The sequence below is a fragment of the Lithobates pipiens genome, unplaced genomic scaffold (genome assembly GCF_037356315.1).
Source record: "Lithobates pipiens isolate NorthernLeopardFrog02 unplaced genomic scaffold, aLitPip1_a1.2 Scaffold_1, whole genome shotgun sequence".
NCBI classification, from domain to species: Eukaryota; Metazoa; Chordata; class Amphibia; order Anura; family Ranidae; genus Lithobates; species Lithobates pipiens.
In genome coordinates this window covers 225847987-225920075 of record NW_027507685.1, presented here as the reverse complement: position 1 = coordinate 225920075, position 72089 = coordinate 225847987, and the positions used below count along the sequence as shown (strand labels likewise).

The 72089-nt window shown below is 44.1% G+C and overlaps 2 protein-coding genes across 2 annotated transcripts; both read left to right on the top strand.

Annotated features, from left to right (window-relative positions):
* The first annotated feature begins 13655 nt into the window (after positions 1-13655).
* On the top strand, positions 13656-49155 carry LOC143983802 (uncharacterized). Its single transcript, XM_077483902.1, has 3 exons — positions 13656-13767; positions 45809-46063; positions 48352-49155. Exons 1-3 carry the CDS (start codon positions 13704-13706, stop codon positions 48567-48569), a joined length of 537 nt encoding a protein of 178 aa, XP_077340028.1. The 5' UTR covers positions 13656-13703; the 3' UTR covers positions 48570-49155.
* Positions 49156-49165: 10 nt separating this feature from the next.
* LOC143983813 (T-cell surface glycoprotein CD1b3-like) lies at positions 49166-69443 on the top strand. The gene is made up of 3 exons (XM_077483913.1): positions 49166-49927; positions 52269-52365; positions 64852-69443. The coding sequence occupies exons 1-3, from the start codon at positions 49594-49596 to the stop codon at positions 64928-64930; spliced, it is 510 nt and encodes a 169-aa protein (XP_077340039.1). The 5' UTR covers positions 49166-49593; the 3' UTR covers positions 64931-69443.
* Positions 69444-72089: the final 2646 nt, after the last annotated feature.

Genomic DNA, 72089 nt, shown 5'->3' with positions numbered 1-72089 from the left:
GGCCTCTCTATGTGGCCAGGCTGTGAAAAAGTCCCACACATGTGGTATTGTAATACTCAGGAGGAGTAGCAGAATTTTTTGGGGGGTGTCATTTGTGGTATACACATGCCATGTGAGAGAAATAACCTATTACAATGACAATTTTGTGGAGAAAAAAAAAATGAAAAATCTTAATTTTGCAAAGAATTGTGGGAAAAAAATGACAACATCAAAAAGCTCACCATGCCTCTTACTAAATACCTTGGAATGTCTACTTTCCAAAAAGGGGTAATTTGGGGGGTATTTGTACTTTTCTGACTTGTTCGGGTCACAAGAAGCGAGATATGCCACCAGTACATCAGATGTGATCAATTTTGTGCGATTTGCACCACAGCTTGTAGACTCTCTAACTTTCACAAAGACCAAATAATATCCACTAATTTGGGTTATTTTTACCAAAGATATGTAGCAGTATAAATTGTGGCCAAAATTTATGAAGAAAAATTAATAATTTGCATAATTCTGTCACAGAAACAAAGAAATATGCGTTTTTGTTTCAAATTTTTCGGTCTTTTTTCATTTATAGCGCAAAAAATAAAAACCCCAGAGGTGATCAAATACCACCAAAAGAAAGCTCTATTTGTGGGAAAAAAAGGACAAAAAAATTAATTTGGGTACAGTGTCGCATGACTGAGTAATTGTCATTCAAAGTGTGAGAGCACTGAAAGCTGAAAATTGGTCTGGGCAGAAGGGTGTTTAAGTGCCCAGTAGGCAAGTGGTTAATTAACTCCATATTCTCCCCTAATTATTATTTTCCTGCAGATTTTTTTTTCACTTCTATTTTTATAAACTATTAATAATTTAAACTTTTATTATGTTTACTTTGTTTGTTAATATGTTTACACCTTTAACATATATTTACACGTTTCACATTGGAAAAAGCATAACATTTAAAAAAAAATGTATTCCATTTGTAAATAACTTTTGAATTCTTTGTACCATTGCTCACAGCTGAAGTAAAAACAAAACAGTTAGTGCCCGTTCACACTACCGCGACTTGTCAGGCGACTTAGCCGCCTGACAAGTCGCGCTCCGTTCTGTACTATGGAACCGTTCTAATAGGAGCGACTCAAGTCGCTCCGACTTAGAAAAAGGTTCCTGTAGTATTTTCAGGGCGACTTCAGGCGACTTGCATTGACTTCTATACAGAAGTCATTTTGCAAGTCGCCGCTGAAGTCGTGTGCAGGTCGCGTCTGTGAGTCGCGCTGCAAGTCGCGTCGCCCCTGTGTGAACGGGCACTTACGGTAGGTATCTGCAATTGGTATCGGTGCATCCCTAACAACAAAATTTCCCTATAATTTTCTGCTTGTTCCAACTTTAATGGGGAAAACAATCTCTTAATGGGGAGGCAATGTCAACATTTGACGAAGGGGAAAGCGTACCAGCCCAAATTTTTCTGCTGAGTGGGTGGCTTGTTTCTGGTGAGCTTGGCAAGCATTAACAAGATTCAGTAACTATTTTCTTTAGGATGAATTCTGGATTACATCTGTAGCACACCCTACATAGGAGATGCAAACGAAAGGGATCCCCCACTCCTGCACAGCCAGGCACACCGATTCTTCACAAGCTCCAGAAATAGACAACAGTCTGTGACTTTTTATGTTTTATTAGGGGGTTTCAACTTGGATAGGGATGGGAGATTATGGGATGCCCACTTGACTTCAACAACTTCAGAGACAACTTCCTATATACAGTCTCTACTGTATATATAGTCTCCACTTCTTCAGCCACCTGCACACACGTGGTTCATCCTCCTCTATTCAGTTTCTGCTGGCTCACTCCTTGAGGGGAGCTGACAAGGCCTGATGTCAGCTCAGCCACAGCCCATTACAGGCAGGAACTTGCAGTCCCTCAACAGTAGCACATTGTAGTGACACAGCTTACACTTTCTCCTTCCCTTCCTTTGTGGTCACTGAGCCCAGCACCACTTCTTCAGGCAGTGCCAACCCACCTGGCTGCATCTGCTCCATTACACCAGTCCACTCGAATGACTCTTCAACAGCCCACCTGGCTGACTCTCAGGAGATCTCTAGCGAAAGGTCCGAAGCACACCTCTGTCCTCAAAGGGAACTGGTTACATGTGGTAGTCTTCCCAATTTGTCCCCACTGTGCTACTCACTCTGTCCTCTCTTGCTCCCATGCCTCCAGGAAAGACTTCCTCCCTTGTTTTATAGCAGGATCCTTCCAGCACCCGAGCCTCAGCCCAAGGTAACCCCCCCGGACTAGGGGGTACCCCTGACAGCCACCGACAGCCTCCTCAGCACTACATCTCTGTCTGACTTATATCTATTTATGAGGGCGACTCAGTCCCCTGCCAGCCCACTATTTGGGATTGGCTGAGGCCTCATAAATATTAATTACAGCCCCTCCTAACTCCCACCCTCTAGCCCTAGAACAGTGATGGCGAACCTTGGCACCCCAGATGTTTTAGAACTACATTTACCATGATGCTCATGCACGCTGCAGTGTAGCTGAGCATCATGGGAAATGTAGTTCCAAAACATCTGGGGTGCCAAGGTTCGCCATCACTGCCCTAGAACATTCGTCAATCTTCCAGACCAGAGGGAAGTGCCAGAGAGAGCTGCCAGATGAGTCATCTAGCCCTGACTCACTGAACCCTGACCCAGCTTCCATAGCTCAGGCTTAGAATTTACCTACTCTAAACTCTAACATATCCTACACTACTTCTAGCACACACTAGAGGGTGCTACACTTCTCTGGAGTTACTGATAGCCACAGCGAAAGATTCATCCATCTGGACTTTCTATCATGGATGGAAGAATCAACCAGATTTTTTTTCCATTGACCTCAGAGGCTAAAAAATAAATAAAAAAATGTCTGTACCTGGTGAAAATGTTCTTAGTCTGAAAAATTAAAATAAATGCAGCCATCACATCTAAGGACTGATAAACTGCAAAATATTAATTAAGAATTTTCTGGGTTTAGAAAAACCTTAGGTCAGGTGAGGTCATATACGGTATCATGACACTGGCGTATGTATATAGAAATGGACATTTACCCAGCAGCTGATTGGTTGCTCACAGTTTAACACTTTCACTGCCAGGTCCATGTGCTGTACAGACCTAAAAAGTGCCCGCAGGTGGCCAAGTCTGTATGCCTTACAAACCTCATTTCTCCCTCTCCTATAAGCTTATGGTCACTTCAATGACCATAAGCTATTATCAGAATTATTCAGCAGACTCTTTACGGAGACGCACAGGTGTTCCATGCATCTCTGTGCAGGCTGTCCCATTGATGTCATTTGGGATGTAGCACCTGCAAAAACAGAGTTGGTGCTCCCAATTTTACATCCATGTAGGTCCGCATGTATGTCCCTGAGCTCACTTTGTCTGCGTTTGGGGTTATGTACCCACACAGATGTCAGATTGAGAACAGCAGCTATGCCTGTGCAGCTATTGCATCCCAATTGGCATAAATGGGTCTGTGCATCCCTGCGCAGGTAAACATGGCCCTCCATGGGCGTACACTTTAGTATGCCACATGTGAATGAGGCTTTAGTAGTAACTTAGTAGGAATTTTGTAAGTTATGTTGTGTTTATGTGCACAAATAATGATTTTAGTGTATTGTTAGTGAAAATTGCGATATGCTGAACATTTGCGCAATTATTGCGAGGCCAAAAAAATCATTAGCACTTTTTTTTATTCTACAGGTCATGTTCTTTCAGAAAATGTCTAGGTTGAGGGGTCTTTTCAAATTCTGAAAGCTGTAAGTGAAAAATGGTAAATTGTTTTTATTTACAGTTTTGTGTACCTTCAGTTTTCACCATTTCACAAAAAGGGGCAATTTAAAATGTACAAATATTTGTTATTTATTAACTCAATACAGTTTTAACTTTTATATTTGCTAGGAATTTAGCAGGAATTTTGTAAATTTTGCCACGTATGAAAACACTATTAATGATTTTTGCATATTTTTAGCAAAAATATAGTTTTGATAAACATTTACGCGGGGCCTAAAAAATCAGTAACACCTTCTTTTTATTCCAGAGGTCATTTGATTGCAGAAAATATATGGTTTTGGGGGTCTTTTACAAACTCTGAGCCCGGGTTCACACATGTGCGTTGCGAATTGAAGCTCCGGTTTCACTGTGAAGATAAAAATCAGTTGTTCAGAGGTTCCTCTGCGTTTTAGTTGCGGATCAGTGAGCAGGGATAGGGGGGAAGGTGTAGTGAGGAGAAGGAGAGAATTCGTGTTCAGAACGGAATGCATCTGCGAATCAGATGTGTTCCCATACAAGATAATGGGTTGTAATTTGAACCGCAATGCCCAGAAAACGCACACGTTTTTTGTGCAATGTGCAGTGCAAATGCAACGCACATATGTGAACCAGATGTATTCAAATGAATGTATTTTAAAATGTCCTGCGAATTGAATGCGGTGTAAACCACATCTAATTCGCATAGGTGTGAACGGGGGCTAAAAGTAAGTGAAAAATAAAAACCTCCAGATTTCTAGAGAAATTCTTGGGTATGTTTGATTTTCACCATTTTGAAAAAAGGCGCAATTTTAAATTTACAATGATTTGTTATTTATTAACTCTACACAGGATAAGCTTTTATATTTAGCAAGAATTTAGCAGGAAAATGTTATGTTTTTATCTGCTAATAATGGTTTTAGTGTATTTTTAGCAACAATATTGATTTGATAAACATTTACGTAAATACCGCAGGGCCTAAAGCCTCGTACACATGTTTGGATTTTTCAACTGGAAATGTGTGATGACAAGCTGACCGTTTGTTTGCTCCATCAGACAACTGTTGGCCAACTTTCCGTGGACAAATGTTGGATAGCAGGTTTATCAATTTTCCATGGACAAATGTCTGTTGTCAGATTTTCCAAGCGTGTGTACACAAGTCTTTTGAAAAAAAAAAAAGTACAAACACATATGCTCAGAAGCAAGGACGAGCCAGAAGCAATCGGTTTTGTAATCTAGCGTTCGTAATGGAGAATTAACATTCGTGACGTGGCAAATTCTGAAATCTCGAAATGCAGAGCACATTCTCTTTTCTTTAATGGGATAATAATGAAGCTGCTTTGTTGGTTATATTGATGGTGTTATTGCAAACGAATTTTCAAATGCTTTTTTTTTCTAGTGATATCAAGAATAATATTATTATGCTTTTTTTATTTTTTATTTGGGCAGGTTACCACAACAACATTATCCCATAGTTTTTAAGATCAAAGATGCAACTATGTTGGTGTCCCTTGTTAATTTTAGATTGTATTTATTAACCACTTCAGGACCGCCGTATTGCCAATGTACGTCAACACAATGGCACAGGCAGGCATAATCACGTAAATGTACGTGAATGCCTTCTAGCGGGTGGGGGGTCCGATCGGACCCCCTCCCGCTAGATACGGCGGTCCCTTTCGGTGCCGGAGCGATCGGCGATGAGGGGATGGCCGTTGGTTTCCGCCCATCCCCTCTCGATCGCTCCTGGCCAGTGACGAACTTCCTCCCCTGTGAAAATGTAAACACAGGAGGAGGAAGTGATGTCACACTCCTCGTGGCGGTCTTTTTGAACCGGACAGCGAGGAGTGAAGACGCAAGTAAGTGCACCAACAGTCCACTGACACATAGGTACACACAGGCACACATTTCACCCCAGTCACCCCCCGATCACCCCCCCGATCGGCCCCCCGCCCCCCCCAGTCACAGTGTCACTAATGCAGTGTTCATTTATTTATTGATCACTACATTTAGTGTCAGTTGTGACTGTAAAAAGTGTCAGGGCAGCTAGTGTTAGGCCCCTTTAGGTCCAGGGTAGCCCCCTACCCCCCCCTAATAAAGGTTTAACCCCTTGATTGCCCTCCCAGTTAACCCTTTCACCCTCTTTTACCAGTGTCACTAAGCGATCGTTTTTCTGATCGCTGCAATAGTGTCACTGGTCCCGCTAGGAAGCTAGTTTTTTTTTTAGGTTCAACGCCAGGTTTTTATACCGTTAGGTACCCCGATATATAACCTAATAAAGGTTTTAACCCTTTGATTGCCCCTAGAGTTAACCCTTTCACCAGCGATCGCTGCATAAGTGTCACTGGTGACGCTGGTTAGCCAGTTAGTTATTTAGTTATTTAGGTTCCCCGTCAGCTTTTTATAAAGCTTCAGGTACCCCCATATAAATACCCAATAAAGGTTTTAACCCCTGATTGCCCTTAGTTAACCCTTTCACCAGTGATCACCGTATAAGTGTTACGGGTGACGCTGGTTTGGTAGTTCGCTTTTTATAGCATCAGGGCACCCGCCATTTATTACCTAATAAAGGTTTAACCCCCTGATCACCCGGCGGGTGATATAAATTTGGTTTTAGGGTCAGAAAGGGTCTGCGTCGCCCCAGGCAGTGCTAGGTTAGTGCCAGCACCGCTAACACCCACGCGCAAAGCATACACCTCCCTTAGTGGTATAGTATCCGAACAGATCAATATCTGATCTGATCAGATCTATACTAGCGTGCCCAGCAATTTAGGGTTCTAAAAAAACGCATTGTTAGCAGGATCAGCCCAGATACCTGCTAGCACCTGCGTTTCGCCCCTCTGCCCAGCCCAGCCCAGCCCAGCCCACCCAAGTGCAGTATCGATCGATCACTGTCACTTACAAAACACAACACACATAACTGCAGCGTTCGCAGAGTCAGGCCTGATCCCTGCGATCGCTAACAGTTTTTTTTGGTAGCGTTTTATACAGTCGCTGACAGGCTAGGTGCTTTTTTACCTGTGAGTCTCACTACTGTACCCCTAAATTTAGAGCCCAAAATGGCAAAGCGAAGGTACACTAGTGAAGAGGCCTACACGTTTCTGAGCATGACAGATAGTGAAGAGGAAGACACTGATCTGTCAGAATCAGGCTCAGAATACGAACCTGTAGAGGACAGCGCCTCCATGTCAGATAGCTCTGACGACGAAGAAGAGGTCCCTGCTATTGTCAGGCGTACCCGACCCCGATTTTCTGATGTTGTTGAGGTGCAGGAACCGCAAGTCCCTCGTATGGAGTATAGAGCCAGTACTAGCGCCGCTCATCCTTTTGGTGAACTGGCAAGCACCAGCGGCCTAGTACACCCTGGACGTACATCCAGCACTGCAGTATCACGTGGTGACGTGGCGAGTCCCATAAGTGCAGTTCAAGCTGGCGAGGTGGCAAGCACAAGTAGTGTCCCGCTGCCACCAAGAAGAAGAAGACAAAGACAGGCCCGTCGTACCCATAGTGCCCTTCCTGCAGAATTCGCCTATCCCAATTGGGTGCCCACCACTTCTGCAGAACCCGTACTTCCCCCATTCACTGCCCAACCCGGTATTCAGGTGGATACAGATGATTTTACGCCACTCGATTTTTATTCTCTGTATCTCACGAAAGATCTCTATAGATCTATTGTGGACCAAACCAATTTATATGCTGGTCAACGCATCGCCGCTAATCCCCAGTTGCCGTCTCTTGCCAGAGATTGGAAACCAGTTACGGTTTCCGAATTTAAGTCGTTTCTGGGCCTTTCCCTCAACATGGGCACACATAAATTTATGCGGATGCGGGCTTATTGGTCCACGCATCCGGCTGACCACATGCCCGTGTTCTCTAACTCCATGCCCAGGGCACGATACGAGCAGATCTTGCGGTTCTTGCACTTCAGTGACAATGAACTTTGTCGTCCACGTGGAGACCCTGAATACGATCGGCTCTACAAAATTCGGCCCCTCATAAACCACTTCAACCAACGTTTTGCAGACTTCTTTACTCCCCAAAAAGTTGTCTGCGTTGATGAGTCCCTGGTTAAGTTTACTGGTCGCTTGTCATTCAAACAGTACATTCCCAACAAGCGTACCAGATACGGGGTCAAGCTCTATAAGTGCTGTGACAGGGCCACAGGCTATGCATGGAGCTTTATGGTTTATGAGGGTAAAGATAGTTACGTAGAGCCGGAGAACTGCCCTGATTACATAGGAAGCGCTGGCAAGATAGTGTGGAAATTGGTGTCACCCTTATTCGGAAAGGGGTACCACTTGTACGTGGACAACTATTACACCAGCGTGCCACTGTTTAGTCATTTATTTGATAATCAGATTGGAGCATGTGGCACCGTGCGACCTAATCGCCGGGGCTTTCCCCAGCGGCTTGTAGATTCCCGTCTTAGGCTGGGGGAGAGAGCCTGCTATCGGTGTAATAATTTGCTCGCTATGAAGTGGAGGCATAATAAGAATGTTTTCGTTCTTACCTCCCTTCATGCAGACACGACGGTCCAAATTTCTACGGCGACTGGTATTGTGGAGAAACCCCTCTGTGTCCACGAATATAACAAAAATATGGGAGGGGTGGACCTCAATGACCAGATGTTAGCGCCGTATCTAACTTCCCGTAAGACCAGACGCTGGTACAAAAAAGTGTCTGCTTACTTATTTCAATTGGCTTTGCTGAATGCTTTTGTGCTATACAAAGCTTCAGGCGGAACATTAACCTTTCTTTTCTTCCAAAGAGAGGTTGTCACAGAGCTTCTGTTTCCAGACGGTTCTGTACCTCACCATTCCCAACCAAATGCAGTAAGCCGGCTGTATGAGAGGCATTATTCTTATGTCCTCCCGAGTACCCCTACCCAACGAGCCCCCCAAAAAAGATGTCGTGTCTGTAGCAAGCGCGGATATAGGCGTGACACCCGTTCTTATTGTCCACGCTGTCCTGGCAATCCTGGTCTTTGTCAGGGTGAGTGTTTTGAACGCTACCATTCACTAGTGAAGTATTAGCGTAGGGTACAGCATTTCACAGGCTAGGCACACTTACACAGGGTCTCCCAAGATGCCATCGCATTTTGAGAGACCCGAACCGTTACAGTTACAGTTTACAGTTCAAAAAAAAGTGTATAAAAAAAAAAAAAAAAAAAAGTAAAATAAAAAAACCAAAAAAAATATAAAATATAAAAACCAAAAATAGTTGTCGTTTTATTGTTCTCTCTCTCTCTCTCTCTCTCTCTCTCTCTCTTCTCTCAAATTTTTTATACTTTACTGTTTACTGTGTTATTGTTAACCATTTTTCATGTTTTCAGGTACGCCATTCAGCTGCAGCGTGGATTTATTTATCTTGACAGCAACAGCGTTTGCTCCCACGATACATAAAGCCGCGACTCCAGTGCTGTAGGAGGTGATTTCACCACCACAGTTAAAAAAGAGCATATATGCCGAAGCATGGGGGCATAAGGGGTGGAGGAGCGATTTTGCTCCTAATGCCGCGTACATACGGTCAAAATTCCGACAGGGGGCTTGCCCATGGAAAAGTTTGAACGTATGTACCCGGCATAACTTTTTTGCGGGAGGATGCCCCCATGCTTCGGCATATATATATTTTAGGCACAGGTTGTGTTAAAAAATGTTTTATTTTTTACTGTTTTTTTTGGCAATTGCTTTGCAGTTATGGTATGGTAAGGTTTTACTGGGATGTTACTTTGTTTTAACGTTAACCATAATTTGCTTAGCAGGTACGCCATTCAGCTGCAGCGCGGATTTATTTATCTTGACAGCAACAGCGTTTGCTCCCACGATACATAAAGCCGTGACTCCAGTGCTGTAGGCGGTGATTTCACCACCACAGTTAAAAAAGAGCATATATGCCGAAGCATGGGGGCATAAGGGGTGGAGGAGTGATTTTGCTCCTAATGCCGCGTACATACGGTCAAAATTCCGACAGGGGGCTTGCCCATGGAAAAGTTTGAACGTATGTACGCGGCATAACTTTTTTGCGGGAGGATGCCCCCATGCTTCGGCATATATAAATGGTGCATGTATGTCCATCATTAGAAGTGGGTGGATGAAGGGAGGTATCTAATGGTGGGCATACCCACCGATCAATCTCTTTTTTTTCGTTCAGACAACATGACTCTCAGTAAATAGCTTGGGGTGTCTACTTTCCAAAATGGGGTAATTTGGGGGGGTTTTGTGCTATTTTGGCATTTTATGGCCTTTGCACCCTTAGAAATCCTGAAGGTGGTGATTGGTTTTCGGGATGCCGTGCGCGACTATACTCCCAAAAAGTCCCACACATGTGGTATCCCCGTACTCGGGAGAAGTAGCGGAATATATTTTGGGGTGCAATTCCACATATAACCATGGCATGTGTGAGCAATATATCATTTAGTGACAACTTTTTGTACATTTTTTATTTTTTATTTTTTTTAGTCATTATTCAATCCCTTAGGATAAAATAAATAAATATTCAATGGGCTCAACATACCCATCAGCAGTTTCCTTGGGGTGTCTACTTTCCAAAATGGGGTCATTTGGGGGGGTTTTGTGCCATCTTGGCATTTTATGGCCGTCAAAACTGTGATAGGTAGTGATAGGTAGTGAGGAGTAAAATAAAAAAATTATGCCCTTAGAAATCCTGAAGGCGGTGCTTGGATTTCGGGGTCCCGTACGCGGCTAGGCTCCCAAAAAGTCCCACACATGTGGTATCCCTGTACTCAGGAGAAGCAGCAGAATGTATTTTGGGGTGTCATTTCACATATGCCCATAGCATGTGTGAGCAATATATCATTTAGTGACAACTTTGTGCAAAAAAAAAAAAGTTTGTAATATTCCCGCAACTTGTGGCAAAATATAAAATATTCCATGGACTCAACATGCCTCTCAGTAAATAGCTTGGGGTGTCTACTTTCCAAAATGGGGTCATTTTGGGGGGTTTTGTGCTATTTTGGCTTTTTATGGCCTTCGAAACTGTGATAGGTAGTGAGGGGTGAAATCAAAAATTTGCACCCTTAGAAATCCTGAAGGTGGTGATTGGTTTTCGGGATGCCGTGCGCGACTAGACTCACAAAAAGTCCCACACATGTGGTATCCCCGTACTCGGGAGAAGTAGCGGAATATATTTTGGGGTGCAATTCCACATATAACCATGGCATGTGTGAGCAATATATCATTTAGTGACAACTTTTTGTACATTTTTTATTTTTTTTAGTCATTATTCAATCCCTTAGGACAAAAAAAATAAATATTCAATGGGCTCAACATACCCATCAGCAGTTTCCTTGGGGTGTCTACTTTCCAAAATGGGGTCATTTGGGGGGGTTTTGTGCCATCTTGGCATTTTATGGCTGTCAAAACTGTGATAGGTAGTGATAGGTAGTGAGGAGTAAAATAAAAAAATTATGCCCTTAGAAATCCTGAAGGCGGTGCTTGGATTTCGGGGTCCCGTACGCGGCTAGGCTCCCAAAAAGTCCCACACATGTGGTATCCCTGTACTCAGGAGAAGCAGCAGAATGTATTTTGGGGTGTCATTTCACATATGCCCATAGCATGTGTGAGCAATATATCATTTAGTGACAACTTTGTGCAAAAAAAAAAAAGTTTGTAATATTCCCGCAACTTGTGGCAAAATATAAAATATTCCATGGACTCAACATGCCTCTCAGTAAATAGCTTGGGGTGTCTACTTTCCAAAATGGGGTCATTTTGGGGGGTTTTGTGCTATTTTGGCTTTTTATGGCCTTCGAAACTGTGATAGGTAGTGAGGGGTGAAATCAAAAATTTGCACCCTTAGAAATCCTGAAGGTGGTGATTGGTTTTTGGGATGCCGTGCGCGACTAGACTCCCAAAAAGTCCCACACATGTGGTATCCCCGTACTCGGGAGAAGTAGCGGAATATATTTTGGGGTGCAATTCCACATATAACCATGGCATGTGTGAGCAATATATCATTTAGTGACAACTTTTTGTACTTTTTTTTTTTTTTTTTTGTCATTATTCAATCCCTTAGGACAAAAAAAATAAATATTCAATGGGCTCAACATACCCATCAGTAGTTTCCTTGGGGTGTCTACTTTCCAAAATGGGGTCATTTGGGGGGGGTTTGTACTGCCCTGCCATTTTAGCACCTCAAGAAATGAGATAGGCAGTCATAAATTAAAAGCTGTGTAAATTCCAGAAAATGTACTCTAGTTTGTAGACGCTATAACTTTTGCGCAAACCAAAAAATATACGCTTATTGACATTTTTTTTACTAAAGACATGTGGCTGAATAAATTTTGCCCTCAATGTATGACTAAAATTTAGTTTATTCGATTTTTCTTATAACAAAAAGAAGAAAATATCATTTTTTTTCAAAATTTTCGCTCTTTTTCCATTTATATCGCAAAAAATAAAAATCGCAGAGGCAATCAAATACCATCAAAAGAAAGCTCTATTTGTGAGAAGAAAAGGACGCAAATTTCGTTTGGGTGCAATATTGCATGACCGCGCAATTACCAGTTAAAGCAGCGCAGTGCAAAATTGGAAAAAGACCTCTGGTCCTTAAGGTATTTATTGGTCCGAGGCTGAAGTGGTTAAAATGCAACTGCCTACTCCCAAACTGTCATTTGAAGTAAAACACATAGCCAAGTATTATTCTACACAATTTTTTTTATTGTGCATTAAAAAAAAGAAAACAAATACAATTAGACATGCTATCTGCCAATAGAACTTAACCAAAAATGCATTCTGTGCATCCAAAAATCTAGAAAATATAACAAATCAAATCATTATTCAACCAAAAAAATTATGTCAAAGCAATAACTCCAAGACCAATAATAAATAACACGCTGTCTCCTCCGATTCTGCAACATGTCTGGTTGATATATATAGTGTATGTTTTGCGTATATATAGGTTTGATAAACGTTTGCGCAAATACCGCAGGTTCTGAAAAATTCTGAAAAAGCTGTAAGAGAAAAATGAAAACCTTCAGATTTTTGGAGAAGTTTGCATATTTATATTTTTGCGTATGTTCAATTTTCACCATGTTGCAAAAAAGGCGCAATGAATTTTTTTTTTTTGTTATTTATTAACTCAATACAGGTTAAGCTTTTATATTTTGTAGGGATTTAGCAAGAATTTTGTAAAATTAGCTGTGTCTTTATCTGCTAATAATGGTTTTAGTGTATTTTTTGTGAATATATAGGTTTAATAAACATTTGCTAAAATACCATGGGGTCTAAGAAATCAGTAGCACCTTCTTTTTATTTTAGAGGTCATATTCTTTTAGAAAATATATGGTTTTGAGGTCTTTCACAAATTCTGATAGCTATAAGGGAAAATTAAAACCTTCAGATTTTTTGAGAAATTTGGAAATTGCCACTTTTGTCTGTTCAATCTTCACCTTTTTTGCAAAAAGGCACAATTTAAAAGTTAAAAATATTTGTTATTTATTTAACTCAATACAGGTTAAGTTTTTATATGTAGTAGGAATTTTGTAAAATTTGCTGTGTATTTATCCACTAAAATCATGATAGTAGATTTTTAGCAAAAATATAGATTTAAAAAATATTTGTGCAAATATCGTGAGCCCTTAAAAATCAGTAGCACCTTCTTTTAATTCTTAATAACTTTCAGAAAAGATATGGTTTGGGGGGGGGGGGGGGGGGGGTCTTTTACAAACTCTGAAAGATAAAAGTGAAAAATAAAAAAGCAAAGGAAAAATTGCAAAAATGGTCTGGCCACCTGAGTGTAAAAATGCAGCACAAGGCCTGGCAGCGAAAGGGTTAATCACCAAAGCAGCTCGCTTTCAAATCTGTACTTCTTCCTGCGAAGAAGAGTCGTAAGAATAATTCCCTTTCTGCATGAACACACAAGTTTGTTTCCTGGTACTCTAATATATTCATTGCTTTCTTTGTTTCCTTACAGCAGTTTTGTAGAAGAAAGATGAGGGTTCTTATACCATCCTTTATTGTATTCCTTCTCTTACTACAGATCATTACAGCTGAAGGTAAGAAAATTACATGGATCTTTTTTATATTAATGCAAAGTATCTTTATGAGACATTGCAACTGATATTATCAAACTACATCAATCTATTAAAGTTACCACTGTGTAATGAGTATGAGACTTCAAAGCTTTAAAACATGAATGTCGCATCTTACTGCTATAAACAATTTTGAAACCTCTTAGCATTACCCACCCTACTGTTATAAAAATCATTTATTGCCACACTGATTTACTGCTGCTGTGTGAGAGATAACTTCACAATTAGGGAGGTGTTTCTGCTTCTGCCCATCAACTGTGAACTGTCTTACTATCAAAATAAGGGTGAAAAGCAAACACCAGAGGGCCTTACTTATATACAGTATAACAATGAGCTGTAATCTGAACAAAAAAAAAAAAATTACTTTTATATTTCAGTTATTAAGAATGAAAAAATGAGAAAATACTTTAGATAAGAGGAAATCCAATTTAATGATTAAAGGCTTAGTTATGCTTTTTATTTTTGAACTGTTTAAACCAGCTCAGTCTTCATACTGCACTAAACTAAAGGTGTATTGAAGGAATAATTTTTTTATATACTTATTTTTATTATTTGTAAAATTTAAAAACAACTTTTGATAAATTAAACAAATTTAAGCTTGGATTCTACTTTACATGGTTGTAAAAAATGTTTTAATACATTGTAGGGAAACTCAAACAATTTATTTCTTTATTTTTATTTATTATATAAAAATCTATTTGCTCTATTTTTGCTCCGTTAAATTCTACTGTTATTGAAAAAGACAACCATAGAAAATAAAATAAAGTTTCAGTTCCCCCTTTAGTTCCAGTTTGCGGTAGAGACTGTGGTTCCAAAATAATACTGTACAAGTGAACATGATGGAAGAGGGCAGAGTGGGGTACTTAATTTCAAAAGTTAAAGAGGCCTTGCCACTTGACCTGGAAGTGTAGAATTCTTCCATGGCTGAGCATCGGAGGACTTTCTGCTTTTCAGTATGCCGGCCGCTGGAAAGATTAGCATATAAACTCTTCTTTTGTAGATGACAAAAGGCCCTGTGTCGACACATTTACTTTAAGAAAATTATATTAAAGAGGAGGTCCAGCCCCCCCATGAAAAAATTGAAAGTCAGTAGCTACAAATACTATAGATGCTGACTTTTAATATTAGGACACTTACCTGTCCTAAAATCCAGCGATGTTGGCACCCCAGCCGATGTTTTCATCAGCTCACGGGTGCTGCCACCACCATTGCCCGTAAGGCTTCACTGCCGGTTCCCTACTGCGCATGCGCAACTTTCAGCATAACCTTGCTATCGGATGAGATGAGCGCGATCATACGGTAGTTTGAACATTCTTTTGCACTGCTCTTCTTTGGTATGTAAACAGACCTCTTCCAGTCCTGCGGCCATTGTTGAGGTGTCCACATTTGTTGTCATATTGAGTGTAGCATTTTAAAAGCACCATCTTTTAGGATTTTAAATATCTTAGCTGGGATACCATCACTTCCTCTAGCTTTGGTATTAGCAATGCTTTCTAAGGTCCACTTGACTTCACTCTCCAGTAGGGTTGCACAGATACCACTTTTTTAAAAGCAAGAACAAGTACCAATACTTTTTTTCAAGTATTCGCCGATACCGATTACCAATAATTTTTATTGAAAATGTTATGATCATAACAAGAATAGGAAGCAATGTTATGCAAGTGAACAATACATTCCAAATCCTGCGTTTACACTTGTGTATATCTTTCTCTAATCGCATATGCTAACATAGCATTCTAACGCATTGTTCTTAGAAACTCAACCAATGTCATAACTTTTTTGCCATACAGTATAGCTTTAAGTATTACAATAACTGATCAAGCATTGCCACTCTCATCCCCCTGGATGCCCCAAAGGGATCACACTGCATCCCAGGGGATGAGGTCACAAGGCTCTTGAACATATCTTTCAGAATGGTACAACATTACATTACTTTTGTAGGGTAAGTCATACAATTCAGGATTCTCTTCTTATGATTGTTCACATTAAAGTATAACTATCGGAGGAAGAGTAAACTTAAAATAAAACAAAAAAATGTATGTGATGTTAAAATTGGAGAGAGTTATAGAGTAGGATGTATGTGTAAGTGTCATGCAATTCAGTTAAATGTGGACTTGAAATGGGGATTGTTATTTAGGTTTGTTAATTTCATCTCAGTCTATGCAAGGTTTCCAGGAAGGGTATTTTGAGTGGTAAGGTAAGTGCCTTGAGAGGCAGCAAACATTACTTCAAAGGTGATATGTATATTAGTGGTTCTAATTACTTCTATAAGAGTTGGAATTCCAATGTTTTTCCAACGTCTTACTAGTTCCAGTCGTGCACTTATGAGAATGTCAGAGACGATGCTTCTCAGAGGAGGAGGGACTGTATCTATTTCCAAGGAAAGGGTGGCCATATCTGGGTTTTTAGGGGGTTGGGAGACAGTTATTTGTTTTATGAGGTTGAAAATAGCAGACCAATAGGTTTGTACAAGTGGGCAAGCCCAAAATATATGAATCATCGAGCCCTTATGGCCACATTGCCTCCAACATAATGGAGATGATTGGGGATTAAAACCAGCTAATCTTGTAGGAATTAGGTACCATCATAGACATATTTTTTTGGAGAGTTCCCACAAGTTGACACTCTTTGTGGCTTTATATATAGACGTGATTGATAATTTCCATTGTTCAGGTGTATAAGATGCCATTAAGTCTATTTCCCATGTTTTCATGGAGGGGGTTTTGGTAAATATCGATTTTTGGGGTAGAAATTGTAGAATAAGGATATGCCTTTCATTGAGGTATTATGGTTTGTAAAATATAAAAACATTCTACAAGGAATTGTAATGGAAGAACTGGTGATGGATTACATTAGATGTGAGATTTGAATATATGTGTACTGATCTTTGAGTTCTAGTCCATATTCCATCTGAACTGTTCTAAAGCTTTTAAGTGAAGGGCCTATTTGAAGGAGAGGTGGGTTATAAATTATAATCAGAGCTTCAAGCATTTCGGGCGGAAAAGAGGTAGAGGCTGCGACAGAGTGGAAAATTTGGTTTAGATGTGGGGATAACAAAGTCTTAAATTCCTTGTAGTATTCCCCATGGAAGTGATCAGGACCTAGTGATTTGTTTAGAGGGATAAACTCTATACATTTACATATCACTCACTCGTTGAATGGCAGATTTAGGGATTGGAGCTGGGTTGGTGACAATTTCGGTATGGATAACATTGCTAAAAATTGGTTAATAGCTTCTGCAGTAGGTTGGATTGTTGAAGGGTCATCTTTTAAGTTATACAATGTTCCGTAGTAATAGCTAAAAGCGTCTGCTATTTTTTGGGGATGGTATTTTTTTCGTTTAGTTCCAGGATGAAGTATATAGGTGTAGCGGCGGGCTCCTGAAGAGCACGTGCTATGCTTTTTTCAAAGTTAAACTCTACCTAAACTGCAGTTAGGTTTGGGTTTACTTGTCTAAATTTGACTTTGGCATCATTCTGACTGGATTGTGAGATGTTCAGCCTAGCCACAGGGGGTACTGTCTCTGGTGGCAGGCGTGGAGCTATGGCCTGGTCAGGTGCTTAAATTACTCTCTCTCCGCGCCAGGTCCGTGGGAGTGGCCCTCTCGCTGTGCCCTCTTGGAGAGGGTATTTAAGATGCAGACGTCATGTGGTTCGGGGTTCCGGTCCAGTATGATGTGCTGATTACATAGTCCTGGTCCTCCTGACCAGCCCCCAGGAAGGCTATGGTCTGGGGTGCGGATCCACCCGACTTTAATGCCTCGGGGCTGGCTAGCCCAAGGCAAGGAAACTAAAGGAGGATTCTGAGGTGGTTGGGAGCTGTCTCCGGTTCAGGAGAGACCCATTGTACTTCAAGCATTCCGGGGGAGGACTCTTTAGAAGAACACCACGTACGGGTTGGTTTTCTTAACAAGAGCCTGGAAGGACTGAAGTAACCGAGAGAATCCGGTCTTGTGGATATCGCCAAGCAGGCTGAAAGATCCAGGTATCCTACAAGTGTTCTAAAGCTGAGTTCTGCAACAAAGTCTGTGACAAAGGCTTTGTTCCTGAGTAAGCACCTTGTTGGCTGCTAGGCCTTATGAGAGAGGGACTGTCCAACCTGAGTGCTTATCCAGCTGCGATTGCTATTCTCTGGATGCAGCCAAAGTAAGCAAGTTCTTTAACGTTTTTGGACTTTGATATTGAGAGTACCTGAACTTCCTTTCCAACCCTCTGATCTCAAGTTGAAAGACTGTTCAATGGTTTGAGTTTTGCAAATAAAATCCCTTCAAGTGGATCTATTGTCAGTCTCAAGTTACTGGGTCACCTACCATGGGACATCCCCTAGACATGCAACAAGGAGAAGCGGAAGGTAACGGTAAGCCCAAAAATAACCAGCAGCTCCTTTGGGGATTAGTGCTACATAGGGTATCTTGGTTTTGTATCTATGGCCTCTAAGGTTCTGCACTAAAAGTTTGCCTGCCCTATTCCCATTGACATAGTATGTCATCTGTAGTCTCTTGGCTGTTTTTTCAAAATTTTCTAATAGAAGGAGTCTAAGGTTAGATCTAAGTTGCGTTAATTTTAGGGAGAGGGCCAGGGAAGGTTTAAGTTTATTCGAGTAGGGATGAGCTTCGAGTTTGAGTCGAACTCATGTTCGACTCGAACATTGCCTGTTCGCCTGTTCAGCGAACAGTGAACAATTTGGGCTGTTCGCAGCAAATTCGAAAAGCCGGAACACCCTATACAAGTCTATGGGAGAAATCTAAAGTGCTCATTTTAAAGGGTAATATGCAAGTTACTGTCCTAAAAAGTGTTTGGGGACCCAGGTCCTGCCCCAGGGAACATGGATCAATGCAAAAAAAAGTTTTAAAAACGGCAGTTTTTTCAGGAGCAGTGATTTTAATAATGATTAAAGTGAAACAATAAAAGTGTAATATTCCTTTAAATTTCGTAGCTGGGGTGTATCTATAGTATGCCTGTGAAGGGGCGCATGTTTCTGGTGCTTAAAACTGTCCCTGCACAAAGTGTCATTTGTGCAGGAAAAAAAGTCTTTTAAAATCACTTGCGGCTATATTGTCGGTCCCGTAATACAGAGAACACTCAATGAGTGTTCTCTGTATTAGCCGACAATTCATTCATTCATTGATTAAAAAAAAAAAAAAGCGTGCGGGTTCCCCTAAATTCAATCACCAGGCCCTTCAGGTCTGACATGGATATTAAGGGGAACCCCGTGTCAAATTTAAAAAAAAAATTGACATGGGGGTCCCCCCAAATATCCATACCAGACCCTTCAGGTCTGATATGGATATTAAGGGGAACCCCGCATCAAACTAAAAAAAAAATTGACGTGGGGTCCCCCTAAAAATCCATATCAGACCCTTTATCCGAGCACGTAACCTGGCAGGCCGCAGGAAAAGAGGGGGGGACGAGAGAGCGCCCCCCCTCCCTCCTGAACCGTACCAGGCCACATACCCTCAACCTTGGGAGGATGCTTTGGGGGTCTGTTTATTTTTTTATTTTTAATAAAGGAATTTTTCAAAAGTGTGTTTGTCTTATTTAACCATTTTTACACTTTCTTTGTGAAATGGTAGGGGTACTTTTATACCCCTTACCATTTCAAACAGGGGGGGGCGGGATCTGTGGGTCCCCTTGTTAAAGGGGGCTTCCAGATTCTGATAAGCCCCCCGCCCGCAGACCCTCACAACCACCGGTCAGGGTTGTGAGGATGAGGCCCTTGTCCTCATCAACATGGGGACAAGGTGCTTTGAGGGGTCACAGACCCCCAAAGCATCCTCCCAATGTTGAGGGTATGTGGCCTGGTACGGTTCAGGAGGGAGGGGGGCCGCTCTCTCGCCCCCCCCTCTTTTCCTGCGGCCTGCCAGGTTGCGTGCTCGGATAAAGGGTCTGATATGGATTTTTAGGGGGACCCCCACGTCAATTTTTTTTTAAATTTGACACGGGGTTCCCCTTAATATCCATGTCAGACCTGAAGGGCCTGGTAATTGAATTTAGGGGAACCCCTACGCTTTTTTTTTTTTTTTTTATCAATGAATGAATGAATTGTCGGCTAATACAGAGAACACTCATTGAGTGTTCTCTGTATTACGGGACCCGACAATATAGCCGCAAGTGATTTTAAAAGACTTTTTTCCTGCACAATTTACACTTTGTGCAGGGACAGTTCTAAGCACCAGAAACATGCGCCCCTTCACAGGCATATTATAGATACCCCCCAGCTACGAAATTTAAAGGAATATTACACTTTTATTGTTTCACTTTAATCATTATTAAAATCACTGCTCCTGAAAAAATGGCCGTTTTTAAAACTTTATTTTGCATTGATCCATGTTCCCTGGAGCAGGACCCAGGTCCCCAAACACTTTGTAGGACAGTAACTTGCATATTACCCTTTAAAATGAGCACTTTAGATTGTGAACGTTCGAGTCCCATAGACTTTAATAGGGTTTCCAAAGTTCACACGAAGTTTAGGTCTGTTCGCAGGTTCTGGTGCGAACCGAACAGGGGGGTGTTCGGCTCATCCCTAATTCTGAGCATCTATATTAGACATTTATTTTGTTAGTTCGGTAAATCGCTTCTGCCTCTGCCTCTTAGCTCTTGCTACAAACTGAATAAAGATGCCCCTTATAAATGCTTTATTGGGGTTCCACAATAAAAATGGGTTTTGTACTGAACCTACATTATCATTTAAAAAATGTTTCAAATGAGTATGGATCTTTTCCATTGTCTCCTTTTGTTGTAGTAGAAATGTGTTGACTCTCCACACTTGACTCAGATTGGAGGAAACCAAGTCTGCTATAAATGGAAGCGAAGTCAGACCACGTTATCGAATTTATAACAACCGATTTGGTTTGAAGCAGAACTTGCTGGTCAACTAAGAAAAGGTCTATTCTAGTGTAAACCAGCTTAGGTGGAGAAAAAAAAGTTAAATCTTTTTCACCATCGGGTAGGCATCGCCAGGTATCATGTACATTTTGTTTGTGGAAAGATGGTAGGACCATTGGACTATGAGGTTAAGTCTTGGATATAGAGTCTATTGTAGGATCCGGGGTGGCGTTGAAGTCTCCACAAACTACAAGTAGACCCTTTTGATATGATCTGATCTTTTTCATAAATTTGTTGAAGAAATGAACTTGGTGATTGTTGGGAGAGTAAACATTTACTATCGTATAAGTAGTAGAGTAAAAGTCACATAACAGTATCAGGAATCTGCTGTGAGGATCACGTATTTCTTTGTGCAATGTAAATGCCACAGGATCTCTGATAGGTATAAGAACGCCTCTGGTTTTGGAGTCTGCATTAGCAGTAAACACATAAGGAAAATTTTTATCTGAGCACCTTGGTGGGGCTTGTTTGCAGAAGTGAATCTCCTGAGCACATATTATGTCGCTATGGTTCAAAAGTGCTTCTTTCCATGAAATTTGACGTTTCACAGTGTGGTTAAGCCTTTTGGTGTTGATGGACAATATGGTAATTGTCATGACTTATAAGTAGGATCTATGCTTGTGAAAGGTAAGAGTTCCCCCTTATGCCCCTTGAGCTCTTTTTAGCAGTTGCAATTGAGGCCCTGATCAGTGATAGAGTTCCCCATTTAAGAAATTTGGTACAGTACTCACAGTGCATGGTATAGTTCCTAATTGGTCTTTGTAGAATCATCCAAGAGAAAAACACATTGTAGGTATTCGTGTTGCAGTCCATTAGCGGCTGAGCAACCCCTCTGTGTTCTTGGTGCTGTCTCCATCCAAAAAAAAAAAAAAGTGAGAGAATAAAACATAGAGATAAAAAAAGAAAAGAACATTGTAACATATAAAACAGCAAAAGGCACCTACTTGGTGCAAAGAGCATAGTGGGTGAGGATCACCCAAGGACAACATGCTGCTGCTAGGTACAACTGGAGGATAAGTTAAATTGTTTAGAATCTGTCACATTTTACTTAGGGACTAAGGGTTGATATAGACTATCCGGCCTCCTTTATGCGTGACATTTAGCATTTTTTGCCGTTACTTTTTCTACTCCTGTTCATGTTGACATGGAGTGCTGGTGGAGGTACTATCATTGTTTGGATCAGGAAGGATATCCCATTCTTTCAGGAGAGCAATCCCCTTTTTCAGGGATGTCACTGCGTAGGTATGATTATTTTTGGTGATGGAAATTTTGGTTGGGTAGCCCCATCTGTATGCAATTTTGTGATTGTGCAAAACAGTGTATAAGCTTTTCTTCTTTTGTAATTTATATTGCTACAGATCAGCAAAAAAATTGCAAGCTTTGGTATTGTGATGGAATTTGTTCCTGTTTCCTCATAGGTGACATAAGATGCTCTTTAACATGAAAGAAATGTAAATGAAGAAGTACATCTCTGGGTATTTGGTCTGACAGATGAGACGGCTTAGACAGGTAGTGAATCCTGTCGATAGCGACGTCTAAGTCTGTGAGACTTGGTAGGAGACATTTAAACATAGTAGCTGCATGGAGGCTCAGGTCAGATTGTTGCACTGATTCAGGGATCCCCCTTATTTTCAGATTATTCCTTCTGGACCTGTCCTCCATATCTGCTAGATTTGCTTTATTCCATTCATTTTCACCTTCCCTCTCATCATGGGCATCGACCAGATCATTCATTGTGGAAGCATATTCGTCCATTTTTGCCTTACTATGATCCACTCTGTTTCCCACTGCTTGTAGGTCTTTATTAAATCAGTGCATACACACAGCCATATCGGATTGAATTTTGCTCCGAAAGGACAAAAGCATGTCTTTTAGAACCATGTCCAGCACAGGTTGATTTTGTGTGGGGAAAAATTCTATTGACTCTGGCAGTTCCCTTGTGTCTTCCCCTGAATCTAAGGCTGGGCTCACTGCTGAGCTCAAACCAGTGCCATCCAGCCTAAGTTTTGTCTTGGTCGGGCTGCAGGATGATGGGGTAGGGGGATAAGAGTGCTGGCCAGTAGGGAATCTATTATTTTGGGAGTGATTGCCTTTTTTAGAGGCCTTTTTCTTTGAGGGGGCTGCCAGGCATAAATAGGCCTCTGTGCCATCCTGCCTACCTCCACAGCCATTAAATGAGAAGAAGTCTGTCAGGCACTGGGGCTTCTGATCAATTCGCCATTTTGCGGACATGATCTTGGGTCTCGCTGGGGGGGGGGGGGGGGGTGTTCAAACCATGGGGAGTGTTCAGATCAACCTTATTTGTGAAGTTCCTTTTGTCTTTTCTTGCTATCCTCTGAAAGTCTGAATTCAGTTGGGCATATTTTCCCCTTTCTCCGTTGCCTTTTGCCTTCCTTCTTTGTTCAGCTATTTGTAAGGCCTAATCAGACAGGCACTTTGCTTTCTTGCATTTCTTCTTTGGTATGGTTTTCATTTCTGCGTCTTGTACGATGTTACACACTCAATTCCATAGTTTCTCAGGCACTCTGTCTATCAGATCGAATCCCTTAAATCTGTTGGTCACCTCCACTGAGTATTCACAAGGGATTTGATTGAGATCATATCTGAAATGCCTAGTGGTGTTTCCTACTTTCTTCAATTTAAGCCTGAATTTTGCCATAAGAAGATCATGGTCTGAGCCACAGTCAGCTCCAGGTCTTGTTTTGACTGACTGTATAGAGCTTCTCCATCTTTGGCTGCAGAGAATATAATCAATCTGATTTCTGAATTGACCATACAGTGATGTCCATTCAGCATCAGAAGTTGGTGCATAAACTTGGATTATTGTGATGTTGAGTGGTTTGCCTTGGATACAGACTGAGATCATCCTGTAATTTTTGGGATTGCACCCCAGTTCTGCTTTGCTCACTCTTTTGTTGACTATGGGGGCTACACCATTTCTTCTAAGAGATTCTTGTTCACAGTAGTAGATATATTAGTGAATGAGTTTAATTCACTAATTTCAGTCCATTTTAGTTCACTACATCCAATTTACCCTGATTTATTGAACTAACATTCCGGGTTCCTATGCAGTATTCTTTACATCATCAGACTTTCCTTTTACTCATACCACCCACAGCTAAGAGTCCTTGAGGCTTTGGCCCAGCCATTTCATTCGTTTTAGATCTACTTGAAATTGCCCTCCTCTCTTCCCCAGTAGCACATTGGATACCTTCCAGTCTGGGGGACTCATCATCTTCCGGTGTCATATATATTAGCCTTTTGTTTCTGTTCATGAGATTTTCTTGGCAAGCATACTGAGTGGGTTTCAGTTTTCTTCTCCAGTGGATCACGTTTTGTCAGAATTCTCCACTGTGACCCTTCCGTCTTGGCTGGGCCTACATGGCATAGCTTGTAGCTTCACTGAATTACGCAAGCCCCTTTGACATATGATCCCTAATACTAATACTGATAATACTGTACACTGTATTAATGACGGTGATCAGGAGGGCAATCTGAAGGCAAAACTTTTCTTTTAGTTTTGGATAGAGTGCCGATGGATTAGAACACCTGTCATATTTTCAATAAAACAAGAAATCATCTGAATCATCGTATTATAAAAACATAAAAATTTTCTATTTTAAGTATCACAATAATACATAAACAGGTCATTACCATTTAGTCTTTTAGATAGTAGTCCTATACTATATATGTATACATTTAAAAGTGTTTTAATATTTCAAAGTTAGTGGGCTCCATTCACAAAACAGTGTTTCCCATTAAAAAATGCAGTAAAATAGTACTCAGTGTTTTTCAAAAGGTTTTTTGGCATCCACAAAAAATGCTACTAAAATACCGCTGGAGTTGTTTTATGATTTTGGTGTAGAGCCATTGTCAATCATGACACCCACCACCATCGCCACCCTGAAAAATGAAGAAAAAAAATGTCCACTCGTGCCAAAGTCTCCCGCTGTCTGACAGCTCCACTGTCTGGCAGATCTTAAATAACTAAGGGGTGGGGCCACCCAATGATGCCACTGGGTGACCCCTGCCCCCTTGTGATGTCACCAGCCAGGGGCATGTGCCCCTTAATGATTTAAGAACTGTCAGAAGGCAGGACCCTTCAGCGGGACCCTTTTTTTTTTTTTTCTGGATGGCGGTGACCGTAGACGTCATGATTCAAAATGGATCTACACTGGGGGGACACCTTTTTTATTTTTTAAATAAAGGGCTTGTAAAAAACTGTTTAATTGTCTTTTTTTACACTACACATTTTTTTGGGATGAATGAGTAGAAATACTATGTTCCCCATACTCATTCACAGGGGGAGGCAGGAACTGGGGGCCCCCTTGTAAAAAGGGGGCTTCCAGATTCCAATAAGCCCCCTGCCCATAGATCTCCACAACTGCTTCCCAGGGTTTTGGGGAAGACCCCCCCTTCCCTAAAACACTCCCCCCAAGTTGAGAGAATGTGGCCTGGTACAGTTCAGGAGGGGGATGCTCGCTCATCCCCTCCCAGTCATGGTTATTCAATAAGAGTTTGTCTGTCAGCTACCTGTCTCCATTTGTTCATCTCTAGAGACCAGCCAACTCTCACCTGACTGCTTTTATAATCCCTCCTCTAGCATGGCTCCACCCTAGCTCCTATCAGAGAACTCTATATTAACCTTTGCACTGCAGGCCAACCCTGCTGATCAACCTTTGTGTGTTTGGCTCCCTGTTTCCTGCCTACCGTGTGCTCTACAATTGTTTCTGTTACCGACCTTGGCGTGTTCTCTACTATTCTTGTCTGCTCGTGAACCTGACATTTTGGCTTGTCCCCGACTATCCCTGTTTGCCTGTGACTCTGAAACTTTGGCGTGAACTCTGTTGTCCTTGTCTGCTTGTGGCCCCGACCTTGGCTTATTCCCTTACTAACCCTATCCTGTTGCCTACTGTGGGCGAGAGCTGGGGGACCCTGGGGTTCGCGACCTGGCGCCAGTTGCAGCCCAGTCCATTCTCACCACTAGAGGCTCTGGTGAACACCTGCTGGCTCTTAGACTCTGCGCCCCAGGGAATCTTACGCTCTAACCCCCAGTGGGATCCATCTTGGTGTTCCAGTGTCCCTGCCTTCCTTACCACCTTGACTTCCATTTGCAGCAGTCAGCCGTAGGGTCAACTACCCTGCGGTGCACTCCTGATCTCAACGGTGTGTATCTGTCACCTAGCCTCAAGGTGACCTGACAGTTTGATCAGCCATAGACCCGGCTGATAGGGAAATCCCAGAACTTAGGGGATTCCAATAACATGTTGACTGCTGAACCACATTCAAAAAGATGTATTAAATATTTAAGCCTATAGTTTTAGCCATAGACAGGGGAGCAAGCGTATACAGTACACATGGTGAAGTAATTGCTCTCTGAGGCTTGGAGCCTAAAAACATTTATACAATTCTAAAAGGGGATGGGGGTCCCTTGTGAGGCTCTTTGTAGGCCTAATCAATTTGTTGGTTATTTACATTCAAAACAGATTGTCACTTCACACCTAGACGTCACTTCCAGGTTCTCTGGGAAAATGCCTTTTCATAGCTGGAGGTGTGAATGGCATTTGACCACAAACACAAGAACAGCTTACATCCTATAACTAAACATTTGTAAACAGTATCTCTGCTTAAACAGAATACATGTTTTGATAATCATAACTAAATGTTTGATAAATAAATGTCGAATCCATTTACCCGATCAATCCCATCTTTTGGTCAAATAAAAAATTGACCACATAACTAACAAAACATAAGATAACAGCACTATAACAAACAATTCATACACTGGTTGTGGACAGTTGGGTTCTTGACTATTCAGTGTAGAGATTCTTTTGGTGACAGTTAAAGCTGTGTAGGGCCTAACTAAATGTGAATATTAATTGTCAAGATAATGGGGAAGATGGAAAAAACGAAGTCTCATAACACATACAAAACCTAGCACAAATGGCATTTTAAAGAAAAGCAGATACAATTACAAATTCCTATCAATCGCTCCAGCATCTCTCTAACTGCCTAATCTTAGTTGAAATATCTATTTTTCTAGTTTATATTCCTCCTAATTTATGTACGCAATTTACTTCTGCAGAAAAACCTCATTTTGCTTTTTCAAGGCTAAACAAAAATATAAAAAATACAAAAAATATCTAAAATAAATTACACGTTGATCTAACAATGAACGCCAAGTCTTTAGTTGATTCCTCCGCTGTAACTTTGACAGCTAGTCTATAAGACTCCACTGCAACACCTTGAGAAAGCATACCATGTTCATACATAATCTTCTTTTCTTCAGGACTATCACAGTCCACATGACAAGAAACTTCCGGTAGGTGTGCCAATCTTTTTGAGTTTTGATTTTCTTTTTAGACAGCTGACATGATAAGTATCAAAGTTCTTCAGACATTTACAAAGCTTTTGAAAGCACTCTTTTCCATCAATGCTGTTTGTGGCTGATGTCATAAAGCCACGAAATCAGGGAGGAAATTTTTGAAGATGACGTCACTCAGATTGTTAGTCCAACATTTGATCATTAACAAAAATGCCCATAAAGCCATTGAGTTTTTACTGCTGAATAGTGATGGACGAACTTCCGACGGGACGTTTCGCGAACGCGAAACGCGAACGGACACAAACGTTCGCGAAAACGACCGTTCGCCGCGGGCTCCATTGACTTCAATGGGAGGCGAATTTCGCAAACCTTTAGGTCGAATTTGCGGCCACGGGGTAATTATTAGGGGGTAGCACGTAGTCCCACCACCTGGACAATAGCATAATACATGTATGAGGTGAATTTGGGATCGATAACTACAAGCATTTTTTTTTTATTTGGGAAATTGTTCTGACAATTCAGGACTATGGAGCTAATGAAGGCAATGGAGGAGAGGGAAGGTCAGGGACCAGGGTAGGCAAACAAGAGGGTGCAGGAGATACAGAGCACTGACAGCAGCACCGTAATACAGAGCACTGACATCAGCACCGTGACATACAGCGCTGACAGCAGCTCCGTGACATACAGCGCTGACAGCAGCTCCGTGACATACAGCGCTGACAGCAGCTCCGTGACATACAGCGCTGACAGCAGCTCCGTGACATACAGCGCTGACAGCAGCTCCGTGACATACAGCGCTGACAGCAGCACCGTGACATACAGCGCTGACAGCAGCTCCGTGACATACAGCGCTGACAGCAGCTCCGTGACATACAGCGCTGACAGCAGCTCCGTGACATACAGCACTGACAGCAGCTCCGTGACATACAGCGCTGACAGCAGCTCCGTGACATACAGCGCTGACAGCAGCACCGTGACATACAGCGCTGACAGCAGCTCCGTGACATACAGCGCTGACAGCAGCTCCGTGACATACAGCGCTGACAGCAGCTCCGTGACATACAGCGCTGACAGCAGCTCCGTGACATACAGCGCTGACAGCAGCTCCGTGACATACAGCGCTGACAGCAGCACCGTGACATACAGCGCTGACAGCAGCTCCGTGACATACAGCGCTGACAGCAGCTCCGTGACATACAGCGCTGACAGCAGCTCCGTGACATACAGCACTGACAGCAGCTCCGTGACATACAGCGCTGACAGCAGCTCCGTGACATACAGCGCTGACAGCAGCACCGTGACATACAGCGCTGACAGCAGCTCCGTGACATACAGCGCTGACAGCAGCTCCGTGACATACAGCGCTGACAGCAGCTCCGTGACATACAGCGCTGACAGCAGCTCCGTGACATACAGCGCTGACAGCAGCTCCGTGACATACAGCGCTGACAGCAGCTCCGTGACATACAGCGCTGACAGCAGCTCCGTGACATACAGCGCTGACAGCAGCACCGTGACATACAGCGCTGACAGCAGCTCCGTGACATACAGCGCTGACAGCAGCTCCGTGACATACAGCGCTGACAGCAGCTCCGTGACATACAGCGCTGACAGCAGCTCCGTGACATACAGCGCTGACAGCAGCTCCGTGACATACAGCGCTGACAGCAGCTCCGTGACATACAGCGCTGACAGCAGCTCCGTGACATACAGCGCTGACAGCAGCTCCGTGACATACAGCGCTGACAGCAGCTCCGTGACATACAGCGCTGACAGCAGCTCCGTGACATACAGCGCTGACAGCAGCTCCGTGACATACAGCGCTGACAGCAGCTCCGTGACATACAGCGCTGACAGCAGCTCCGTGACATACAGCGCTGACAGCAGCTCCGTGACATACAGCGCTGACAGCAGCACCGTGACATACAGCGCTGACAGCAGCTCCGTGACATACAGCGCTGACAGCAGCTCCGTGACATACAGCGCTGACAGCAGCTCCGTGACATACAGCGCTGACAGCAGCTCCGTGACATACAGCGCTGACAGCAGCTCCGTGACATACAGCGCTGACAGCAGCTCCGTGACATACAGCGCTGACAGCAGCTCCGTGACATACAGCGCTGACAGCAGCTCCGTGACATACAGCGCTGACAGCAGCTCCGTGACATACAGCGCTGACAGCAGCTCCGTGACATACAGCGCTGACAGCAGCTCCGTGACATACAGCGCTGACAGCAGCTCCGTGACATACAGCGCTGACAGCAGCTCCGTGACATACAGCGCTGACAGCAGCTCCGTGACATACAGCGCTGACAGCAGCACCGTAAGCAGCCCCAGGAGGAAGTCAGCACAGCACAGGGATGGTGTGATCCCCTCATAATAAGAACCCCCAGGAGGAAGTCAGCACAGCACAGGGATGGTGGGAGCCCCTCATAATAAGAACACCCAGGAGGAAGTCAGCACAGCACAGGGATGGTGGGAACCCCTCATAATAAGCAGCCCCAGTAGAAATATGACACCGCTCAACCTCTTCAAAGAGGAGGGTAGGGGCATATAGTACGGTGTGCTTTTTTGGGTCAGGGAAGTGAGCCAAATGAATTAAGAAGGTCTGTGTGCTTGATTCCAAAAATTGTTTATAGACATATACATGGTCTACTGATCACATGTGTTGAATTCCTCCGAGATCCATGCCTCATTCATTTTTAGAAATGTGAGGTAGTTAACACTGTGGTGAGCTAGGCGAGTACGCTTATCGGTCACAATCCCCCCTGCTGCGCTGAACGTCCTTTCGGACAGGACACTGGATGAGGGGCAAGCCAACAGTTCGATTGCAAATTGGGCAAGCTCTGGCCAGAGGTCAAGCCTGCCCACCCAGTAGTCTAGGGGTTCATCACTCCTCAGAGCGTCCACATCGGCCGTTAACCCAATGTAGTCGGACACCTGACGGTCTAGGCGTTCCCTGATGCTGGATCCGGATGACACCTGTCGATGGGTCGGCTGAAAGAATGACCTCATATCCGAAGTCACCAACACATCTTCAAACCGGCCTCTTCTTGCAGGCGCTGTTGGATTGGTACCCGCAAATCCTTCTCTGGGAGTGGGAATTGCTCCTCTGCCAGCGCACGCAAAAGCAGAATGCAGCATTTCTCGAAGCAAGGCCTGGAAGTGCTGCATTCTGACAGCCCTCTGCGACGGCGGTAACATTTCCGCCATTTTGTGTTTGTACCGGGGGTCTAAGTACGTTGCCACCCAGTACTGGTCCTTGACCCTCATGCTTTTTATACGGGGGTCCCTATTAAAACACTGGAGCATGAAGGCCCCCATTTGCACTAAAGTGGAAGCGGTGTGGTGGCCTGGCTCCTGCTCATCATCCAGGATAATGTCGTCCTCTTCATTCTCCTCTCCCCATCCTCGCACAACAGGGATCCCAGAAAGGTTTAAAGCATGCTCTTCTTGCTCCTGCTCATCCGCCCCGGCACCATCCTCCTCTGACTCCTCATCAGACTCCTGTTGTTGACTTGTCTCAGATAGAGTAGCCCCCCCTGGGAATTCATCCAGCATTGCGACTTCCTCATCTTCCCGCTCCTGCTCCTCCACAGCCTGATCAATGACACGACGCAATGCACGCTCCAGAAAGAAGGCATAAGGTACCATGTCACTGATGGCGCCATGGCTGCGACTGACCAGTTTGGTGATCTCCTCAAATGGCCGCAGAAGTCTGCATGTGTCGCGCATGAGCAGCCACTGGCGCGGTGAAAAAAAACCCAGCTCCCCAGAACCGTTTCTTTCGCAGAGTTCATACAGGTAGACGTTAACTGCACGTTTCTGCTGGAGCAGCCTATCAAGCATATAGAAGGTTGAGTTCCATCGCGTCGGGCAATCGCAAATAAGACGTCTGACCGGCAGATGGTGTCGCCGCTGAATGTCAGCAAGGCGAGCCATGGCCGTGTAAGATCTTCTGAAATGGGCCGAGATTTTCCTTGCCTGCCGCAAGATGTCCTGGACCCCAGGGTATTTGACAAGGAATCGCTGCACGACCAAGTTTAAGACGTGTGCCATGCACGGCACGTGCGTGATTTTGCCCTGTTTCAATGCGCTAAGCAGATTGGCACCGTTGTCACACACCACTTTACCAACTGTCAAATTGAGCGGTGTTAGCCACTCATCTGCCTGTGAACGCAAAGCTGAAAGGAGTGCCGGGCCAGTGTGGCTCTTTGCTTCCAGGCACAACAGACGCAGCACGGCATGGCAACGTCTCACCTGGCATGTGGAATAGGTTCTGGGGAGCTTGGGCGGTGCAGTGGAAGAGACGCTAGCAGCGGAAAAGGAGGAGGCAGCTGAGGAGGAGAGGGAGGAGGATGGAGTAGGAGGAGGAGAAGAAGAGTCAGGCCTGCATGCAATCCGTGGCGGTAAAACCAAATCTACACGGGTGCCACGGGTTACATGCTTGACGGCCGTCAGAAGGTTCACCCAGTGGGCAGTAAAACTGATATACCTTCCCTGCCCGTGTTTGCTAGACCACGTGTCTGTGGTCAGATGTATCTTGGCACCGACACTGTGTGCCAGAGATACATTCACTTGCCGCTGAACATGGCCATATAGCTCTGGGATGCCCTTCTCTGAGAAATACTTCCTTCCTGGGACCTTCCATTGTGGTGTTCCAATGGCCACAAATTTGCGAAAGGCCTCCGAGTCCACCAGTTTATATGGCAGTAGTTGGCGGGCTATGAGTTCTGACAAGCCAGCCGCCAACCGTTGGGCAAGAGGGTTATCCGGCGTCATCATTTTTTTACGCTCAAACATTAGGCCCACGGAAGCCTGCCTTTTTGCAGAAAAATGTGAGCTTGGCGTGATGGAAGGTGGAGTGGAGGACAATTGTGAGGAGAGAGGAGAAGGAGAAGTAGAAGACGAGGCTGGACGGTGAGAGCCTGCAGTGTGGCTTTGTGTGTTCCGTTGCTCCCACTGGGCTCGGTGATGGCTGCTCATGTGCCTTCTTAAGGCGGTCGTCCCTAGGTGAGTATTGGGCTTACCGCGACTAACGCGTTGACTGCAAAGATTGCAGATGGCAACGCTATTGTCAGCAGCGGACACGTTAAAAAAAGCCCACACTGCGGAGCCATGTGCCGGTGTCCTGGGAGCGCCAGATGTGACCGTACATGGTCGATGACTCGCTCCTGATACATTTGCAGTCTGCTTTGTCCCTGCTGTGCAATGTAAGTCATTGCTGCTTCTCCTCCCTATCTGCTGGTCCATATCTCCCTCTGAACTCCCCTCCTCTTCCTCTCTTGTGGGCACCCACGTGACATCACTAGACACGTCATCATCAACGTCACCTTCCCCACCGCTATAAGTAGAGTAGGCAGCAACACCGGGGACCAACCTCCTCCTTGGGCTGATCTGGGTACTGGCGTCAGACTGCTGAGTAGCGCTTGTTGCTACCTCCTCTTCCTGATCCAATACCAAGAGTGGCTGCGCATCAGAAATGTCCTCTTGATATGGATCGGAAAATAATTCCAGTGACTCAAGCGGAAGGTATGTGGTGGTGGTGGTGGTGGTCGTGTTGTTGGTGGTAGTGTCTTTGGGGGTGCACATAGCAGAGAGTGAAGAAGAGGGTGCAGATCGAGAGGATGAGGAGGGTGCAGAAGAGTAAGGCTGAGCGAGCCACTCAACCAAGTCTGGTGCATCCTTTAAAGTAATTGAACGCACCTTCTGCAACTTCCCACTTTGGCTCAAGCCTGTTGCTCCTGCCCTACCCCTACCACCCCTGCGGAAGGGCCTGCCTCTTCCTCTGCATGTCATTTTTTAAATGACCCTGTGACAAAACTCTTAGTCCCTATACCGCTGAAGGACTGCTGCAGTATAGGTGAGCGGTCAGCAGTGGTGCACGTCAACCCTATCTATTGTGGACCTATAGCGGTCCTTACAGAACAGCAGACTGTACCGCACTCAAGCCTATGTACCGTAGCACCCTATACCAAGTTACCAGTCCTTATAAGAACTTTTGTGGACCAAGCAGGTTGTGTATTAGTGTTTAGCAGACTGTACGTCAGTCCCTATACCGCTGAAGGACTGCTGCAGTATAGGGCAGCGGTCAGCAGTGGTGCACGTCAACCCTATCTATTGTGGACCGATAGCGGTCCTTACAGAACAGCAGACTGTACCGCACTCAAGCCTATGTACCGTAGCACCCTATACCAAGTTACCAGTCCTTATAAGAACTTTTGTGGACCAAGCAGGTTGTGTATTAGTGTTTAGCAGACTGTACGTCAGTCCCTATACCGCTGAAGGACTGCTGCAGTATAGGGCAGCGGTCAGCAGTGGTGCACGTCAACCCTATCTATTGTGGACCGATAGCGGTCCTTACAGAACAGCAGACTGTACCGCACTCAAGCCTATGTACCGTAGCACCCTATACCAAGTTACCAGTCCTTATAAGAACTTTTGTGGAACAAGCAGGTTGTGTGTTAGTGATTAGCAGACTGTACGTCAGTCCCTATACCAATGAAGGACTGCTGCAGTATAGGGCAGCGGTCAGCAGTAGTGCACGGCAACCCTATGTATTGTGGACCGATAGCGGTCCTTACAGAACAGCAGACTGTACCGCACTCAAGCCTATGTACCGTAGCACCCTATACCAAGTTACCAGTCCTTATAAGAACTTTTGTGGACCAAGCAGGTTGTGTATTAGTGTTTAGCAGACTGTACGTCAGTCCCTATACCGCTGAAGGACTGCTGCAGTATAGGGCAGCGGTCAGCAGTGGTGCACGTCAACCCTATGTATTGTGGACCGATAGCGGTCCTTACAGAACAGCAGACTGTAACGCACTCAGGCCTATGTACCGTAGCACCCTATACCAAGTTACCAGTCCTTATAAGAACTTTTGTGGACCAAGCAGGTTGTGTGTTAGTGATTAGCAGACTGTACGTCAGTCCCTATACCAATGAAGGACTGCTGCAGTATAGGGCAGCGGTCAGCAGTAGTGCACGGCAACCCTATGTATTGTGGACCGATAGCGGTCCTTACAGAACAGCAGACTGTAACGCACTCAGGCCTATGTACCGTAGCACCCTATACCAAGTTACCAGTCCTTATAAAAACTTTTGTGGACCAAGCAGGTTGTGTGTTAGTGTTTAGCAGACTGTGCGTCAGTCCCTATACCGCTGAAGGACTGCTGCAGTATAGGGCAGCGGTCAGCAGTGGTGCACGTCAACCCTATCTATTGTGGACCGATAGCGGTCCTTACAGAACAGCAGACTGTACCGCACTCAAGCCTATGTACCGTAGCACCCTATACCAAGTTACCAGTCCTTATAAGAACTTTTGTGGACCAAGCAGGTTGTGTATTAGTGTTTAGCAGACTGTACGTCAGTCCCTATACCGCTGAAGGACTGCTGCAGTATAGGGCAGCGGTCAGCAGTGGTGCACGTCAACCCTATGTATTGTGGACCGATAGCGGTCCTTACAGAACAGCAGACTGTAACGCACTCAGGCCTATGTACCGTAGCACCCTATACCAAGTTACCAGTCCTTATAAGAACTTTTGTGGACCAAGCAGGTTGTGTGTTAGTGATTAGCAGACTGTACGTCAGTCCCTATACCAATGAAGGACTGCTGCAGTATAGGGCAGCGGTCAGCAGTAGTGCACGGCAACCCTATGTATTGTGGACCGATAGCGGTCCTTACAGAACAGCAGACTGTACTGCACTCAGGCCTATGTACCGTAGCACCCTATACCAAGTTACCAGTCCTTATAAAAACTTTTGTGGACCAAGCAGGTTGTGTGTTAGTGTTTAGCAGACTGTGCGTCAGTCCCTATACCGCTGAAGGACTGCTGCAGTATAGGGCAGCGGTCAGCAGTAGTGCACGGCAACCCTATGTATTGTGGACCGATAGCGGTCCTTACAGAACAGCAGACTGTAACGCACTCAGGCCTATGTACCGTAGCACCCTATACCAAGTTACCAGTCCTTATAAGAACTTTTGTGGACCAAGCAGGTTGTGTGTTAGTGATTAGCAGACTGTACGTCAGTCCCTATACCAATGAAGGACTGCTGCAGTATAGGGCAGCGGTCAGCAGTAGTGCACGGCAACCCTATGTATTGTGGACCGATAGCGGTCCTTACAGAACAGCAGACTGTACCGCACCCAAGCCTATGTACCGTAGCACCCTAGACAGACCAAGTTACCAGTCCTGATAAAGAGCTTTGTGGAACAAGTGAGTTGTGAATGATTAGCAGACTGCAGCAGAAGGGCAGCAGTCAAGTATAATATTCTTTCTATATTTGGAAGAAAGAATATTATACGTGTACAAGCCTATTACCGTACCACTGATACCAGTCCTGAAAAGAACCTTTGTGGAACTAATAGTAACAGCAAGTCTTTAAAATTATCCTCACTGCCTGACACACTGCTTCCTGCCTGTCCCTATACAAATTGGCAAAAAAGAGTAGGCTGGAACGATTAGCTGGAACAGCTCTTTTGTGGACCTGATAGTAACAGCTAATGATGATGATGATGATGATGATGAAGAAAGACTAATCTGGCTGAGCTGTCCCTAAAATAGCAGCATACAGCGCTCTGTCCCTTTATCTAAACTGACAAAAGAAACTCAGGCTGCTGACCTAACACCTATACCAGTCCTGAAAAGAACTTTTGTGTACCAAATAGCTAGCGTTTTCTCTGTCCCTACTCCACACAGGATCCTTTCCCTACAGTGACAGAAGAAAGAATGTAAAATGGCCACCGGATCGGGTGTATTTATAGGTTAGGGGGAATGTCCAAGTGTCCATGAGCTGTCATGTCTCAATTGGTTGTCCTGTAACACATGATAAACGTGTCACGAAAGGTTAAAGTTCTTGTATACATTAAACACGTAAGTCCGCCGGGGCGAACGACGGAAAAAGGCGTTCGAACCCGCGGACGGCGAAAGTCGGAAATTCGCCGCGAAACGACCGCCGGGCGAACCGTTCGGCCATCACTACTGCTGAAGTAAATATATGTTCTAGAGGCCATACGATCTATAAGAAAAGAAAAACGTCTTAATACAAGGAGAACCCATTCTTATTCAGTATAAAATATTATTCAACTGTCATTTAAACTAAACGGTCTAGACTATCCTGAATTCAATTAAACATTTATCATGAACAATAGGCTTCTCAGAAGGGGGGGGGGGGGCTATCATATATATCTTGGATCAGTGATCCTACAGGGACATAGACAAGAGAGCACAGAATACAGGATTTGCAAGAATGACAGGGGTATAGTGCAGTACTGGGGTTCGGGGTTCACATGAAGTCAGGTACACAAGATACAGTTGATGTGTACAAGGATTCTAAGGCAGGAAGGGTACCTAATGGTACTATCTGGTAGACATGTGCAGAGTAAAATATTTCGTTTCGGAATTTCGTTTTCGTCTGAAAACTTAATTTATTTAGTTACTCCCGAAATTCGTTTTTATTTATTTTGTTTTTCGTTCAAAAATTGCATTCGTCCGAAAATCCACATGAATTACGGTCGAATCTGTCTTGGAAGGCTTATGGTGTCTGTCGAATGTATAAAGAAGATTAGACGGAGCTAACTATATAGCATACTTTAGAACTCTATTAAAGTCTATGGGACTCCAACGTTCAAAATCTAAAGTGCTAATTTTAAAGGCTAATTTGCAAGTTACTGTCCTAAAAAGTGTTTGGGGACCCGGGTCCTGCCCCAGGGGACATGTATCAATGCAAAAAAAAGTTTTAAAAACGGCCGTTTTTTCGGGAGCAGTGATTTTAATAATGATTAAAGTGAAACAATAAAAGTGTAATATTCCTTTAAATTTCGTAGGGGGGGGTTGTCTATAGTATGCCTGTGAAGGGGCGCATGTTTCCCGTGCTTAGAATTGTCCCTGCACAAAGTGTCATTTATGCAGGAAAAAAAGTCCTTTAAAATCACTCGCAGCTATAATGAATTGTCGGCTCCCGTAATACAGAGAACACTCATTGAAAGTCATTGATAAATAAATAAATACATTTAAAATTCAATTACCAGGCCCTTCAGGTCTGGTATGGATATTAAGGAGAACCCTGCCTCAAATTTAAGAAAAAATTTGACGTGGGGTTCCCCCTAAATATCCATAACCAGACCCTTCAGGTCTGGTATGGATATTAAGGGGAACCCCGCGTCAAATAAAAAAAAAAATTGACGTGGGGTTCCCCCTAAAAATCCATAGCAGACCCTTTATCCGAGCATGCAACCTGGCAGGCCGCAGGAAAAGAGGGGGGGACGAGAGAGCGGCCCCCCTCCCTCCTGAACCGTACCAGGCCACATGCCCTCAACATTGGGAGGATGCTTTGGGGGTCCGTGACCCCTCAAAGCACCTTGTCCCCATGTTGATGAGGACAAGGGCCTCATCCCCACAACCCTGGCCGGTGGTTGTGGAGGTCTGCGGGCGGGGGGCTTATCAGAATCTGGAAGCCCCCTTTAACAAGGGGACCCCCAGATCCCGCCCCCCCCCTGTTTGAAATGGTAAGGGGGTACAAAAGTACCCCTACCATTTCACAAAGAAAGTGTAAAAAATGTTTAAATAAAACAAACACACTTTTTAAAAATTCCTTTATTAAAAATAAAAAAAAGATTCCAGCGGCGGTAATCCACTCTTGCTATCCAGCGACGGACGGTCATCTCTCCAGCGATGTCTAATGTCATCCAGCGCAGCGCAGCATCCTTCTTCTGTCTCCTCCACGGAGACACTGCAGGCATTCCGGCGGATGACGTTTCTTATATACGGAGGGCGGGGCCACCCGCCACCTGACCCCGCCCCCCTCTGACGCAAGGTGAAACCCGGGGTTCCCCGTGACGTATGGGTGACCCCGCCCCCCTCTGATTAACGGAAACCTGCCTGTGTTACATCAGAGGGGTGCGGGTCACCCCTACGTCACAGGGAACCCCGGGTTTCCCCTTGCGTCAGAGGGGGGCGGGGTCAGGTGACGGGTGGCCCCGCCCTCCGTATATAAGAAACGTCATCCGCCGGAATCCTTGCAGTGTCTCCTCCACGGAGACAGAAGGACGGAGGATTCGCTGCGCTGGATGACATGAGACATCGCTGGAGAGATGATCGTCCGTCGCTGGATAGCAAGAGTGGATTACCGCCGCTGGAATCTTTTTTTTATTTTTTTATTTTTAATAAAGGAATTTTTCAAAAGTGTGTTTGTTTTATTTAACCATTTTTTACACTTTCTTTGTGAAATGGTAGGGGTACTTTTGTACCCCCTTACCATTTCAAACAGGGGGGGGGCGGGATCTGGGGGTCCCCTTGTTAAAGGGGGCTTCCAGATTCTGATAAGCCCCCCGCCCGCAGACCTCCACAACCACCGGCCAGGGTTGTGGGGATGAGGCCCTTGTCCTCATCAACATGGGGACAAGGTGCTTTGAGGGGTCACGGACCCCCAAAGCATCCTCCCAATGTTGAGGGCATGTGGCCTGGTACGGTTCAGGAGGGAGGGGGGGCCGCTCTCTCGTCCCCCCCTCTTTTCCTGCGGCCTGCCAGGTTGCGTGCTCGGATAAAGGGTCTGCTATGGATTTTTAGGGGGAACCCCACGTCAAATTTTTTTTAAATTTGATGCGGGGTTCCCCTTAATATCCATACCAGACCTGAAGGGTCTGGTTATGGATATTTAGGGGGAACCCCACGTCAAATTTTTTCTTAAATTTGAGGCAGGGTTCCCCTTAATATCCATACCAGACCTGAAGGGCCTGGTAATTGAATTTGGGGGACCCCCACGCTTTTTTTTTTATTTATTTATTTATTTTTTTATCAATGACTTTCAATGAGTGTTCTCTGTATTACGGGAGCCGACAATTCATAATAGCTGCGAGTGATTTTAAAGGACTTTTTTTCCTGCATAAATGACACTTTGTGCAGGGACAGTTCTAAGCACGGGAAACATGCGCCCCTTCACAGGCATACTATAGACAACCCCCCCCCCCTACGAAATTTAAAGGAATATTACACTTTTATTGTTTCACTTTAATCATTATTAAAATAACTGCTCCCGAAAAAACGGCCGTTTTTAAAACTTTTTTTTGCATTGATACATGTCCCCTGGGGCAGGACCCGGGTCCCCAAACACTTTTTAGGACAGTAACTTGCAGAATCTTTTCTCTCTGTCAAATCTTTTTTCTCTGTCGAATATTTTCTCTATATAATCTTGGACTAATAGAGGTAAGGTTAAGCACATTCGACCACAGGTTCTATAGACACAGATTGTTGTCAGAGTCATGTCGAATCTCCTATTCTATATCGAACTGTTGTAACAATGAAAACGAAAATAAAGCATTTATTTATGTCGGATCTTTCGTTTTTCGGATTTTGTGCTTTCGTTATCGTTTGTCAAAACGAAAACGAAAATAGCTGAAATTCGGACGAAAATGCATTCGGACGAAAACGAATGCACATGTCTACTATCTGGGGAGAATGCAGCATGTCCGCACTTGCAACAATGGTGAGGGTCCTTGAAAGGGCAGAGGCGCAGAGTCTAAGGAACTGCCTTGTCTTCTCCAGAGCTCTTAATGGTAGAGATGGGTTGTGCTGCAAACAGTTCCCCGGTTGCGGCCCTCTTACTCACCCAGGCAGGCAGATACCTAGAGCTAACGCCCAATGGACAAATGAGAATCCCTTGCAGAGGTGCTGGGATCACTAAACAGTAGGGAGTAAAATTCACGCTGACAGGTTTGTGCCTGGACACACAGACATTGGGGACAGATACACAAAGACACATAAGATGGCTAGAAATTAGTAGCCATGCAAACAGCCACACAGGAATCTATAAGTGAAGATGCATGGTGTCGCCGAACAGGAAACTAGCTTAAAATAGACTTGGAGACACAAAGGCAGACTTGCTTGGGACATTATTATTCAAAACCTAAGGCAATCTGCTTCAGCTTGAAAAGGCAGTACTGGCTGGGCAAGTAGCTAATTCAATTAACAGGAGGTCTAATCTCAACCGCAGACCTTATAAGTTAAAGCATTGGAACTAAATGGCAATAGTAATACATCACACACATAGGTTGGACCAGGGGCGGATCCAGAGTCTAGTTTCGGGAGGGGCACTGCCAGAAAATATTTTTTTTTTGCAGGCAATTTATCGGGAAAATGGCTGGCGTTGTCGCTTCAATCATCACGGCGCTATGGTTGATATGGTGTCAGGATGATTGAAGTGCATTATTTATATTATTACATTGTTATATAAAATTAAATGGTTCAACTCACCATAATCCAGAATCAGTGGGAGCCCTGATGGTGTCACTTGCCACCGTCGCATGCCACCAGATGCGGCTTGTCACTTGCGACGTCGCCTGCCGCACCTTTCAGATTGTCACTTGCCACGTCACCTGCCACACCTTGCGGATTGTCACTTGCCACACCTTGCGGATTGTCACTTGCCATGTCCCCTGCCAAACCTTGCGGATTGTCACTTGTCACGTCACTTGCCACACTGTGGATTGTCACTTGCCAGGTCACCTTTCGCACTGGGGAGGCAGTGAATGCCTGAAAACTGCCTCAGTGGTGCAAATTGGCACACATTTGCACTTGAATGGTGCTTCCCCCCCTTCTATATAGCAGCTCAGTGACAGAGTTCAGTCACAGCCCCCATTTTTCTGCCACCAAGCCCTGACAGCACGCCCACTCTCCTCTTTCCTTCAGACATGCACTCCTTCCAGCGTGCAAACTCCATCCAAAGCCCTTCGCGCCACCACCCCTCCCCTCACACACTGCTCAGAGGGCGGAGGGGACCCGCTGCATGGTGGACGGGGACGGAAGGGGACGACGTGATGCCTCGTCATCACGTCGGCTCCGTGACTGACTCCAAGACGTCACTCGTTGCTAGACGCCAGGCGGCCCAAGCGCTAGCAACGAGTGCAGGGTTGCCATGCCAGCGTCCCAGCTCCACCCACCTCCAGGCTCCTCCTGGTCCCAGCGCCGCATAATTGATCTCTAGAGTCTTTCTCTGTTCCGCTGATCGGATGATGAGAGAGAGACTCGGGCAGCGCTGCAGCCTGCAAATGACTGTTACAATCATGTCGGTGTGATATTTTCGGGGGGGGGCAATTGACCCGTTGCCCCCCCCTGGATCCGCCCCTGGGTTGGACTTGATGGACTTGTGCCTTCTTTTTTTTTTTTTTCTCAACCTCACCTACTATGTAATACCAGCATACCTATACCTCTTATACCTGCTGATCTTTGGGGATAGAGGAGACAGATCTGTAGAAAAGCTGAAGATCTGTGACATGTCTAATTTCACATCTTAATAATACCCAAGTAATCTTAACACAATGTAGCACTGACATACATGTAGTAATACATTCATTACTTTTTTTTTTTTTTTTTCATCATAGGTGTTTGAACTAGAACAGCAATTGTTCAATTCAATCTTAATAAAACTTTTCATCATAAAATAATATACAAAAACTATATAAGGCTCAGTTCCCACTATTGTGACTTAAAGTTGCAGCGACTTTGAAAAGGTTCTTGCACTACCTTGATGCAACTCTGATCTAGAGACACAAAGTCATACTCAGACTCTGACTCACGTGACTTTGGGGGTCACTATAGTGGAAACGTAGTCTAAGACAAGAGATACTTCATTATCTAGCGCAGGGGTGTCAAACTAATTTTCATCATGGGTTGCATCAGCATTATGGTTGTCCTCGAAAGGGCCGACCGTAGCTGCAAGATTAGATGTCCAGCCCATTCCCCTCCCCTTACATTAGATGTCAAGAGCCACCCCACCATCAGAAGTCAAGTCCCCTATGCTCCCTAACATCACAGTGCACCCCCGTTCCTTATGCTGCTACTGGGAAGAAGCTGGATGCATTGCTTGAAAAGCAGAAAGTAGGGGCCTGGAGGAGGACCAGAGGAGGGCTGGAGCTCTCCTGCAGCTGCAGGAGAGGTGTGAGGGCCACATGAAATGGCCTGGAGGGCCGGATTCGGGCCCATGGGCCTTGTGTTTGATACCTGTGATCTGGGACATTGAAACTCGTTAAATTTCAAAACGCATATACGTCATAACACAACAAAAAAGATTTAGCACTTCATACTGTAAATAGGAACAAGAAACTGGGCAGTATAGACTCAGATGGCTGCACCAATATTTAGCTAACCCATAAATGTTTACATATGAAAATGGAAACACTTTAGAACAATACTTCCATTGGGGAATTGTCTTTGAAGGCTGTGGTCTCCTTCTGTTCTGAAGACCTTAAATAAATCAACTCAGGGCATAGAACTAATCTTGAGGAATAAGCATCAAAATTTTAGTAACAAAACACATTATATTTTCCTCCTAAAAATGAACCAAACATTAGAGATATTTAACATTTTCTTTCTTAGATATTTTACCAGTGCACTTTTTCTAATACACCAAAAATTGTTTGACATCAAACTAAATGTTACCACATGGATTTTATGTATGGTATACCATTACTATAAAAAAAAAAAAAAAAAAATTATTCATCATGGTTAAAAATGAGCAGCTCAAAAAACTATTTTTTTTTATAAGTTCCACTTTGTCGACAGTTATACATCACCATACTCAGCATATTGGAAAACTTCCTCAAAAACGGTTTCTTCTATGGAAACAAAGATTACAGTTAATACACGCAAACATGTAAATATACATTATTAGGAATTATTTTACTTCTCTCTTTTTTTCTTTCTTTTTTGTACAGTTCACTCAGCTCACTCAATTTGCGTGACAATACAGCTGTTCACTCACACACACACACACACACGCAAGCCATGTAATTTAACCTGTGTCAAAGTTTGCTCCTTTAAACTATAAAACACCATTCCTTATTTTTAAACTTTAATCATCAGTAAAAGGCTTTCTTTACATCACTAATCTTTTAACATTTCACTTTAATTATTTTTATCAATTTTATTAAGTGTATTGAGTGTGGCTCCAATGACCACATAATTAGCCACCCAGCAAGTATTTAAATTAACGATTTTTAGCTCACAGTTTTTAGATAACCCTTTTTTTTTGAATAAGCAAATATATATAATATAATATTTTTCGTTTTCTTTTTCATATTAAATTTACCACAGTGCAAAATGACTACACAGTGCACATGATTTTACAATTTTAGGTCAATATTTACCCAAATTATATAGATCAAATTGTTCACGATTCTAAGTCAGAAATAAAAAAAATTTTAGTCTTGCTTCTAAATGTTGCAGTGACCAACATGCCACTGACTTGTTACCTGGAATTGCCCTTGTGGCAATGTCCCATCACTTTAAAACATACATCACAATCATAAAAACATATCATCATGCCACCCATATTGATGTGCTAAAGTTTGCACGGACAACCGTATGACATTGACAGTGCAGGGTAGGTTCAAACTCCTGGACACAAGCACTCCGTGTGTGGGCAAGTCCGTTCATTTGAAAAGTCCAGCAGACTAGCACACGGGCGAGCGCATGGCGGACAATTTTGAGTCAAGACTTCTTTCTAAGTCCGCCGGAGTTTTGGGAAGAAAAAGTCAGCCGGAGCCCACAAACAGGCGAATTGTCCGGCGGACTCTGGTCTGCTCGGCTAAGTCCGCTGTATAGTCCGATCGTGTGTACGCAGAATAACTCCTTCCATGTTGCCCTTCTGAAGCCTTTAGTTCTCCATAAGTTCTCTCGTCCTCTCTCTACCACAGCGCCGGTCTCTGAGGATAATCAGGAGTACAAGGTTAGCCAAATTTTGGATTCCCGACTCTGTAGAGGCACTCTCCAGTACCTCGTGCATTGGAAAGGGTTTGGTCCTGAGGAGAGGTTGTGGGTCACGTCTTCCGAGGTCTTTGCACCTCGTCTGTTGAGGAAGTTTCATTTGAAGTTCCCCTCTAAACCTGGTCCCAGGCGGGGAAGAGGGAGGCCTTGTGAGGGGGGGGTACTGTCATAGTTATGCAATAAGAGTTTGTCTGTCAGCCTACCTGTCTCCAGTGTTCATCTCTAGAGACCAGCCAACTCTCACCTGACTGCTTTTATAATCCCTCCTCTGGCATGACTCCACCCTAGCTCCTATCAGAGAACTCTATTTTAACCTGTGCACTGCAGGCCAACCCTGCTGATCAAACTTTGTGTGCTTGGCTCCCTGTTTCTTGCCTGCCGTGTGCTCTACAATTGTTTCTGTTACCGACCTTGGCGTGTTCTCTACTATTCTTGTCTGCTCGTGAACCTGACCTTTTGGCGTGTCCCCGACTATCCCTATTTGCCTGTGACCCTGAAACTTTGGCGTGAACTCTGTTGTCCTTGTCTGCTTGTGGCCCTAACCTTGGCTTATTCCCTTACTATCCCTATCCTCCTGTTACCTACTGTGGGTGTGAGCTGGGGGACCCTGGGGCTCACGACCTGGAGCCAGTTGCAGCCCAGTCCATCCTCACCACTAGAGGCTCTGATGAACACCTGCTGGCTCTTAGACTCCGCGCCCTATGGAATCTTACACTCTAACCCCCAGTGGGATCCGTCTTGGTGTTCCAGCGGCCCTGCCTTCCTTACCACCTTGACTCCCATTTGCAGCAGCCAGCCGTAGGGTCCACTACCCTGCGGTGCACTCCTGATCTCAACAGTGTGCATCTGTCACCTAGCCTCAAGGTGACCTGACACTCCCTTTCCTGACCTGCCAGGCTGCATTCTTGGATAAGGGTCTGGAATGGGTTTTGGGGGGACCCCATGCCATTTTTTTTTTTTTGCCGTGGGGTTCCTGCAAAATCCATATCAGCTTTTTGCTCAGATTTTTTATATTGCCAGCAATACTTTTTTTTTTTTTATTCAGCTGTCAGTGGGAACCCCACAGAATATATATTGGCCTAAATTGAAGAAATTTTGATTTTTTACATTTTTTATTTGGTATGTTTTATAGCAAAAAGTAAAAAATATTGTTTTTTTTTTTGTTTTTTTTAAAGAATTGTCTGTCTTTTTTTGTTGATAGCGAAATAATAAAAACCGCTGCGGTGGCTGCGGTGATCAAACACCACCACAAGAAAGCTCTATTTGTGGGGAAAAAAGGACAAAAATGTTATTTGGGTACAGGGTGTCACGGCCGTGCAATCGTCAGTTAAAGTAACGCAGTCCCGTATCACAAAAAAAGCCCTGCTTAAGAAGGGTATAATGTCTATGGAGTTAATACCACAGTATATGCAGAGGTTCCTTAGCATGGTGGGGGCACTGTGGCTTACGCATATATATGTGAATGTGTGTAAAACCTTCTGTTTTTAACATACGCTGTTAGACCGGGCCAATTTGGTTGTTTTGCAGACTAGTTGGTAGGTGTGCTGGGAAATCTTTTGTCTGTGATGTGCATTGCCCTTCCATGTGCACCTTGCTGCAAAGGCTAGTTATAGATTGGGGTGGTTTCTAATTTTTTGTACACCAGCACAATAATGTCCAACACAATAATAACCCCCAGCAGCAATAATAGGCCCAGCTGGTGGCACCACTGCATTAAATGGTTTGTGTTAATCTCTCGTCTATCCTGCATATGATGTACAAAACATTTTCCTCCTTCCTTCCTAACAAACGACCACTGTCCCCAGCAGTAATATGCCTCTCTAGCAGCAATAATAAAGCCCACTGTTTCCAACAATAGTAGACCCCCACATCAAAAATAGACCCACTCTGTCCCCAGTAATAATGGACCCCCGGTATTGGCATTTAGTAGTTTTGCCCAAACACCCACTGGTGGCACCACTGCATTAAATGGTTTGTGTTAATCTCTCGTCTATCCTGCATATGATGTACAAAACATTTTCCTCCTTCCTTCTCAGATATCAGGATTAACATGATACAGAACTTCTACTACTCCAGTGATCGAATAATGACCCTCTGGGGCTCCTTGGAGATGGAAGACATTGAGATACTGGCAGGCTACAATGATTCACGGCTTATTGTATTCAAGCAGAGCTGGTCAAAGGGGAACCTGAGTAACAAAGACTGGATGTTCTTTAATATGTTTCTGGGCAGTTTTTTATATTATTTCCAAGTACATATAGGTGAAATAAGTGAGGACCTTGAAATTAAAGGTAAGAGATTTGCGTAAATGGTAAAATATAGTTTCTTTTTAGAGGAAACATGCAAGTACGTTACAAATATGAGAACGTTTTTCCTGCTGAAGGATATGTATGGCTGTCCACCCAGTACTGAGATTTATAGTGCAAAGGCAGGATGGTGACCTCACTTTCCTTTATTTCAGTTACATAATACAGCTTGGTCACCTCTGTGCCTCTAACCTGTGAATGCTTCAGGTAGTAAATTGATGGTGCTGGAACCTTACTTTGATGGTTATTGGTACATGTGATTGGTTTTGTCAAAACCAGGGCTTTTCTTCTGGCAGAATGTGTCGGAACTGCTTCCAGCACCTCCATCAGCCCAGAGACAAAGAGGGAGTAAAGCACTATATTGCTTAGCAGTGCAGCGTTGCCGATGCAGCTCACTTGCATCCAGCTGCAGCCTGAGAGACTGGAGTGAAATCATCTGCACTCTGCCTCTCCCTGCAGACCGGAAGTTGGTTTTAGTGCTATTCACAGCTCAGCTGTGTGGAAGAGCTCTGGAGTGTGCAGGATCTGTGAAGCCTGACCTGACTGTGTTTGACTATGTTGCTGGATGGGCTGTCTGTTAATGCTAATGATGTGGGTCTGTGCTGTGTACTGTCTCTTTGCTGGATTGGGGCTGTCTCTTTGTTGGATTGGGATGTATCTTTGCTTGGTGAGGATGTCTCTTTGCTGGACTGGGGATGTCTCTTTGCTGGACTGGGGATGTCTCTTTGCTGGATTGGGATGTTTTTTTGCTGGATTAGGGGTGTCTCTTTGCTTAATATATGGGGACGTCTCTTTACTAAATATATAGAGGGGTGTTTTTTGCTGAATATATTGGGATATCTCTTTGAAAATATAGGGATGTCTCTTTGCTGAATATTTTGGGCTGTCTCTTTGCTGGATGAGAATGTCTCTTTGCAGGATTGGGAATGTCTCTTTGCTGAATATATTGGGATGTCCCTTTGCGGAATTTTTTGGATTGTCTCTTTGCTGAATTGAGGATGTCAGGATTGGATATGTCTTTTTGCTGAATATATTGGGATGTCTCTTTGCCAGATATATAGGGATGTCTCTTTGCTGGATTGGAGAGTCTCTTTGATAGGTATATGGGGATGTCTCTTTGCTGGATTGGGCAATCGCTTTGCTGACTATATGAGGGTGTCTCTTTGTTGGATTGAGCCATCTATTTTGCTAAATATATTGGGATGTGTCTCTGCTGAATATTTTGGGATGTCTCTTTGCTAGATTGGTCTGTCTCTTTGAATATATGGGCATGTCTCTTTGCTGAATATATGGGCTGTGTCCTTGCTGGATATATGGGGGCTGCCTCTTTGATGGATATACGGGGTCTGTCTGTTGCTGCTCGAGGGGTCTATTCTTGCTGTAGTGGGTCTATTATTGCTTTTACTACAATAACAAACTCTAATGGCTTGTGCTAGCTCCCCAAATTATACTTGGTTCCCTGTTCTCTAAAGGGGGGGTTCTAGGGGCAGAGACAAGTGTCACCTAGGGTGAGTTCCTGTACCTTTTCTATGCGCAAAAAAGCCCTGGTCAAAACTATACTGATAATGTCCCAATGGGGCATCTGAGTGGTATGTGGGCTGCTACAATACATCGAGGAATTCCCACAGGAAACCTTGGTATTTAAATGTAATATTTGGAGCAGAAGATTGGAGAACCGCACTGAAATGTTGAAATTCAAAAAATGTGTTCATTCCAAACATAATGAACATAATAGCCAAGATGTTGCAAGGACCACACTTTGCCCCCTTCATCGGGGCTTAATAGAATATTGAAAGTGAATCAAACTTTAGATAAAATTGGATATTAGTGGACAGTGAAGGTAATGCAGGACGGTGAGCTCATTACTCTTCTCACTCTGCTCTGCAAGAGGTGGGGGCTCCATATTATTTAATGTCTATGGCTTGCGAATGGGAAGTCCATCATGTTCATATAGGTGTGAAAGTCAGGTGTCAATACAATTTTTACTATATAGTTTAGCTTTCCATAACAAAACTCAAACTGTTATCTCTGCTAGAGTGCAAAAAAATACAAAAGAAATAAATAAAATGTGTAGTAGAGTTATGTATCAGGTTTTAGCTGGATTTGCCTTATATACGAAGGGTGGAGAGCCAAGACTCTTGATTTTGCTATAGAGATAACCTTAACCCATACAGTATACTGTAGCTACCCATCTGTAAAGACGTGTGAGTAGTCTACATCCAGAAGTCTGGAATTATTACAGGGTAGACTAAGTGAAAATGTATTCTTTTCAGATGCCTTCACCACTCAATGCATGGCAACATGTCCTTCATCCATGAACGACCAAGCAGGATACGCTTTTAAGATAGCTGTGGATGGAGAAGAAATTGTACATTTAAATGTCACAGAAGGGTTGTGGGTTGCTGGGAACCATCCTTACTCCAAAGTTGTACAGAATCGCCTGGAAAAGGACACAGCCTCATTGGTTTCCATTCCATTAATACATTGCTGAAGAACCAGTGCCATGCCCTGGCCATCACATATTCAACTGCAGGGAAGGAAGCCCTCACAAGAAAGAGTAAGTAACACAATGAGAATTGAAAAAGAAAACCTGTGAGATAAATTTGTACATTGTGTAATTTTTAATAAACTATATTGGTTTATATGGCTGTGTTGTCACAGAATAGATACAGGTACTCACCCCCAGGGTATTCTGTACCCTTCCGATGCCCCTTTAATTGAGCCGTAATGCCAGCATGTGGGACAGACTACCTAACCATGTGATTGGCTGTCACAGTGGACACATGATCAGGAGCCCATGCTGCCGGCTCCCAATCATAAATTATGATTGAGGCCTGTCTGCTATAGCTTGCTTGCTGTGCTGATATCATGCAATAAGCGCACTCTCAGAACAGAAACTTTGGCCACAATGGAGGCCTATATGCACAGTGTGGATGTTAAAGTGGTTGTAAACCCTTACAAACCACTTTGACCTACAGGTAAGCCTAGATTAAGGCTTACCTGTAGGTCCAAGCAATATCTCCTAAACCTATATGGTTTAGGAGATATTTGCACATGCGCCGTAGACAGCGGCGCACAGGCGCACTGAGCGCGGCATTTCCAAGAATGGAACTGCCGCGCGTGTCGACTCCCGTGCGCATGCGCGGGAGTGACGCCATCGCGGCTTCGCCGAATGACAGCGGCGGGGCTGCACGACCCCACCAACAAGATGGATGCGGCGGACTACAGGAGACAGCAGCGACTTCGCTGGCTCCTGTGTCAGGTAAGTGACACATAATGGGCTACTATGCGATGCATAGTAGTCCATTATGCTTTGCCTTTGCAGGGAATGAAAGAGGAAGTAAACTCATCAGGGTTTACTTCCTCTTTAAAGCCAACCTTCCTGATTCTGCACATATGTATTACGTGGTCAGCACAAGGTTAAGGAGTAGGCTGTGGTTGATGGCCTATATTTTCACTTGTGATAAAATACTGCTTGAGAGGGCGGTTTTAGCTGTAAGTTCCTTTATAGCTTGATGAATCAGGACCATTATATATGTGCCTTAATCAACCTTCTGCTCAATTTTCCTCCATATATCGCAGTCCAGCCACAGGTCTACATAACTAAGAAATCGGAAAAATCTGAAATAGAGATCATTTGTATGGTGACCGGCTTCTATCCAAAGCCAATCAACGTAAGTTTGTGGAAGGAGAAAAAAATGGAGGATGTGATGTCAACTGTGACTCTACCCAATGGAGATGGAACTTACCAGATAACAGTGTTGGCAATTACAAATTCGTTAGAACAGCAAAGCGTCTACTGCCGAGTAGAACACAGCAGCTTGAAAGAGCCACTAATAGTATACCTGGGTGAGTAATCATTAGAAGACTGTGCTTGGAATTTTGCTACAAGAAAATAGCAGATGTAAAATCTAAACTGGCGAATGAAAAACTCCAGGTAAACAGCTAAATACACAACTAGAACACAGTTATAGTTATTAATTGTCTCACCTGCCTAACAATTTAGAAGTATGAATGGCCACTCTTATAGTTTACACACATAATAATGCATACAGTATATAGTCAGTTTATATGCAACCATGCTGTTGTTCTTCCAACACCCTCCCCTCCGTAAGGTGCCAAATGTGGCAGCGGAGGGGGGGTGAAAGCAAACAAGCGGAGCTTCCCCTTTTGGGTTGAGCTCTGCTTTAAGAGGTTAATACAAGCTTGGTATGGGTTTTTAGAACCAGTGATGGGCTTTCAAGTAAAAGTGACATAGGTGCCTGAGCCGGATCTCTTTTATGGGGCTCTGAAGGTGGGCCCTCTGACACCAGCGCCCGCAGTGGTTCTCAGGTGTTTCCATTAATCCTGGAAGCCTGGGATTGTAGTAAACTACTTTAACATTGAGAGCAGGAGGTAACTAATGAAGCCAGAAGCCACAGGTATTATGTCACTTCTGGGTTCAAAGCAATCATTCCCTGGCCACAGTGTCAGCTAATCAAGTAAGATCTGTGCTTAATTAGCTGCAGTAGAGGGCAGGGGAGACATTGGGGGTCTAATAGACTTATGATGTTAAGAGGACTGATCACCTGTCCACACTATCACATCTTGACAAAAGTTTAAATCGCCCCTGTGCTTCGTTTATCTTCATCCCCAATTGTTCCACCTACATGAAGGCAGGCCTCATTAGGTAAAGAGCTATGTGAGCTTTTATATTTCCCCCACATAATCATTATAATGGATTAAATCACTATACTAAATGAATTAAAATTTGTATCAATAATTAACCTCTTCACGACCACCCTATAGCAGTTTTACCCTAATGCCGCGTACACACGATCGGAATTCTCGTCGGAAAAAGCTCTGATGGTTTTCCCGACGCAATTTCCGACCAAATTCGGCTCAAGCTGTCTTGCCTACACATGGTCACATCAAATTCCGATAATTTATAACGCGGTGACGTAGAACACGTACAAAGTGACTAGAATAAAGAAGTTCAATAGCCAGTAGCCAATAGCTTCTGTCTCTTAATTGAATTTGAGCATGCGTGATTTTTGGCGTGTCGGAATTGCATACACACGATCGGAATTACCGATAGAAAGTTTTTCCGTCGGGAAAATTGAGAACATGCTATCAAGTTTTGGCTGGCGGAAATTCGGACAGCTAAATTCCGATGGAACATACACACGGTCGCATTTTCCGATGAAAAGCTCTCATCTGTCTTTTTCTGGCCGGAATTCCAATCGTGTGTACGCGGCATTACACTTTCGATGCTCCCTTCTGCTGTGGTTATGCGCAGTGGGAGCTGATCAGCAGGTACTGCGGATAAGCACCTGCTGATCGCTCGTTACAGAGACAGAACTGCTGTCTGTCTATGTAAACAAGGCAGATTGCCGTTCTGTCAGTAGGAAAGGCATGGATCCTGAGTTCCTGCAAAGCAGGGACAAGATTCTATGTATTCCCTTAGTAAAATCACCTCCCAAACAGTACACAAACACTAGCTAGGCACACAGTTAATACTTTGTTCGCCCCTGATGTTAACCCCTTTCCAGCCAGTGTTGTTAGTACAGTAACCGTGCATATTTTTAGCACTGATCACTGTAATAATGTCACTGGTCCCCAAAAATGTCACATAGTGTCTGATTTGTCCGCTGCAATAATGCAGCCCTGCTATAAGTCGCTGATCGCCGACATTACTAGTAAAAAAAAAATGTAAAAAATCCATAAATATATTCCATAGTTTGTAGACGCTATAACTTTTGCACAAACCAATAAAAATACGTTTATTGAGATTTTACCAAAAACATGTGTCAGAATTAGAAACATGTAAGAATCTAGATTTTTTTTTTTTACATTTTTTTTATTAGAAATATTTTATAGCAGAAAGTTTTCAAAATGATCAGAATTTTTGGTTATTAGCGCATATAATAAAAAACTCAGAGGTGATCAAATACCACCAAAAGAAAGCTCTATTTATGGGGGAAAAAGGGACATACATTTTATTTGGGTACAGCGTTTTATGACTGCGCAATTGTCAGTTAAATTAACGCAGTGCCGTATCGCAAAAAATAGCCTGGTCATAAAGGGCGGGTAAATATTCCGGAGCTGAAGTGGTTAAAATGCCTTTAAGCAGAACTAACGTTTATAACATTTAGAAATATGTACATACAAGACTTCTGTTTTATCCTGAGCTCCTTCATTATCTTTACAGATAAAAGACATCAGATATCCAGTGGGCTGGTTATATGTATCGTAGTTGTTTCTGTGGTCGGGCTGGCATGCTTATTGAAGTATTATAGAAGTCGCAGGTAAGATGGCATCATTAGGAAACACAATAAGGTGTATGATTGGCTTATCAAGCATAGATTCATTTTGGTCCACATTTATCGTGAAGTTGGTACATTCCCATTATCAATCCTAAAAAACAAACTCTAGCACCATAAAGTCTGTGCCTGACTTAATATCCTACCCCAGATTATTAATATAGATTGTTCCTCTGTACCTCTGAATACTAGTTAGATCTCTTCATTTAACTCCATTAACACCTACACCTATTAACACCTACGCCATATGGTTTTTGGAAAAAAACAAAGGTTTATGCAGTGCTATTTTCAGGGCCGTCTTTAATATTGATTGGACCCTGGGCAAAACTTTTCTTGGGCCCCCTCCCCCCATGCATTTGCGCTCGCAAACCTGTTCTGAGACATACAATAAATAGCAGCTATACTCAAAATTAGTTTACTGAATCAGATCAGGCAACAATTGTGATTGGTTGCCAGAGGTTACAGGGTATCATTACTGCTCACTGACTGGTTGCTAGAGGTTACAACACACATTACAGCTTACTAATTAGTTGCTAGAGGTTACAGCACATGACTTCTGCTTGTTGATTGGTTGCTAGAGATTACTGTGGATATGGCCTCAGGGGGGCATGATATACATATCAATGCTGCCGGCCGCTGCTATTTACATATGAATGCCGGTAATTTACATGTAAACACAGGGTGGTGCAGGTGAGTCATCTGTACACAACAATAGGGCAGAGCTGGGAAGCATTAGTAGCAGCCCTTCACACTGAGATATTGGGACACAGCATGGGACTAAAACCTTGAAGGACAAGGGAATTTTAACCAGGATAGTTGGCAAGTATGAAGCAGCTGCTTTGGGCCCCACAACAATGACAGGGCCCAGGGCAGCTGCCCCTTTTGCCCTGCCTTAAAGACGGCCCTGACTTTATTTTCTAAAGTCGTATTTAAAATCTGCAGAGTATCAAAATATCAGAGTATAAAATATGTGTGTCTCCCCCATTAGGCAGTGCTATAAATGTGCCAATTATACCTTAATGGGCAAAAATATACAGTATCTGACAAAAGTGAGTACACCCCTCACATTTTTGTAACTTTTTTATTATATATTTTCATGTGAAAACACTGAAGAAATGACACTTTTCTACAATGTAAAGTAGTGAGTGTACAGCTTGTATAACAGTGTAAATTAATTAATGTCAACAAAAGTGAGTACACCACCAAGTGAAAATGTCCAAATTGGGGCCAATGAGCCCTTTTCCCTCCCTGATATTATGTGACTCATTAGTGTTACAAGGTCTCAGGTGTGAATGGGGAGCAGGTGTATTAAATTTGGTGTTATCGCTCTCACTCTCTCATACTGGTCAGTGGAAGTTCAGCAAGGCACCTCATGGCAAAGAACTCTCTGAGGATCTGAGAAAAAGAATTGCTGCTCTATATAAAGATGGCCTAAGCTATAAGAAGATTGCCAAGACCCTGAAACTGAGCTGCAGCATGGTGGCCAAGACCATACAGCGGTTTAACAGAACAGGTTCCACTCAGAACAGGCCTCACCATGGTCGACCAAAGAAGTTGAGTGCACGTGCTCAGCGTCATATTCAGAGGTTGTCTTTGGGAAATAGACGTATGAGTGCTGCCAGCATTGCTGCAGAGGTTGAAGGAGTGGGGGGGGGGGGGTCAGCCTGTCAGTGCTCAGAACATACGCCGCACACTGCATCAAATTGATCTGCATGGCTGTCATCCCAGAAGGAAGCCTCTTCTAAAGATGATGCACAAGAAAGTCCAACACAGTGTGCCGAAGAAAAGCAGACTAAGGACATGGATTACTGGAACAATGTCCTTTGGTCTGATGGCACCAAAATAAACATATTTGGTTCAAATGGCGTCAAGCGTGTGTAGTGGAAAACAGGTGAGGAGTACAAAGACAAGCGTGTCTTGCCTACAGTCAAGCATGGTGGTGGGAGTGTCATGGTCTGGGACAGCATGAGTGCTGCTGGCACTGGGGAGCTACAGTTCATTCAGGGAACAATGAATGCAAACATGTACTGTGACATATTGAAGCAGAGCATGATCCCCTCCCTTTGGAGACTGATCCGCAGTAGTTCAACAAAACAACCCCAAACACACCTCCAAGACAACCACTGCTTTGCTAAAGAAGCTGAGGGTAAAGGTGATGGACTGACCAAGCATGTCTCCAGACCTAAGCCCTATTGAACATCTATGGGGCATCCTCAAACGGAAGGTGGAGGAGCACAAGGTCTCCAACATCCACCAGCTCTGTGATGTTGTCATGGAGGAGTGGAAGAGGATTTCAGTGGCAACCTGTGAAGCTCTGGTGACCTCTATGCCCAAGAGGGTTAAGGCAGTGCTGGAAAATAATGGTGGCCACCAGGGGCGTTGCTAGGGGGTGGCTATTGGGGCTGCAGCCCCAAATCTGGGGCCCATAGCCCCGAGTCCCTTGCTACAGGGTCCCTGCATAACCAGCGGGCTGAGGCTGCTGCGGCAGGCGAGCTGGCTGCATGAGACATTGTCTCTCACTGCCTGCCACACATCAGCACTCTTTCGCCCTTACAGCACAGTGGAGTAGAGGTCACGTGCTTCCTGTCATCATGGAGCTCCACTTAGCAGCCAGACCCCCTTGCTTCAATGTCAGAAGTGAGGCAGGGAGCAGCGAGATTACATCATCTCTCACTGCCCACCCCACATCACTGCTCTCCTGCTCTCACTAAATGGACCAGTGCTGTCAGCCTGCCACCAATGCAGCATCAATGCGCATTTGGGGGCGCTAGCTGGCATGGCAAGTGACAATCCACATCAGTTATCAATGGATAACCCACATCTGGTGGCCGGTGACATATCAAGTGACAATCTGTAAATGGTGGCAGGAGATGTGGCAATCTGCAGATGGAGCCAGGAGACGTGGCAAGTGACAATCTGCAAATGGTGGCAGGAGATGTGACAATCTGCAAATGGTGGCAGGTAACATGGCAAGTGGCAATCGGCAAATGGTGGCAGGTGATGTGGCAAGTGACAATCCACATCTGCTGCACGCTGATAGTGGCAAGTGACAATCCACATCTAGTGGCAGGTGACGGTGGCAAGTAACGCGCTGCATCTGGTGACAGGCGACAATGGCAAGTGACACACTGTATGTGGCAAGTGACACGCCCAGGGCTCCCACTGATTCTGCAGTATGGAGAGTTGAACCACTTCATTGTATATTAGAATCTAACATTAGAAACAATGCACTTCAATCACCCTGACATCATATCAACCATGGTGCCATGATGATTGAAGCACCAACACCAGCCATCACCCATGAAAAATTGCTTACCACCGGTCCCCCCCCCCCCCATGGGCATGCAAAAAGGTTGGTGACTGCTGCTATGGGCTCTAGCCCCAGATCTTTTGCAGACCTAACAACGCCCCTGGTGGCCACACAAAATATTGACACTTTGGGCCCAATTTGGACACTTTCACTTAGGGGTGTACTCACTTTTTGTTGCCAGCAATTTAGACATTAATGGATGTGTGTTGAGTTATTTTGAGGGGACAGCAAATTTACACTGTTATACAAGCTGTACACTCACTACTTTACACTGTAGCAAAGTGTCATTTTTCAGTGTTGTCACATGAAAAGAATAAAATATTTACAAAAATGCGAGGGGTGTACTCACTTTTGTGAGATACTCTATAATAACAACAGCAAATATATAAACTGTGCTTCACAAAAAAATGGGGTCTATTATTAAACATTTTATGCACAAATATCACAAAAATTTATGCAAACGGAACTAAATTTCACTGCATGTTTTCAAATATATTAAAGTGGTTCTACAGGTTAATTATTTGGATTAAGTTGAAAGTTTACCCCTCCAACCCCCCCCCCCCCCAATCCTTACCTAAACCAAACCACGATCCAGCGCTGTGCAACAGAGCAGCTGCTCTCCCTGCTCTCTCCCTCCTCATTGGCCCAGACACAGCGAGAGCCATTGGCTGCCAATCACAGGCAGTGTGGTGGGAGCAGAGGGTGAAGCCGAGCCCCATTCTGGGTGTTAATAGACACACAGAGTGGGACTCAGGAACGACTTTGCGGTGCCTCCATCCAGACGGGTCTCCATCCGTCTGGATTTTACGGACAGGATCGGATCAGATATCGGCAGACATGTCATTGTCGTCACTGACATCCGCCCCTCCATAGAGGTGAATGGAGTATCCAATCAGGTCCAACTGAAAAACTGACCGGTAGACCTGATCGGACACCCCGTGTGAAAGGGGCCTTAATCTATTTGAAAACATACAGTGACATTTAGTTCAGCTTGCACAAATGTTTTATAACTAGACCCCTTAGTGTACACAAAGGGGTTGATTTACTAAAGGCAAATAGACTCTGCAAGGGCATTTGTTCCAGAGCTTAGTAATTGAGGGGAAGCTCTGCTGACTTCCATCATCCAATCATACACAAGAAAAAATTCTGTTTTTTATTTTCCTTGCATATTATTGGGTATTGTTTGCAAAGTTACCTAATTTACTAAGCTCTCGAGCAACTGCAGTTGCAGAGTGCAACTGCACTTGCAAAAGTGCTCAGTCTAGTTGCCTTTAGTAAATCAAAACTATAGTGTGCAACAAACATTTGCTGGAGTGTCCAGGAAGCAATCTTCTGAATGATTTTATTTTAAGGATTTAAAGTTGGGGAAAACAAAGAAGATTGTTTCCTGGACATTTCAGCAAATGTTTGTTGCACAGATTATATGCATGCTAAAAAAAATTGTGAAGTGCAATTTCATACCTCCCAACATTTTGAGATGGGAATGAGGGACACCTACTAGCAAATGTATGTAGGCAAAGGACACGCCCCCTGTCACACCCCCTTAACCACTACAGATCCGCGCTATAGCCGAATAACAACTACAGCACGCACCTGCTTTGCTGGGACTACGTCTATTGATGTTGTCCCATGCCCGAGCGGCCTGCGCGCCCCCTGTAGGGCGCGCGCGGCACGCTCTGTGATCAGCGAGTCTATGAGATTCGCTGGATCACAGATTGGAGTAAGGGGTCATAAGCACCACCCATCAGTGCCCACAGTGCCACCCATCAGTGTCCACAGTGCCACCTATCAGTGCCTCAAAAAAGGTGGCACCGATGTGAAGCACAGATCAGTGTCCATCAGTGTCACCTACCAATGCCCATCAGTGCTGCCCATCAGTGCCACCTATCAGTGCCCATCAGTGTCACCTATCAGTGCCCATCAGTGCCATCTATCAATGGTACCTATCAGTGGCCATCCGTGCCACCCATCCGTGCCATCCATCTGTGCCCCCCATCAGTGCCCATCAGTACAGCCTTAACTGTGCCTATCAGTGCCCACCAGTGTAGCCTATCAGTGCCACTAGTGCAGTCTATCCGTGCCCACCAGTGCCGCCTCATCAGCGCATATTAAGGAGAAGGAGAAAAATTACCTGTTTGCAAAATTTTGTGTAGCACTGACCCCCGAAGGAGCTGCTGGTTTTGTTGGGCTTACCGTTACCTCCTTGACCTCGCCTCCATCTAGGGGTTTCCCGTGGTACATAGCCCAAAGAATTGCAGAAACTGACACTGGATCCTCTTTTTGGGATATTTATTGAAACAATAACACAGTTTCTTAATGAAGGGTGAAGGGTTGGGAAGAATCTTCAGGTACTTTTGGAACTGCAAAAATAGGAGGTCTCTCACTATAGAAATCCAAAGAATTACCGTTTCACAACTGGATTCTTACAACCACCGGATAGACCTTCTCTCACTAGGCCTAGCAGCCAGTAGGGTGTTAAGTAAAGCAAAAGTCTCAGCCACAGACTTGAATGTAACTGAGGGACATAGGTAAATTTAGAGATCTATCATACGGTACCAGTATCTCTCAGCTGGTCCGGCGATACCGTATCAGTATAGATCCACAAAGTGTCTTCAACTGAGCCTCCAGGCTCCTTCTGAGAAACCAGCCTTACACATAGCCTTCTCCTGAAGAGTCCTTCCCTGGATGCTTCTCCAGTTGCTGTTCCTCTCCCTAGATGAAACGTCACCGGACCAACTTTGAATCAATTTGGCCTCATATCCATTCAGGCCTGTCTCCGCAGTTGCTTGGCCTCGGGCTATCCAGCCCCGAGACTCAGAATTGCATGGATCCGCACCCCAGGCCAAGAGGGCCATGAGGGCTGGTCAGGAGGACTAGGACTGAACAGACGGAAAATCTCTTCTGGACCGGAACCCATAAACACATGATGTCAGTACCTTAGCCACTTACAGACCGGACCATTTTGCTGGTCAAAGACCAGACCACTTTTTGCGATTCGGCACTGCGTTGCTTTAACTGACAATTGCGCGGTCGTGCGACGGGGCTCCCAAACAAAATTGACGTCCTTTTTTCCCACAAATAGAGCTTTCTTTTGGTGGTATTTGATCACCCCTGCGGTTTTTATTTTTTGCGCTATAAACAAAAATAGAGCACAATTTTGAAAAAAACACATTATTTTTTACTTTTTGTTATAATAAATATCCCCCAAAAATATATAAAAAAACATTTTTTTCCCTCAGTTTAGGCCGATACGTATTCTTCTACATATTTTTGATTAAAAAAATCACAATAAGCGATTATTGATTGGTTTGCGCAAAAGTTATAGCGTTTACAAAATAGGGAGAGTTTTATAGCATTTTTATTAATAATTTTTTATTATTATTTTTTTTACTAGTAATGGCGGCGATCAGCGATTTTTATTGTGACTGCGACATTGTGGGGGACCCATCGGACATTTTTGACACATTTTTGGGACCATTGTCATTTATACAGTAATCACTGCTATATAAATGCAGTGATTCCTGTGTAAATGACACTGGGGTTAACCAGTGTTTCTAGGGGTGTGTTACTAACTGTGGGGGGGTTGGGCTTTCATTTAGTGAACACTGATCTCTGCTCCAATCACATGGAGCAGAGATCAGCATCACTAGTTGCTAGGCAGAATGGAGAAATGCTGTTTACACGGCATTTCCTCCATTCAGCCGTCCCGTGAGATGATCACGGGGATGCCCGCGGCGATTGAGTCCGCGGGTCCCGCGACCGGACTCACGGGGGTCCCAACCAGCACGGGAGCGCGCCGCCGGCGGCGCGCTTCCGATGGCAGGGCGGCATTGAATATTGGACGTACCTGTACGCCAATATGCCTGCCCGTGCCATTCTGTCGACGTACATTGTCGTCCGCTGGTCGGGAACCGGTTAAATACCCTCTCCCAGAATGCACAGCAAGACAACACTCCTACTGGGCTGGTTCTGAGAGAAAGAAGGCATTCAATACACCCAACTAGACTGCGTTACACCACTTGCTGGCAGTGACAGCGACACCTGCAGCCAAGGAAAACTCAGTGCAATCCAGCTAGACTGGTACTGAAATCATAATTTGGCAAACTTAGCCCTAAAACCCAACTGTGGTTTTAGGAATATTCATTTTTTAAAACAAATAGCGCATGCTCTTCAGGAGCCAGCACTACATTTGTAACAAACTATGAAACATGATTTTTTTTTTTTTTACATCTTTTTTTTTGTTTGTTTAGCAAAAAATAAAAATCTCAGCAGTGATTAAATACCACCAAAAGAAAGCTCTATTTGTGGGAAAAAAATGCAAAAAATTTCATTTGGGTACAGTGTTGTATGGACGCGCAATTGTCATTCAAAGTGCGTCAGCGCTGAAAGCTGAAAATTGGTCTGGGCAGGAGGGGGTTTAAATGCCTAGTAAGAAATCGGATGAAAGGTTTATCACTGGGAAACACTTTTTTGAAAGATAACCAGGGGCGTAACTATAGGGGGTGCAGCAGTCGCAACCGCAACCGGGCCCTGTGCTGCAGGGGGCCCATGCAACCCCCTCTACATATGACCGGCAGCAGCATAGGCAGCTAGGGGTACCAGTGCACCATGCACACGGGTGGCTCGAGGTGGAGGGTGACTAGCAGAGCTCCATGCTCGACTATCGCAATGGCTGCTCTTTAGTTGTGCATTCCCCGCATGACCTGTGTCCTCGGCCGGCTCCTCAGAATACCCCTCTCCTACTCCATGCATTGCCGCTCAGTCCGATATCTGTTCTCCCCAGCAAGCCCACACTGCACTGCATACTTCTCCCGGGTAAACAAACTTTAAGCAGATGCAGTGCAGCCTTATGAGAGCCGGCTCCCCGAGAACACTGCAGGCTTGTCTGCCAGTCCCCCTCCTCCCCCGTCATACACAGATGATGAAAGGTCTTTCTGGGAGATATGCTGATCGCCCGTCCAGCACACTGGATGGAGCCCAGGCCAACATGGATGAGTGCGTGGCCTGCAGCTTGGTCATGGTGAGTGAGAGGACCCCATCCCCCACACACCATTTCATACCCCCTCCATCTCTCCCTGAGGACAGGGGCCCCTTCTCAGGTGGGGACAGGGACCCCTTCTCACCTGGGGGCAGTAACTTCATCTGCCCTGGAGAAAAGGACCTCATCTCTTCTGGGGACGGGGACCCCATCATGCCTAGGGACAGTCCCCCAATGGGACACCTAAAAATAAATAAATAAATAAAAAAAAACTACTGATGCCAGTGGTGGAACTACAGGGCTCACAAAAGTCATACCTGTGACCACACCCTGGAGTTCCACCACCAGACTCGAAGGGAAGGGACCTGGCTGGGGTTCAGGGGGGCCCTTCATGGTTTCTTGCATCGGGGCCCTGAAGGTTCTAGTTACGCCACTGAAGATAACATTATACTTCCCCCTTGCAGGCAGCAAATGGAAAGTTCCAAGCATGCTCTGCAGTATCTGATGGCTCTTTCTCAATGTTTCTGTGTTAAAAATAAAGTTGAAAGACTCAGAAGAGGAACAGACAGATGCCCGCCACCACCCATCCAACCCCCCCCCCCCCCCCCCCCCAACAGAGACAGCAGCATCATCATTATTCAATTATACACATGCAACAAACAAGTATACAGCCAGTGTCAAGCTTTCTAATTGGAAAGCCCAGCATGCTATAAAACAAAGGCCCCTTTTACACGGGCGCCTCCCCTAAGCAGAATCCGCTTGCTTAGCGGAGGATCTCTCTGCTATGCAGAGTGGACCTGGACACATTCCTACTCTCCTCTATGGGACAATCGGTTGGAAACAGACCACCTGCCCATTTCTTTCTGATCTGCCAGACAGATGGGGAATAGAACCGCCATACATCTGTTTTTTGGCAGACAGGATCGGATTGGATGGCAGCAGGTGTCAGCTGACGTCAGCTGCCCCATAGAAGAGACTGGAGGATCCGATCAGGTCCACTTGAAAAACTGACAGGCGGATCTGATTGGACAGTTGTGTGAAAGGGGCCTTACCTGGATATGCTGACCCTGATCACTTTGCAAAGTAAATTTTCAATTATCTTAGTGAATGAAAGTGGTTCTGCACCTTTAAAAAAAATATTAAAAGCCAGCAGCTACAAATATTGCAGCTGCTGACTTTTAATAAATTGACACTTACCTGTCCCAGGGTCCAGCGATGTCGGCGGCAGATGACGAGCAATTGCTCGTCTCTCTGCTGCCCCGCCACCATCCTCTGTCAGGGAATCGGGAAGTGAAGCATTGCGGCTTCACTGCTCGGTTCCCTACTGCGCATGCGCGAGTCGTGCTGCGCGTCTCTGCTGGTCCCCGCTGTGTCCTGGGAACTGTGTGTTTCCCAGAACACAGCGGGGGGGAAGGGGTATCTGCGGCGGTCTTGTCCAGAAAGTGGGTGCAGATACCTGGATTAATTGAAACCCACATTCCAATTGGCATAGGTGTGAACCCATGTCTTCCCTTAATTTCATGTATTTTTTTCGACAATAAGGGGAAAATGTGTGATTTTCTTTTTCAAGTTACTATGTTTTACTTTTTTTGTGTGTATTTTCTGTTATTTAATGTCTCTTATCAATTACCAGTTATATACACTACACAAAAAAAATGAAAAAAGACAAAAATTGTGTACTGACTTCATTTTTAACTGGTTCCTGACTGGCTCACGTACATATACTGTGGCACAATGGCACCGCTGCACAAAACCCCGTGCAGGCACGGGGGTTCTTTTAAGAGCCGCCAGAGGTGGGGGTACCGATATGTGTAAACACACAAATTCCTGTGCTGTCAGGAGGAGAGGAGACATATCATTTGTTCCTAGTAAGTAGGAACAGCGAAATGTCTCCTCACCTACTCTGTCCTATCCTCATACAGTTGAAACACACTGAGGGAACACAAATTTAACCCCTTGATCACCCCCTAGTGTTAACCCCTTCCCTACCTGTGTCTTTTACACAGTAATCAGTGCATTTTTATAGCACTGATCGCTGTATAAATATCAATGCTCCCAAAAATGTGTCGAAAGTGTCCGATCTGTTCGCCGCAATGTCGCAATACCACTAAAAATCGCAGATCCCTGCTATTACTAGTGAAAAAAATGATAATAATAAAAAATGCCATAAAAGTTAATAAATCTTTCCCATAGTTTGTAGACGCTATAACTTTTGCGCAAACCAATCAATATACGTTTATTGGAATTTTTTTAACCAAAAATATATAGAATAATATATATTGGCCTAAATTGATAAACAAAATTTGTTTTTTAAAAACATTTTTGGAGATATTTGTTATAGCAAAAAGTAAAAATTTTTAGTTTTTTAAAACTGTCACTCTTTTTTTGTGTATAGTGCAAAAAAAAAAAATGCAAAAGTGATCAAATAGCACCAAAAGAAAGCTCTATTTGTGGTAAAAAAAAGGACGCAAATTTTGTTTGGGTATAGCATTGCATGACCGTGCAATTAGCACTTAAAGCGACGCAGTGCCAAATTGTAAAAAGTGCTCTAGGCGGAAAGGGGGTAAAACCTTCCAGGGCTGAAGTGGTTAAAACCTTCCAGGGCTGAAGTGGTTAAATAGTATTTTTTTTTTTTTAAAACACCAAATAATCATTATCAGTGGTGTGCTTAACATTTAACATAACATGAAATACTTAAAACATGTAGAAATTGGTCTTTGGATATGCAGATGCATTGGCATTTGATATGTGTAAAAAGTGGGGTTCGCCGCACTCTCACATCTTGCCTCCAATTTTGTTTCACTTTTGTGTCTGATTGGATTGAGTTTTACAACATAATATCCTCATTGGAGGGAATCACATTCAAGGCAGATTGCCCACAGCTGCTTCTTGTTTAGGCACTGACTATAGCAAGGCCAGACTTACATATGTACGGTCGCGGACTCGCGGTTCCCAGCATGGGGTCCGGTGCGTTCCTGTCCACCGGTTCAGGTGTGGAACAGGTCAGAACTTTTCCCTGAATTTCCACCTGACCCAGACCCAAACACGCACAGGACCCTTTTGGAATGTGGACCGCAGCCACCCCGGACCTGTGTGGACTGGCTCCATTGAGAGCCAGTCACACTTGCATGTCATGCGAATTGGATGCAGGGAAACCCGCATCAAATTTGCACATATGTGAACCCAGCCTAATGGGGAATTTTCTTTTAATTGTGAAATCATCAGTGCTAGCAAAAGCGCAAAACACGTTGATTTTCCCTCTATTCCCACAGTGGGGGTTATTTACAAAAGGCAAATCCACTTTGCACTGCAAGTGCACGTGGAAGTGCAGTCACTCTAAATCTAAGGGGTAGATCTAAAATGAGTGGAAGCTCTGCTGATTTTATCATCCAATCATGTGCAGGCTAAAATGCTTTTTTTTATTTCCTTGCATGTCCCCCTCGGATCTACAGCGACTTTATTTTCAAGTGCACTTGCAGTGCAAAGTGGATTTTCCTTTAGTAAATAACCCCCAGTGTCCTTTATGCTGTACAATGGTGTTTTTATATTTTCAATAAAGACAGATGATCTTTCGGGGTGCAGCATTCCAAATTCCTTTGATTTTCCACAAAACTTGTTTTATATTTTTGATTTTGTTCCTCATTTTTTTTTTAATCCCTATGTTTTTGTATATATTATAATTACGAGTATTAATTATAATAGAGTTTTTTTTTGTAAACAATAGGAAACAAATGGGGACAAAGTTACCATATTCATACCTATATCAAGAAACCTGATTGGGGAGGGGGGGGGGGGTGTGAGAGTCTATTCATTTAAGGTAGAATAGCTTCTGACACAATAAACAGCCTAAAGTGACCATCATGCAATTGAAAATTCAAAAAATTCAAACTCTGGAAATTTGGGTTCCATAATAATTTGTATCTCAACACTAATGCACAATATGAAACACAATGCACCATACTTATCATTATTGTGAGATATGCACAAGTCACAGTGATCTTTTTTAACTCCTGCACTGAAGAAAATAGAATTATAGAGAAGATATTTGTATAATTGATTTTCTTTATTATTGTTGTGTAAACTATTTGAGCATTGCCTCATTTTATTTTATTTTGTTCCATAATGGTGAAGTTCACAACCAACTGGTACTAAATTTTTGGGTCTTCTTTTTTACGTAATACAGAAGATACACATCCATGGCCGGGACGACTATAGAAAGACTATCCTTGAGGAGAAGAGACAGAGGAGTATCAAATACATGAACAGTGCTGGACAACAAACAAAAAAACAATACTCAATATCACTGCAATTTGTGGTCATATTTAAAGAGACACTGGCAATTTACTTATTCAGGATAATGTGAAGTTCCTGTGTAAAGGCCCCCGTCCCACAACTCCCTGATACCTACCTCATACGGGCTCCTCTGCAGCTACTTGGCTGTTGTAGCCAACAAACATATCTGGTTCCTCAGGGTATGGGAGAAACATGTGAACTCCTCCCATGCTCAGTTCTAGCAACCAATCACTAGGTGCAAGCACTGTCACATGATGGAGAGAGAGATTTCACCGCTGCCCCCTAGTTTCCTACGCCAGCCAACACTGATGCCGCGTACACACGACTGGACTTTTCGATGGACTAGGTTCAACGGTCTTACCGACGGGATTTCGGCGGAGTTCCAACGGACTTTCCAAACTAACGGACTTTGCCACACACAATCACACCAAAGTCCGAAGGCTTCGACCATGATGACGTACGACCGGACTAGAATAAGGAAGTTCATAGCCAGTAGCCAATAGCTGCCCGAGCGTCAGTTTTTTCCGTCCGACTAGCATACAGACAAATGGATTTTTCTACTGGACTCGAGTCCGTTTGGAAAGATTTGAAACATGTTTTAAATCTAAAGTCCGTCTGATTTTTAGACAGCAAATGTCCGATGAAGCCCACACACGATCGAATTGTCCGGCAGATTCGTTCCGTCGGACCTAGTCCGTCGAAAAGTCTGGTCGTGTGTACGCGGCATGAGGATTTTAGAAAACAGAAGAAGGAGTGGGGAAGAGAGTATTCATAATTCTAGGGTTGGGGGCAGGGCCGTCTTTAATATTGATTGGACCCCGGGCAAAATATTTTTGGGGGTCCCCTCCCATGCAATTTCACTCTCCACCTGCTCTGAGACATACAATAAATAGAAGCTGTACTTAAAATCAGTTTATTGTATCAGGTCAGGCAGCAATTGAGATTGGTTGCCAAAGGTTACAGCATATCATTACTGCTTACTGACTGGTTGCTAGAGGTTACAGCACACATTACGGCTCACTGATTAGTTGCTAGAGGTAATAGCAAATGATTTCTGCTTGTTAATTAGTTGCTAGAGATTACTGTACAATAATACTGCTCACTGATTGCTAGAGGTTACAGCACATCATCTTCTCACTTCAGGGGAGCATGATATACATATGAAAGCCACCTTTATTTACATATCAATGCAGATGGCCACAGCTATTTGCTTAGTAATGCCGCTGCTATTTACTTATGAATGCCAGTTATTTACATGTAAACTCCGAGCCTGCAGGTGAGTCATCTGTACACAACAACAGGGCTAAAACTTCAAGGGACAAGGAAATTTAAACTGGGATAGTTGGCAAGTATGAGGCAGCTGCTTTGGGCCCCACAACAATGACAGGGCCCAGGGCAGCTGCCCCTTTTGCCCTGCCTTAAAGACGGCCCTGGTTGGGGGCCATTACAAAGACACTGTTTGCTCTGAATAGCCGGTTCTCCCAAAGACATTTTCACATTTGTTTTGTCTCAAGGTTTTATAGTGTTCTTGTATCTGATGGGTTACCAGTATGGAGTACAAGGAGAACATTTGTATTATTCTCAACATTAAAGCCTCATACACACGGTACGATTGTTGGACGACCAAGCTTCTGATTTTTGTCAAAGGGGTGTGTGCCAGGATCTTGTCTTGTATACTAACGATATGCAAATTGACGTTTGACAAACACGAACGTAGTGTTGTACTATGAGAGTATAAAGAGGAAGTTAATTTCTCAAGTACAACCCTTTGGGCCCCTTCTGCTAATTTCGTGTTAGTAAAAGTTTGGTGAGCGTGGATTTGAGATTTTAAGATCGTATAACACAAATGCCTTTTAAAATATGTTATGGTATATGTTTGGCAAAACAACATGCAAAGCAGCTTTATTATTATCCCATTAAAGAAGATGAGAATTTTGACATTTCATCAATTGCCGCATCACGAATGTTAATTCTAGATTATGAATGGTTGTTTACAAGACCAAACTCTTCCCAGTCGTTCCTTGATTCCGCGCATGCGTGTTTGTACTTTCGACTTTTGTGTGACCAATATGTGTACTGACCAAAAGACGTGGAGCTGTCTTTTTCCAAAAAATTACTAGCCTGTCATTCAACATTTGTTGTCCGAAAATTGGAAAACAATTGTCTAAAGGGGCGTACTAATGGTAAGAATTTCGGACAACAGCCTGTCATACGTCAATACCCCTTCTGATTTTCATACCATGTGTATGAGGCTTAAGGCTAGGTTTACATGTATGTGATTGCAGTTGATGCTGTTTACCGGTGCATTGCGCATTTTTGAACACATTTTGATGCGTTTTTACATGCGATTTTCATTGCTTTTTGCATTTTTTTCTCCTTTACAAACTGTAAATAGCCGGTTGTTAAAGAGGATGTAAACCCTGATGGGTTTTACTTCTTCTTTTGCTCCCTGCAAAGCCTGTAAATTAAAGGAATATGGGCTAGTATGCATCACATATTAGCTCATTATATGACACTTACCTGCAAACAAAGTCACGGCACACGCTGGGAAAGAAACAGCATGGTAGTCCGTTTCTTCACAGCACTTGGGCCAATGACGACATTGATGTACTACAAGTGAAATATCTCCTAAACAGCACACGTTTAGGAGATATTTTTACTACCTATATGTAAGCCTTATTCTAGGCTTGCCTATAGATAAAAGTGAGACAAAAGGGTTTACAACCACTTTAAAGAGCGGGTGGCCACCAAGTCCTTAACAACTGATGAGTAAAAAAATTAAAAAAATTAATTTCTGGCAAAAAAAAAAAATGCCCCCCCCCAAAATAAAAATCCATACCAGAACCTTATCTGAGCATGCAGCCCAGCAGTCCAGGATAGGGGGGACCAGCAAGCGCCCCTCCTCCTGAACCACACCAGGTCACATGCCCTCTACATGGGGAGGGTGCTTTTGGTCAGGGGGTGCTCTCCCCCACAAAGCACCTTGTCCCCATGCTGAGGGCATGTGGTCATGGTTCGGGCCTGCCTGAACCCATGCTCTGGTAAGGGTCTGGTATGGATTTTTTGGTGGGGTCTTTTTTTTTTTTCTTGGTGTGGGGTTTCCCTCAAAATCCAAAAGGGCCTGGTATGGATGTTTTTCTGACCATTTTTTATTGCTGGTAATGTTTTTATTTTATATCAGCTGTCAGTGGGGAAGCCCGTTGACAGCTGATGACTGATTGGTTGTTAAGGATGCAGTGCCGGCTTCCTGGCCTGCTTCTTAACAACCAGCTATACACAATTTATTAAAGAGATTTAAAAAAAAGCAAAACTCATCAAAAACATGTAAAAAACGCAGTACTTGATGCAGGTCCATTGAAGTCTATTACATGCAAAATGCAACCTGCTGGGTTCCCCTCAGAATCCATACCAGACCTGAAGGGTCTGTTTTTTTCTTATATCTTTTCTTTGCCAGAATTTTTTTTTTTTACATTCAGCTGTCAGCGGGCAACCCCACTGACAGCTGATGACTCATTGGTTGTTAAGGACACGGCTCACACCCAGCCCTTAACAACTGGCTATTCCCAGTTTGTTATGGAGAATAAAAAATGCAAAATGCACGTAAAAACATATAAAAAATGCAACACTTACATTTTTGGTGCAGGTCCATTGAAGTCTATTACAAGCAAAATTGAATCTGCTGCGGGAAAAAAAGTCCCTGACCCTTTTCCAAAAATGCAGCGGCTGAAAAACGCATTTATATGAATATATCCCATAGGAAACCTTGGTAAATGGACTCTATCGCATTTCAGCAAACTGCAAACACACTAAAAAAAGAGTGAGGAAGGGTTGTAAACTCTTTAAGTGTTTTTTAGTCTGTGACCCACTAGGAAGATGGACAAGTAAGTGATAAGAAATCTCTCCAATGGGGGTGCATATTGCAAAAAAACCCTAATGCCCCGTACACACAAGCTGATTTTTTGTCTGAAAAATCTTGGATGTTTTTTTTCCGATGGTCACATAAAAGTTCTCTCAACTTTCAACCGTCAAGAACGCGATGACGTACAACCCTATGACGAGCCGAGAAAATGCTTGAATTGTGTTGAATTGTTTCAGAGCATGCGTAGGAATTTTGCACGTCAGAAATGCTACAGACATCGGAATTTCCCAGCGAAGCTTTTTGCGACCAAAAAATAGAGAACCTGCTCTCAATCTTTTTCTGGCGGGAATTAGGCCAGCAAAAGTTTGATAGAGCATACACACGGTCGCATTTTGCAACCAAAAGCTCTCATCTGTCTTTTGCTGGCCGAATTTCCGATCATGTGTATGCGGCATTAGAGAATGTGGTTGTTGCTCAGCAAAATCTGTCAAGTTGCTACTCCATGTGCAGAGTTCTTTGATCCATCCAAGTTTTATCCTGTATTTATCCCTGATGAAAGGGGAGTGGTATTGCCCCCAAAAAACTGTTTTATATGACTTTTTTGATCAACAATAAAATTTATCTTGAACTCTTTTAACTGGTTTTGGTCTGAAGCTAATTTCTGTATTTCTATGTTTTGGGTTACTGTTGGGTGCCCATTAAGGGACGCATGTCTGTGTGAGCCAGAGGCGTAACTAGAACCTTCAGGGCCCCGATGGCTGAAACCACTGGGGCCCTTTCCATCAGTCCTGCTGTCCTTTTTTCTGGTCCCTGGGCCCCTCCCTCCAGGTCTAGGGCCCTTTCCACTGATCCCAGGTCCCTTTACTCCCATTGCAAGCCCATTTATTAGCCCGGTTCAGACTGTTGCGATATATTGTGGGACTTGCGATGCATAAAGTCGCAATACAAGTTAAAACATGTTAATTTCAATGGGTGCTGTCCTAATTAATGCTACTCAAGTCACAGCAACAACAAAATAAAGTTCCTGAATTTTTTTTCTGCAACTTTGGTGTGATTTGCCATAGACTGCAATGTTAAATCACAAAAGTCGCAGACAAGTCTCAAGGAAGTTGCAAGGAAATCGCAAGCAAGCTGCACAACTTTGGGATTGCAGCAGTGTGAACAAAGCCCATGTTCTGCATCAGGCCCCCTTCATGCCATCTTGCCCCCCCACCCCCCACCCCCCACAGTGGCAGAAAGCCAGGGTCAGGTCACAGGTGTGACCGTTGTGACCCTGGTAATAACACCACTTTGCTGAAAAAAATAAAAAACAGGCACTATGGACGAACAGGATTGACTTTAATATAATTTTGCAGACTTTATTTGGCATCAGTTAAAAGATATGTTCATAATTAAAATTAAAGTAAAGATTGTATTGTGTTGAAAGACTTTCCTAATTGTATCGGACCCTATTACAGGTTACCTATAGGGATGAGCTGAGTGTTCGAGTCGAACCCATATTCGACTCAAACACCAGCTGTTCGCCCATTTGGCGAAACCAGAACATTATGGGCCGTTCGTGCCAAATTTGAGTAGCGATCACGGCCCATAATGCAGTGCAGCATCGCAGTTCATTGGCCAAGCATGCACTAGGACCCACATGCTTGGCCAATCACAGCGCCATCAGCGAAGAGAGCCATAATTGGCCACAAGCTGAGGTGGTTTAGTACACGCCCCACACTATATAAGGCTGCCTGCGCGGCGGCTTTGCGTAGTGTGTTGCGGCTCATAGAGAGAGAAAGACAGAGAGACAGTGTCTTAATTTCCTTTGAAGCTATTGCAATTACAGTCCATGTATTGTGCCACATGCACAGTGTACACCTGAAGCTACCCCAATTGCTTGTGTTGTTCTGGTCTTATACAACAGGCAGTTGCAGCAGTTACAGTCGGTGTATTGTGCCACCTGCTCAGTGTACACCTGAAGCTACCCCAATTGCTGGTGTTGTTCTGTTCCTATACTACAGGTAGCTGCAGAAGTTACAGTCGGTGTATTGTGCCATCTACACAGAGTACACCTGAACCTACCCCAATTGCTGGTGTTGTTCTGGTCCTATACCACAGGCAGCTGCAGGAGTTACAGTCAGTGTATTGTGCCACCTGCACAGTGTACACCTGAAGCTACCCCAATTGCTGGTGTTCTTCAGATCTTATACCACAGGCAGGCAGCTGCAGTAATTACAGTCAGTGTACTGTGTCATCTGCACAGTGTGGACCTAAAGCTACCCCAATTGCTGGTGTTCTGCTGATCCTATACCGCAGACAGCTCCAGTAATTCCAGTTGGTGTATTGTGTCATCTGTACAGTGTGCACCTAAAGCTACACCAATTGCTGGTGTTCTGCTGATCCTATACCGCAGGCAGCTCCAGTAATTACAGTTGGTGTATTGTGTCATCTGTACAGTGTGCACCTAAAGCTACCCCAATTGCTGATATTCTGCTGATCCTATACCGCAGGCAGCTCCAGTAATTACAGTCAGTGTATTGTGTCATCTGCACAGTGTGCACCTAAAGCTACCCCAATTGCTGGTGTTCTGCTGATCCTATACCGCAGGCAGCTCCAGTAATTACAGTTGGTGTATTGTGTCATCTGCACAGTGTGCACCTAAAGCTACCCCAGTTGCTGGTGTTATGCTGATCCTATAATGCAGGCAGCCCCAGTAATTACAGTCGGTGTATTGTGTCATCTGCACAGTGTGCACCTAAATCTACCCCAATTGCTGGTGTTCTGCTGATCCTATACTGCAGGCAGGCAGCTGCAGTAATTACAGTCGGTGCACTGTGTCATCTGCTCAGTGTGCACCTAAAGCTACCCCAATTGCTGGTGTTCTTCAGATCCTATACCACAGGCAGGCAGCTGCAGTAATTACAGTCGGTGTACTGTGTCATCTGCACAGTGTGCACCTAAAGCTACCCCAATTGCGGGTGTTCTTCAGATCTTATACCACAGGCAGGCAGCTGCAGTAATTACAATTGGTGTACTGCGTAATTTGCTCAGTGTGCACCTAAAGCTACCCCAATTGCTGGTGTTCTCATCTCCCTGCAGGCCATTACTATGTCTGGAATGCCAAAAAGGAGAGGCAGACAGTCACGAGCCAATAAAAGAGGGCAAGCAGGCTCTGTATCTAGAGGCAACAGTGCTGGTCATGGACGTGGTGCATCCTCATCAGCACGTGGCCATGTGACACGCTTGTCCTTATTTTCGGCAGCTGGACGTGTTGAGCCGCAACATGC

Bases quoted from the DNA above. Each gene is read 5' to 3' on its own strand.
- LOC143983802 (XM_077483902.1), top strand. From the start codon at position 13,704: ATGAGGGTTCTTATACCATCCTTTATTGTATTCCTTCTCTTACTACAG. The intron at 13,768-45,808 runs GTAAGAAAATTA...CTTCCTTCTCAG, and splicing joins ACAGATCATTACAGCTGAAG to ATATCAGGATTAACATGATA. The intron at 46,064-48,351 runs GTAAGAGATTTG...TATTCTTTTCAG, and splicing joins TGAGGACCTTGAAATTAAAG to ATGCCTTCACCACTCAATGC.
- LOC143983813 (XM_077483913.1), top strand. From the start codon at position 49,594: ATGAATCAGGACCATTATATATGTGCCTTAATCAACCTTCTGCTCAAT. The intron at 49,928-52,268 runs GTGAGTAATCAT...TTATCTTTACAG, and splicing joins GCCACTAATAGTATACCTGG to ATAAAAGACATCAGATATCC. The intron at 52,366-64,851 runs GTAAGATGGCAT...TACGTAATACAG, and splicing joins AAGTATTATAGAAGTCGCAG to AAGATACACATCCATGGCCG.